This window comes from Phodopus roborovskii, unplaced genomic scaffold (assembly GCF_943737965.1).
Source record: "Phodopus roborovskii unplaced genomic scaffold, PHOROB, whole genome shotgun sequence".
NCBI classification, from domain to species: domain Eukaryota; kingdom Metazoa; phylum Chordata; class Mammalia; order Rodentia; family Cricetidae; genus Phodopus; species Phodopus roborovskii.
In genome coordinates, this window is record NW_026126625.1 from 7,652,890 (window position 1) to 7,724,978 (window position 72,089).

The 72,089-nt window shown below is 42.8% G+C and overlaps 1 protein-coding gene across 1 annotated transcript; it reads right to left on the reverse strand.

Moving 5' to 3' along the window:
* Positions 1–1,002: 1,002 nt before the first annotated feature.
* On the reverse strand, positions 1,003–26,034 carry Bnc1 (basonuclin 1). Its single transcript, XM_051206562.1, has 5 exons — positions 25,917–26,034; positions 11,432–11,531; positions 10,268–10,503; positions 6,323–8,178; positions 1,003–2,134 (listed from the first exon to the last, which is right to left on the reverse strand). The coding sequence occupies exons 1-5, from the start codon at positions 26,010–26,012 to the stop codon at positions 1,450–1,452; spliced, it is 2,973 nt and encodes a 990-aa protein (XP_051062519.1). The 5' UTR covers positions 26,013–26,034; the 3' UTR covers positions 1,003–1,449.
* Positions 26,035–72,089: the final 46,055 nt, after the last annotated feature.

Here is a 72,089-nt window from a genome sequence, read left to right on the forward strand (position 1 = left end):
GAAAACTAGAATGTTAAACATCTCAGTAACAAAACACTTGAAAGATGCATCTCTCCTTAGAGACAACCTTTAAGTAGTTTTTTTAAGTTGAAGTAATTGTTAACAAGTTTTTGGCTTTTCTAACTTTAAGCCCAGGAAATATTATCTCTTATAACCATTGATTTCCTTTAAGGATTTTTAAATTAAGTCAACGTGAGTCAAACAGACAATTTAACTTCAACTCTGAATACAAAATCCACTTCTTTTAAAGCTGTGTAGCCCTCTAGAATATTGTAAATGCTAAATTCCAAGAGACGGTCTCATTTCACAGGGCTGATTACACATCCTTTCTATAGTGGCAACCATGTTTAATGGTGTGGAATAGATCTTGGAATAAGTTAAATATTAAGACACAGAACATGGCAGTAAGGTCCCTACTTTTCTTTCTACCAAATGCATTTCAAAGTTCATCCTAACCCCATACATTTACCAACTGGCAGAGAGTGAGGGATCCAGTAACACTGGAAAGACAACAGCTATCAGAGCCATGCTCTCTAAACAGCTTAGTGGATATATGCAAGTGCATCAGTCAGAATCACACACTCCACAGCGGCCAACAGTCTGCAGTTCACTACCCAAGACAGGCTGTGCTTCTCAAGTGTAACCTGTCACTTGTTCCAATTCCAAACAGATTCAGAGGAGACACGGACATGTCTGCAATCACACCAAATAGTTACGTAATATAAACACAAGTTAAATATTATCAAAATAACTTTAAATTAAACTGAAGTCCACTATTCTTAAGTGCACAAAGTATTTTCCCTCTAGTTTCTTAAATGCATGATATAGATCAAAGAGAATTGACATATTAGGGGCCAACCAGCTTCCTTGGAGAACTCCCTAGAATTATATCCAAGACTGTGAGGGAGCAATCATTGACTCCCAATGGAGGGATGGTTTCTGAATGTCATTTCTCTAAACTCAAGTCCAGGTTCTGGATTTATCCAAAGAGGAAGGGTGTGTGTGTGTGTGTGTGTAAATGACATTTTTGGAACTGGCTGTCATGCCTACGGTGACAGTGTTGTTTTTAGGAGACTTCTTCCCTGATACCCTTAATACTGCAGGCCTTCTGGGAAGCTGTTCCTAGTTCCTGATCCCCACTCCCTCCAGTTGGTCTGTAGACCTGGAAGTCTCCTAGGGAACATGTAAACAATCTGAGGGAAATTGCCTTTCTGTGTTTTCCTTGTGTCAGTAGAAAACCTCGTGGGCTAAGACATAGTAACAGGAAGGGCTACCCGAGTGTCAACTTCTCACAGGCTTGCCTTGTGCTTTTCCTGCTGTAGAAGACTGTACAGTCAAGTCACTTTTGTCTGGCTTATGAGAAAGGGTACTCAACAGTCCAACAACCTCAATCTTTGGATTATTTTATTCCTGAAATCATAGCAAACATCTATCAGAGTCTTTGGTTTGTTACTGGAGGTGGCTTGGAGATGAGGCCAGGCTCTTGTGCAGGTTGGGATTCTGACTGTGTCTGTTTCTACTGCGAACAGATGAAAACATTGTGTTGCAGCCTGGCACTTTGCACTTATGGAGCTGGCGGAGGTGCACAGTTTTGTAATGGGCTCTGAAAGTCCCTTTGTTACTGTATATCTTTTGACAGAGATGACAGGTTATGGGCAACCCAGAGGGCAGACTAGCAAGGCTCTGGTCGGCCTTCTCCATCAGGACACAGATGGGGTACTCGTCTTCCCCAGACACAAGGCTCTGTCCTTCACAGTTCCCATCACTGTCCTCCAGAAGGGTGGTGCCTTCCTCGCTCACCCCGTCGGAGTCCCAGGAGGAGTGACTGCTGCTCTCTGACTTCATACTTGAGGTAGTGCTCAAATCCAGGATGGTGCCCTCACTAGGGGGACCGGAGTTGTAACTCTCCAGACTGGCACTGTGAACTTGAGATATTGGATAAACCAGACTGCCCATGCCACTTGTTCCCTTGAAGATGACAGATGTCTGTGATGCTTGTGGTGTGAAAGTCACATCCTGATAGGCCTCCTTGGCTACATCTTGCAGAAGGTAAGCTGCACGGAAATGGTCCTCACTACTCTCCAGTGCTTCTTCATTCAATACTTTCTGGTGGAGGCTTAGGTTCGAGCTGTGTCTACAAGAGTGAAAAGACAGCCATTATTCTGAGAAGGAAGACTCAGCAGATGCTAGGAAGAACTTGTGGTGTTGTGGGTGTAATAGTCAGGGTTAGCATCCTGTGAGCTGTGCTGTGTGGTCAGCAGACATTAGACCACTGCTGTGGCTACTCATCAGAAGGCAGCATTCCCCAGGAAAGCCAACAGTCTGGAACTTAAATTTTCACCACCTGATTAACATGCAACTTTCTTCATCTCATCCATCGAAGAGGTGGAGACAATTTCAATTAGGCCAATTTAATGGGGATACTAGACTCAGGAGAGAACAAGAAAGCATCAGTCACAGATAATAAGAAACTAAGCAGAATACTTTATTTCAATGAAAGAATGAAAGACTACCATCTTCAAACCACACCATCTAATACAGTATTCAACACCTGACACACCACCACTGTCATATACAGAAAAGATGGTATGGGGGTATATTGAATGTTATTAAAACTTACATCCCCTGACTCCCTTTGCCCTTTTGATAAAGTTAGTAGAACATTAAAGATTCTTATTGTGGCTTCACATCATCTTTCTATTGGATAGTGCTGGTCTTGAACAGGAGAGGAGTTCATGTTTCACCCCAGAAGTCCTACAGGTACAGCTAGCAACTTTACTAGCTGGAAGAGTGTGAGTGTGTGTGTGTGTGTGTGTGTGTGTGTGTGTGTGTGTGTGTGTATGAGTCTAGTGTGTGTGTCTAGTGTGGGTGTGTGTCTAGTGTATATCGTGTGTGTGTGTCCAGTGTGTGTGTATGTGTGCGTGTAGTGTGTGTATCTAGTGTATGTCGTGTGTGTATATGAGTGTGTGTGTGTCTAGTGTGTGTGTATGTCTAGTGTAGGTCCTATATGCAGTATCTCATGATGAATCAGACAGGAGTTTTGCGAATGCAGCAATGTGAGCACACTGCCAATCTTGTACCCAATGATTTACTCCTGACAGGCAGATGATGAGCATCTATTATGACACATGCTGTTTATCCCCATCTTATCATGGATCTAACTTGTAAAATTAATGTTGCTCGTGCTTAGGGATCCCCTGGTAACTTCTGACAAGGAAAAAAAAAACCTTACACCAAAGGGTACAATTTTACAGGTGACCGGAGAATGATCCCAAATAAGAAAAACATCTCCACCAATAAAGATCAGAATTATGCTAGAGTCAAGAACAGAATTTGTATTCTAAATCTCTCAAGGTATGTGTATGAGGAAGTCTTAATTGTATTCCATAAAATGTATACATTTTGTTATGCAGCTTCTTTTACTCCTTTATACATGTTTTGTGGACCTGATTAGAATTATACTCCAAGATCACCCACTTTGCAAGCAGCTCTTCTCAGCTATGGCCCTGCCCTGTGATTATGTTAATGTTCCGCACTAAAACGGCTGGCATGTTTCAGCAGAAAACCAGACAGCAGATGGACATATTAATTCTGCTTTATTCAAGCAGTTGAAAAAGTCAGACATGTACTGCAACCTGGAACCTAAAGGCACTACTACAATGTAAACCTTTGGGTCTCATATCCAATCCAGCTCTTGGCTACCCAGTGGACACTAACAGCGGTCTCTTCCTTCCTCAGGCCTCAGTGGGTTAGCCCTTCCTAAGGTGCGGTCCCCTACAACCAGTAAATACTATGAACACAAAGACTCTGAACCATGTGCCAGGCTTTCTTCTCCAAGGACTTTGTGGGATCTGTGCCCCCTGCTGAATCTTCCCATCGCCTTCCAACTCCCACTGCAGCCCCTCTTTCTTGCTCCTATTTAGTTGAGGTCAATGGCTTTCAAAGTGAAAAAGCCTAGTCCCCAACATGCTTCCAGAAGCTCCCAAACCAAGATTTCATAACCAACATTATTAATTCAGGGGAGTTTCCAGAACATATATAATATGACATTCCAACAGTCTGAATGCAGAAGTAGATGTAAGAACCCAGCTGTTTTCTAATAAGTCAAATCTTAGAGATTTATAAAACTATAAAATAAAGCCATTTCTCCCACTATACTTATTTTGGAAAAATAGAAGCTATACTTCCCATTAATGTGTGGTATTAACATATAATGTGTGTATCCTTGTTTTAAAGAGATATGTCATATTTCTTCCAGTTTTACTTCCTAATACAGTAAACAATGAGTGATACAACCTAAGTAGAAAAGTCCTTGCAGGGACTAATGTATGGGACTAATATGTTTAATACTTGCCGGCTTGGTCATACCCCTTCATTCAGGGGCCTTTGTTAACAGATCAAGGAGTCTAGTTAAGTCTCCTAGTATGTGTGTGTCATTATAGCCTTCATTTCAATGCAGCAGTCTTAAGATCATCTGTAATTCCTTTTCACTGTCTGTTTTTCCCACTAGACTGACAGCTTTTGTGAGCAAAGATTGCAATTCCCAGTACCTAACACAGAAGACTGGCTGATTAAATAAGCATTTAAGATTCATTCTCTCTCTCTCTCCCTCTCTGCCTCTCTCTGTCTGTCTGTCTCTCATCCCAGGAGCTGCTGCTGACAGGAGGCTGCTGTGGCTCAAAGAGGGTAAGTTGGTTGCTTTAACAAACAACCTAATGCAGTTCTCAACTTTGATTTAGCTGAAGTGATGAGCCTGGGCCTGGACAAGGCCACAAAGTCCTACTTAAAATGGTGTTTCTAAAACTATAGTTTTTTTTGGTTTTTTGTTTGTTTGTTTTTTAGATAAATGTTCAAAGATCTAGACCACTGGAATCAAATGTGAAATAGTGTTAAAACATTTAGAATACAAGATGGAATCCTATTATAGTTGAGACTTCTATATACATATAGTTCATAACATAAGAAAACATTGGCTATATAGAAATTAAGCATCATATGAAAAGAACTGTCAATCTAGTATTGTTATAATTTAGTAGCTCCTGTAAGACTGCACCAGTCTCATAAACAGCAAAGATAATCTAACTGATATGACTACCTCTTTTTACAACAACGGGTTATTCATAAGTAAACCCTCCTCTTCTTGGAGGGTGAAGGAGAAGGACTGGTTCATTAATTAGGGATACCCTAGTGGTTTGGTTTAAACATCCTAGCAACAGAAGGCAGGAATTTTAACTAATATCTCCTGTGCTTCCTTCTCTTTATTAAAGACAATGAGAGTGTTCTTATGAGCCCTAGCCAGGAATGTGTGTGGGAGTCTTTACATTTTCACCCTCTTAACAAATTAGGTGTTACAATTTGGACTAAGTTAGTGGTGGTGCTAACCTGCTTCAAGTCAAGCTTGTTTGAACAATGTAGTTTTCACATCCTCTGAGCCATTTATCACATTGCATTTCATCAGACAGCTGACCTTCTCATTAAATTTCTTAGCTCACTTTGGCTGTGTTGGCTCGTCCTTTCAGAGGCTGGGAGGAGAGTGACCTAAACCATGATTAGTGTCCCAAGTGCACACACAAACACAGGCACAGTCATGTACTCCAGAGAGATAAGCCCTGTGAGACAAGTCTGTGTGTTATATGAAAACCCAGCAACTTTCAAATGTATGTAGTAGCCCCTGAAAGGAGCTGCCAGCCACCTTTATTCTCTGATAAGTTAACATCTTAAAAAGCCTCTAATCAAGCAGTTATTCCTTCTGCAAATGTTGCAGGATGACTAGAAGCCAGAGAATAGGACTTCATTATATGTAATGAAAATCAGGCTAGTTTTGAGAAAAACTGGACACTTTTAAAAGCCATATATTTTACACACTTCACTGACAAAACCAGCTCACCATTCTTTATCCCACACATCTGGGGGCAGATGTGTTTCTCAATTTGGGATCTCTCAGCCTTTACAAAGGTGGAATGATACATGTGCTGCAATATTAATACAAATATAGTCACTAGTAATTCAGTAATACCAGACCCACATAAACCCTTCAAGAAGGTAATAGTAGGAATCTACCAAAAAAAAAAAAAAAAAAAAAAAAAAATATCATCATCATGTCTTTCCAGGTCAAGTTTTGTGGCTGAATGCTTTGAAAGATTTAAAACTGAAAATTCATGAATTTCCCACATCCACTTTCTAGGTTTCACCCCTGACCTACAGCAGCGAACTTTAGGGTTAGGGCCCAAAAGCCTGTCTTCCTGGCCTTTCAGGCGAATCTGATGCCTGCTAAGATTTGAACTGCTGTCTTAAAAGAGTCAGTTGCTGAGAGACACCTTACCTATCTCTGCTCCTACGGGATGGGAAGGCAGCACCGCATCCTTCCACTGTGCACGTGTGTGTCTCTTTGGCATGGGTATTCTTATGATGCGTCTTCATACTGCAGGCATTTTTAAAGGTCTTCTTGCAGATGTCACACTGAAAGCGATTTTCCTCCTTTTGCCTCACCAGTGCATGCTCACCCAAGTGTTCCAGCTCTTTAGACTCTTCCAGAAAAGGAAAAGCCATCCCTCTGCTGGACAAAGCACTGAAAAGTCCCCCAGCCAGCAGGCGCTGCTGCAAATCCATGTAGTCAGGAAAAGGGATTTGGGGCCCCAATCCAGGTGTGAAATGGCGCTCATGGCCACCATCCTCCACCTCTCTTGGCATTACTGACGTCAATGCCAACTTCTGCTCAGCCTCCCTGTGTGTGTGTGTGGTTTGCTCAAGGGTTCTGCTGATAGCTCCATGGGACTCAATCACAGATTCCAGATGGCAGGGTCTTTCTCCTTGTGGGAAAGACTTCTCTAGGCTCAACTGTGTGTGCTGTTCCTCAGGTACTCGGTCTGACTGAGGACTGCTATCCTCTGGCTCATCTTCACTGACTACCTGCAGGGGCATGTCATCATCTGAGCTGAGGCTGTGCCTCTTCTCATCAGCAATTTCCACAGCCTCCTTCTCTATTTTGATAGGCATACTGGACTTCCGGGATTTCTTCTTGGGAAGAGCATCGAATGGCATATCTGTGGAAACCAGCTGTTCTGGGATTGAGGAGGACAACAGAGGGAGAGAAGGCAGCACACCAGGTGTGTTTGCCAGCTCAGCAGGAGTAGCTGGACTGTGGTAGAAAGGAAGGACTGGCTGGACAGTTCGTAAGTTAGGGAAAAGCACGCCATTCTGCCCAATGCTGGAGAAAGCTGGCTGACCTTTGGAGTCTTCCACTGAACTGGTGTAGCCTGGGAGAGGCCCACAGTCTGGAGACATCACTGTGAAATTTGGGCGCTTGTATGTCTCAGAGCTAGCCAGGTTCAGGCTGTTCCTGAGATCTTTGTCCCGGTTATTTCTGTTCATGGGCATGTGCAGGCGAGGGTTGGGGTTGGCGCTGTGTCGGTTCCGGCTCCTCAAGGAACTGAACACCATGTTACACCCTTCAATGGTGCACTTGTGCTTGATCTTCAGGTGGACGGCATTGTAGTGGATCTTCAAAGTGCCTTTGTCATAGAATGTCTTCTCACATGCGGTGCAGAACACCCGGCCTTTCTTAGCACTAATGCTGTTCCTCTCAGGCTTTACTCTGACCTCAGGGGACAGCTGTGTCCTTTCGAGCTTAGTAGCGATGCTGTGTGAACTGGAGTCACTTAAGTGTGCACTGTCTTCTTTTGGGGCAGCAACATCTGGACACTTTAGACACTGTTCTTTTTCAACCTGAAATGGTGTGGACGTTAAGAAGCTGCTGTCAGGGAAGGGCCCATGCAGCTCCTGTTTGGGGTCCTGACTTTGGTCATGACCCTGCTCCAGCATGTACTGCTCAGGCAGTGACCCTATCAGAGCAGGGGGCAGAGGGTTGAAGAACTGGAAAGGCAACATGAAAGTCATATTGCTTATGAGGTTCTCAAAGGGGTGCATGCTGCTGGGGTTCCCTTTGTCCACTGGAGTGGGGAGACTAGCACTCCTATGGTTGCAGCTCTCAATGAAAGCCCTGATGTCTACGTTGGCTGTGGAGGGTGGTATGACAATAGACTGCTCTTCTTTCTCCTGGATTGCCATGAGCTCAACTATGGACTTGGTCTCTCCAAACCGAAGGAACTGCTGCAAGGTGACCACTTCCTCCTCACTGGTCATGATGCTCCAGTGGTCCAGCACCTTCCCTGAGGCATCCTAAATACAAACCAGAATGGAAAAGAATGTCCATGTCACTGTTGCTCCTTCTGTCCCCCACGGAGCTGCCATCTGAAGCAGCCTCTGCCAGACTACAACAGGGTGTTTTTGTGCCTGCCAGAAAAACGTTTCCTGTGGATCAACTCAGGACTCGAAGAGCTCAGTCCCTGCCCACCTCACTTTCCTAGGCCAGAGACTACACAAATGTAAACAGTGACCTTACCATTAGCCTAGACAAGTGAAATAAAGGTGTATTACTCAAACCCAAGTCAGGGAAGTTTGGAAATCATTTTCTATCTTATTTCAAAGCAGTCAGTTGTCATACATGACTTTTGTCATAGCTGAGGCACAATGACTTTCCTCACTAAAATAAAAACATGTATCATCTGAACAACAGTAGAGTCTTCATGGAAAGGTTGTACAAATGGGGCAGTGAAGTCTGGATATATACCAAGTATTCATTTGCTGCAAACTTAATAATCTCCTAAACACCTACCATCAAAAACCAAATGAGAATGTATTGATCTACTGCCCATGTTCATAAAGCAGAGCTGTAATTATGCTGGAGTGTTGGAGATCTTTCAAACTCTAGCAAGGCCTAACTTTTCCCAAAACTACAATAAATATTTTATCACAGAACACGTATTTGATGGCCTACTGAGATTTTTCACAGTGCATGTGAGAGTTTTGAAGATGAGGAGGAATGTAACATCATAAATATTTCATACACCAGAGGTTCAAGGTAATTGATTCCATATTTTTAATCCTAACACTAGAAAGCAAGATTATTAGGATCATTAAATATTGATCTATGTCGTAATGTAAGACCATAATGCTACTCTTCATATGGCCATTTCCAGTCAGTGGAGGGCCCTGCACCAGAGGTGTGCCACAGGATTCCAGGGAAAGATTATAAGCTTTAGAACTGGGAATCAATGTGCTCATTTCTGGGTCTGCTCATTACTGTGGAATAACTTTCAGTGAGAGCATAAAGCACTCAGAGCCTTTTGGAGTTTTGATTAGAAAACGAGGGTAAATGGGTATGGTGCACATGTCTAATCCCAGTACTCAAGAGGCAGAGGCAGGTGGATCTCTGTAAATTCAAGGCCAGTGTGGTCTACACAGAGAATTCTAGGCCAACTAGGGCTAAAAATAAAAAGAATGAAAAAGGAGAAAGTACTAGAAGAGCATGTCCATTAATAAAGGGGTACCATCAGTACTTATTTTAATGATATACTCTACCTAAAACTGTATTTAATATTAGACTTAAAAATGCATGTACCTCCCATTTCACTGAAAAAATAATTTTAACCAAAGTTTGCTGATAGTTCTGGTGTAGTGGCAAGAAACAATGCTCTGGTATTTCAGGAAATGTTATTTGCTCATAAAACACTTTGATTGCCTTTGAAGATGGAACATGAACCTTATACCCATGACATGACCTAGGAAAAGAGGATAAATTACTCTGAAAGGAGAAAAGGACTAGATGCCTAAACATTAGAGAAAAGAAGAGAATATGAGAGGAATCTAAAAGAGAATTTGGGTGGTGCTAAGAAAAAAGAGAAAGTGGGGGATGAAGAGTTGATAAAAGGAGTAAGAGGAAGGTGACAGACAGAGAACGAATGGGCTAGGTTATGATTGCAACCATATCACATATGGGGCTGAGGAAGGACACTCAGCAACAGAGTGGGAGAGCCTTTCCAGAACAGCAAAGGAACTTCAGTGTGTGAGATGCTGGCTGTGTAGCTCTGCACATGAGAGTCCTCTCTCACCTCCAGTTCTCAGTAAAACCTGACACACAGAACATCTCCAGTCCGAGGGTAGTTTGGGCATGATACATGTAATAGAGGCAGCTCCAAAAATGAACCAAATGGTTTTCTGTGGGAGTTAGCTTAGTGATACACAATCCCATAGCCTGGAGTTTCACAGAGATCTCGTGGAAAGGATAGGAATCCTCACAGGATATGAATCAGGGGCTTAAGTTATTAGGAAAAAGTTCAGAGGGAAGGACAGCTACCATTGACTGATGGGCACTGGGTTACACCAGTTACATGGGCACTCTAGAAAAACAGAAGCAAGGTCAATGTACCTGTAACACATATCCACGAATATAATCCTGAAGGGTCCAGTCCAAGGCATGGAGGATCTGCAGAACCTCATCTTGCTTCAGCACACTGAAGAGCCGGTCCAGTAGGATTTTCAGGCGCACAGGGATGGCCTGGGTCCCATAGAGCATGAGGCTGCTAATATCGAATACTACATTGGACTGAACAATTTCCACTTGGCTTGTTGGATACACCGGGGGAATCCTCAGCTTACTTAGAGCTGAAAATCAAGTGCAAGACATTTGGAAAAGCTCAAATTTTAGGAGAAACATTACACAGAAAGTCATCTGGGGCTCCTCCTAGTTGTCTGCCCCAACAGGAAAAAAAAAAAAAAAAAAAAAAAAAAAAAAAGAACTCATAATAAATAATCTCCTTAAAAGCTACTGGGATTCATGTTCTTCACAGAAACTTCTTAAATAAAAACAACAGGTTCAGGATTTTTCTCCCTTCTTATGACATTCCTGAGGAGGAAAATCGTCACAAACGGGGACACAAAATCAGCAAGAACAGAACTGAGAGAATGGATACTTAGGAATCGGAGTGTGGAGGTGAAGATGGACTGGGATCAAGGATACTGGGTTCAGGTCCTGATCTGCTGCGTGGGAAGAGGGCTTTAGGAATTAAGCTACTTAATCCAGTCTGCTCACATAAGAGTTACCAGCCGCTGGGGGCTATTTACATGTAATCAATCAAAGTTAAACAAAGTTAGTAATGCCACCTCCAGTAGCCCTTGCCACATTCCTAGCATTCAGTAGTTACAAGCGGCTCATGACTGTCAGATTCAGAGAATGCATAAGCAGGATGGCCAGTTATAAATTTCATCTAAATCATGAACAAAGGATATACTTATATCAGGACATATTTCAGCCAAAAATATTAGGGGCTAATTATTCCCATGGAACATATCTATCACTGCCATATAACAGCATTGGAATATCAGTTTTGACATATCTAGATCAGAGCTAGTAAGATAGTATAAAAGTTAAAATGTGAATCGATAATTTATGTAGCCTGTTACCTGGAACATACTAGAAACTTACTATTTAGCTTAGGAGTCAGCTGTCCCCTTTGGCATGAAATCAGTTCCTTTATAAATTTAAGTTATTAAGAAAGGTCACTACAGGACGAGAGAGGAGAAATAAAGTTACCATGAGCCACCCATCCATGCCTGCACTGTTCACACTGTCGGTGGTTTATTTTCCCAGGTTTGAAACTCTGGCAACTGCAGTTCAGAGTACAGCCAATAGCCTACAAGAGAGAACACATATATGCATATGATATATAAGAGCTATGTACAGAATATGTTGCATTTATTAAACAAAATTCCCTCATTCATAAGATTCACTCAGCAACGTGTGCCTTGTGCCAGACCAAAGGTGCATATTATATCTTAGGAAAGAGGAGCAGTGAGCCCAACACTGGGAGGCCATGAACATAAATATAGGTAATTTGCATACAAAAATAGGGAGAATCTATAAGGACTTCTGAGAGAAGATTATGGTTTGAAGCCTTGTTGTTATGAAGGTCACAGAAAAATAACAGTTGAATTTCACCAAATTTCTAAGTTGATCAGAGCAGCTATATGTATCAAGAGCAGTTTAGAACAAGAAAAATAATAATCTGAAGCAAGAGTAATCTGGGTATGGAATCTGTTGCTCTCAGAGACCCGTAAGATCTGGTAGAGGCTGAAAACATTACATAGATTTGAGGACATGTAATGGCTGATTATTCTACGTGACTATCAAGAGACAGATTTAGGTTGGGCAAGCCCTGCACTGAGGCTTCAACTGTATGCTATGGAGCATGTCTTGTATGTGTGTGCGCGCATGTACATACGCTGTGTACAAAATTAAAGTGATGGGCTTTGTCCAACAAAGTCTTAGTATTTTTGTATTTGTACATGTGGTCTTGTGTTGTACATTTGTGTATGCATGCATGTGTGGGTCCAAATATGTGTGCATGTGTAGCCCAGAGGTCAATACCAGGTCCAGGCATCTTTCTCAGTTAATCTCTACCTTGTTGAGTCAGGGCCTCATAGCAAACCAGAAGCTCACCAATTCATGCAGACTGGCTGAGCAGTGAGCTCTAGAGAGTCTTCTGTCTCCATCCCCACCCCACTGGCTTACAGGATGCTGTAGCTCTGAACTCAGTCCTCATGCTTGCAAGGCAAACACTACCAACTCATCTTGTCATGGTTTCTCAACAAAACCCCTAAAGGAGCTCAGTCAGTGAGGTTAAACTCAGATGGGTTGTTGTTCTTATTGGTGGTAGTGGTGATGGTGGTTTTTCTTTTTCTTCCTTTTTTTTTGGGGGGGGGGGTGGCAATAACATATGCTTCTGGGTGAAAATTTGTATGGTTCAAGAAAGCTTTGAAACTGGGGAAAACGTTATGTTCAGAGAAGGGATGATAAAGTCTTCCAGTCAAAGGGCTGTAAGGCACAGCATAGAGGACAAAAAAGGGAGAATCTGGCCAAGGATTTGGGAAATTCACTTCAAGGAGTGTGTAACCAGCCTCCCTAAAAACAAAACAAAACCAACCAACCAACCAAAACAAAACAAAAGAAGTAAAAAACAAAAAACCCCAGCTGCTTGTAGTACTGTAAAAGACACAGCTAGCTAGCTATTTTGGAACAGTCTGGCACCTTCCTTAAAAGTCAAACATAGAACATGACCAAGAAATTCTACTCCTAGGAATACAGCCAAGAGAGTAAAAAAACATGTCCATCCCAAAACCATCTACGTGATTATTCATAGCATTATCCACAACAGTACAAGTGGAAACAATCCCAATAGCCACCACAGATGAATAAGCAGGATGCGGTCTACCTATACAATGGTGTATTTGTGTTCTCACAAAGGGACGGAGAATGAATATCTGCTACAAATGGGTGAAATCAGGCACAAATAGTCACATAGTGGTACGTTCTATTTATATAAAAAGTTAGGAGGAGGCCAATTCCTAGAGGCATAACATAGATTAGTGACTATGGGGAATGGAGTAAGGATGAGAAGAGAGTGTGGGGGAAGTGGTAGAGTGTTCTTTGGGTTATACAAAGGAATACCTTGCTTTGTCGTGTGTTCATTTACTGAGCTTGCAAATACAGCACCTTTCACAAACAAAAAATTTGTGACAATCCTCTGTTGCCTATTAGCATTTTCCCAACACCTCAGAGTTATCTGTATTTTTAAAACAATAAACTATGTTTCAATTAAGGTATACACACTTTAAAAACAACTGGTATTTCACATTTAACAGACTATATTGTAGTATAAACTTTTATTTGCACAAGGAAAAATTTTTAAAAGCATGATTTGCTTTATTTTGTAGAATTCAGCACAATCTTATCAATATAGGTAGTAACTCTGCTTAACTTGTTGAGGAACTATCAAGTTGTTTTTGGAAGCAGTTGGATTGTTTCACATTCCCACAGTAACATATGAGGGTTTTACCAACAGTTGCTATTGTTTTGTTATTGTTTCAAGACAGGGTCTTTTGCAGCCAGACTGGTCTCAAATTTACTATATAGCCAAGGATGACCTTGAATTCCTGACCCTCCAGCCTCCATATGCTAAATGCTGGGATTACAGGCCCATGTCATGACACCTGAATGAATGAATGTATGTATGTATGTATGTATGTATGTATGTATGTATGTAATCCTGGTGATTCTTGTGGACGTGAGTGACATCTCATTTGTGGTTTCCCTGATGTCTGATGGTTTGGGTTTAGCATCCTTTCTGTGTCTACTGACTATGTGTGTATCTTTCAACACATATCTGGTGAGACCCTCTGACTATTTTTTAATTGGGTTGTCTTTTTGGTATTATGCTCTATGAGTTCTTTTATTTCCAGGTTGAGGTCTGTTACCAGATATATTATTTCAAGTGTGTTCTCCCATCTTTTCTCTTTTTTAGTGGCACCTTTTGAAGTACAGAAGTTTCAGATTTTGAGCCAGGTTTTTGTTGTTGTTGTTGTTTAAAGCTGATAAAATATCCTAAAATTAGATGGTGGTGATGACCACACAGCTCTGTGAAGGAATATACTAAAAGCCAGTGAACTTATACCTCATAAGGATTTGTGGTATGTGAAGCACACCACAACCAAATGTTATTTAAAAACTGGTGGCCCTACTTCAGTGTGGATGAACTTTTCCATGATTTGGCTGCCTCCCACTGTTCCTTTGACTAGGATGAACACTGAGCAGAGCAACCAGGAGTTTTCAGGTGAAAGAAGAGCTGCTCACAGCAGAGGGGTGCCAAAAACAGCAACAGCACCACCTAATCCGCTCCAGAGACTAGCCCCAAATGGGAAACAGAGTTTGAATTTTTTGTTTTTAATTTCAGCAAAGTCATACAAAGAACCTTATGCAGTTACAGATCCATTCTTCTTAATAAAACATTCTAATGCTATAAATTATTTCACCCTTTAAAAGTTTCTGCTTGTGTGTGCACATTCAAATACATTACACCCATTGACATGTGCATATATACAGCTATGCCTTACTCAAGATTAGTAGGCCCGAAGGAAAACTCAAGGATAAAAGTAAATGATGATTTAATTTACATTGCATAGCCTCGAAACAAGAATTTACAAATTCACCATTAGCTAGGTTTGGTTTGGGGCACATCTGCTTTGTTGTCCAGCATCTCAAACTTGGCTGCAACCCTATGAACAGTGACTTACAAACAAACTAATCATCTGTTTATAGCTAAATGCTAACAGAGCACTAAGTTATATAATGCTGAAGTGATTCACAATCTGGATTTAATAAATATTGTTTAAAATATTTTAAAAGGAAGAACTTTTTTTTTTTTTAACCTACATTCATGGAGATGTCATTTACCCTTTTAGAAAAGTTATGGCTAGGCATGGTGGCACACACCCTTAATCCCAGAACTCAGTAGGAAGAGCAGACAGATCTCCATGAGTCTGAAGCCTGGCTGGAGTACACAAGTGAGTTCAGACTAAGGCTACACAGAGAAAACCTGTCTCAGAAAAAGTGGTTATGGAAATCTAAAAGTAAACTTACATTTATTTTGAAGACCAAACCTGTTTTAAGAGAAAGAGATGCCCTTGAGTGCATGCTTGTTCCAATCCCTAAAGACTTTCCTCATGAGACCGAGGCTCACAAAAAGTCCCTGGAAATACTGTGTGATTCTGTCTCACACGAGGGAGAATGAAACCACAAAGAGCAATTCCCAGCATACTTCTCAGCCTAAGACTGGAGCTTATTTATTTCCTCCACCTCTCATCACCTCACTCATATTCCCCAGCTTGGGACTACTGACATTTTAGGTGCATAGATCTTTGTGGCTAGTCTAGGTATTAGTCATAACTTTAAACAATTGTATCTATAATTCCCATATATAATGTTGATTTATAAGAAACATTCATGTGGTTGCACATGAAGTTATTTGAGTAAGGCTTGGCTTAATAAAGCTTGTTAAGTATCTATGGAAACCAATGTCAGAGGAATTACATATAAACTAGAAGAACCTAATTAGAACATTGAAGAAAACTTCTAATGTAAAGATCATTGAATTTTCCCACACTCTCAGAATTCCACAATGTCAAATTATAGCATCCTTAGCTAAAGAAAAATTAAAAATTCTAAAATGAAATCAAACTAAAAAAATTCTAATAAGACAAAAGTTCTCAAGTAAATGGAAAACGTGAAATTTACATGCTTCCCTTAAAGTCCATAATACTTCCATTCTCCAGAAACATAAGGCAGATGTTTCCAGCAATCCAAACTGACAAGGCATGATTATCTTAATCATCTTAATCAATTTCCAGAATTGTTATTAGTCACTTTGATTTGCTACAAAATTCTGGCTTGCTATTTTATAACTAACATTTGCTCACTCAATCACAGCTGATGTGTAGCACATCTGGCCATTTGCTGTCTTGGGATAGAAATGTATAGCCAGGATTTTAGGTACCTTGGTGGACCCATTTAATCTCCTGTTTTACCTTTAGCTTGGGGAGATGCTTCCACAGGCCTTTTGCTGAGGGGCTGAGTACCCATCCAATGCACACAGTGGGGTAGAGGCAGATGTCCAGGACAGTAGAGGCCTGTGATGGGATTTGAATTGACCCCAGTAATAAAAAACTTTCAAAGTTACTGTCATCTCTAGAATATATGTATTAATATCATGTTTCTCATAGTCTTGGAAAGGGTAAGTATGAGAGCTTTAGGATCCCTTATTTGTCACACTGACCCTTTGGAGGTCAGTGATCTGACAGAGGCAAAATTTGCACTGTATCTAGCTGGGTAACTTTGTTGGCTCAAGGTATTTAGCTTGCACTGTCTAGTACACTAGCTGCATGTGACTATTGTGACCTAATTAAATAGAATAGCATTTAAATTCAGCTGCTTGGTCACCAGTCATACTTAAGTGCTCAGGAGTCTACCTGTGGCCAGTACTATCGCAATGGATGACAATGGACAATGATGAAAGTATTTCCATCATTACAGAGTTCTATGGGGCAGTGCTAAGTCCAGTGTTGAGATCATCCATTGCTTTTGACATGGTGAGGCTCCTGTTTAATAGATAATTTCATTTAATCCTTACTATCTTTCTGTGAGGAGAGGAATATTTTAGAACACTTAAATTTATGGACAATTTGTAACTTATTCAAGATCACACAGCTAGTTAGCTTTATTAAACATTTATGTTGTGTGAGACAACACACCAAACAACATCCACATGTTAACTGCATTTTCTTTTCACAACCATCCTATTTTATATACCAAGAAGCTGAAGAATTTACAGGCTATCCAGGTGATCTAAAATCTGTATATTCAAGGAATATTCTGTCTTAAATATCAGTATTTGGTGCTGACTACAGAAGCAATTAATCTCTACAACCTTTAGAGTTGGGCATTATTATGCTATCTGCCAGATCAAGAAGTTAAAGAAACTTCATTCAGTATTTCTGGAATTTGAATGAGACATCATTTTAGAGTCTAGAATCTAGACTGTCAATGGTATTGTGTAGAACAAGACTGCTGATACCCATATCTTCAAGGGGCTGAAAATCTAGAAGAGGTAGAAAATGAAAAGATTAGTAAGAATTTCAGAGTAAGGGCCAGGCATTGGTGACACATACCTTTAATACCAGCACTTGGAACGCAGGCAGAGGCAGAGCCAGGCAGATCTCTCTGAGTCCCAGGTCAGCCTGGTCTATAGAGCGAATTCTAGGACAGGTTCCAAAGCAATACAGAGAAACCCTGTCTTGAAAACCAAACCAAACCAAAACAAGAATTTCAGAATAAGGAGGGTGTTAAGAAAGCTGAGCAGAACTCTGTGCTAATCATTTATCTGCTGGCTTGCATAGTACAGATAGGAAGAAGTGCGCTTTGGATAGGACCGTCATCGAGGCCCTCTGGGGAAGATGCACATCCCATTCCAAGGGATGGGAAGGATGGAGAAGTGTTTTTAGAAAGCTCAGCAACTGCGAAGGCTGTAAGATGTAAGGGACACTGGTGAGTTTAGGGAAGAGATAGGAGACCAGCAGAGCTGAAGAGTGAAGTTAAATTGTAGGAAATAAGGCAGAGAGGTGTCAGAGGCTATTCTGTATAGGGCCCTGTGGGGCACACCGAGAGTTTGAATTTTGTTCTGACAGTGAGCCTCCTGGAAACAATACAAAATGAGTGTGGTCTGCTCATTATAGAGAGACCTCTGGCTATACAGCTGCACTCTTTCCCTTCACCCCACCGAGCTCGCGTGACTATGACATAGGCTGCTATGCACTCCTGCCATCCTCAGAGATCAGTTAGCCATATTAGTGGATACACAGATGAGAGCTACAATCAGACCACCCTTCCTGCCACCGTGTCCACAAGTAAGTTCTTGGGTCCTCTGGCTCTGGTGGTTTGACTCAGCATAGATACCACTATCAAAACATGATAGAAGATAATGTTCCTAAAAAGATTCCCCACAGTTCATCACTTCAGAAGAAGACAGTTACGATACCCATCGACTAGAGACAAAGTCTCATGCTCGGTAAATTCCCCTAACTGAACTGAGAGAAGGGTGAATGGCTGAATGGATAAAGGGAAGTTTTGACCTTGCCCAATGATTACAGACATCCATCTAGTTTCCTCTAAATTTTATTTATTTATTTTACTGTACACAGGCCCACATGCCACAGCGTACATGTAGACCTGTGTACAGAGGACCATGTGTGGGAGTCTGCTCTCCCCTCCACCACATGGGCTGTACTTTGTGGCAAGTACCTTTACCCACTGAGCCATCTTGCTGTCCATGATATCTTTTTTTTTTTTTTTTTCCCTGATAAGCCTGAGTAAAAGAATTTTAGCTAGGCTTGATGATGAAGGCCCATAATCTCAGTTACACATGAGACTAAAGCAAAAGTAAAAAGGATTACTGATTCAAGGCTTGCCTGTGCTTCAAAGCAAACGAGGCCAGCCTGGACAACTGGGTGAAGTCCTGTCTCAAACTGAAAACTAAACAGAAGGCAGCGGCCATGGCTCAGTGGTAGAGTGCTTGCTGAGCATGAGGGACCTTAGACTCAACTTCTACTACTGAAAATAAGAAGAAAGGGAATTTTAATTTTGCATCCTCACTGATGGACAAATGACTGAACACCGGCTCATGGCAGACAGTAGAATGTGGCACATTACAGGAAGCTCCTCATACATGGGAGGCATATAGCAAGGATGGCTGAGAATAAAGAATGTTATCTAGTATGTTGGTGCTTTTTGCTGGTAGCCAAATGCATTTCCTAGGTTGCACACGTACACACTCATTTTCCCATTGACTATTGAAAGAACCACAAAACAAAAACATACAAAAATCCACCTAGAAAATGGCTCAGTAGAAGAGGTGGCTAAGACTAAGTTTGGAGTCTGTGGCCCTATCTTAACGGTGGGATTCCAAGGCTCTGCCAGATCCCTAGTGTGAAAAATCATTAAGTTCTCAACTTGAAATCAAAGGGCCCAGGCTGCCAAACCACAACTCACCTAAGCTTTAGGACAGAAAGACTTCTAGCTGTTCCAGCTTTTATTTTTAAACAATGACTATAGGTAACTATTAGTTTGTTTGAGTGCTGGAAATTTTCAGTGTACATAAAAAACTGCTGATTAGAATGTATTGTAAAGCACAGAGGACTCCCTCAGTTGTGTGAAAGGGAGGATACTATTTCTTTCCACCTTCAGTGAAATTGTCATTCTCCTCCCTCTGGGGCTGCAGGGCTGGCTCTCCTGGTTCAGAAAACCAAACTATTCAAAGCTGGGAGCTGTCCTCTCTTTGGAGCCAGCAGCCTCTTTGGTTCTTACTGTTTTTTGATTCCTAGTTTCCCCTCATTTTCACTAACTTCTTTTCATTTTTTTTAAAGCTCTCCATTAATTTTCTCATATTCTGAAAATACTATTGTCATTTGTCAGATGGGCAATTAGGACAACTGGGAGGAAAAGGGAAGGGAGGCAGCAAGGGTTTCTTGTGTGAGGCAGATTACCTGGCCGGCAGCACTGAGCAGAAGCCCATCTGACAAGCACACAGACCAGGCACTTGTCTTCCCAACACATCATGCCATCACCTTACACAGATAAGTTTTACAAAATGACAAAAATTTACCTACAAGTTTTATAAGGTTTGGCCAAGTAGTTGGAACCACAAACAGCCTCCTGTAATGCAAATATAGGTCACTACCAGGATCTACTACCAGCAGGGGCACATAGCTTTTCTGGGAAAAGTCATACAACTAGGGATAGTCAAAAATGGCAGTGATAGACTGACTGCTCTTCTAGAGGACCTGGGTTCAAATCCCAACACCCACATGGCAGCTCAGAGCTGTCACTATCTCCAGTTTCAGGGGACCTGACACCATCACACAACAAAACACCAAATGTACATAAAATAAAATGAAATAAGTTACTTTTAAAAAAGCAGCAAATATGGTTATTCAAAAGTTAGGTTGCTTCATTCACAGTTGAAAACCCAAGGCTTTGACAGATACCCAAAACAAATGCAACATCACTGATCACCTTTAGAGAATACCAGGAAACCAACAAATTGTTCTGAAAAGCAGTAAACAAAGAGAAAGAATGTAATAGCTGTTCTTTCCCATATAACTTGTGTTTCAGGTAAACAAAACCATTGATGAGACAAGTTGTCTTAAAAATGTGAGTCCTATTTCACTGTTCCTAATTTAAAAAAAAAAAAAAAAAGCAACAATCAGCCCCATTGGGCCCTGAATAGAAAATACATCCTACTGCACATTTGGTACTCTTGTCAGAACATCCAAACCTGTAACTGATCAACATTCTTCACCAATGCCGAGTTAGGAAGATGGGAGACAGAAGGCTATTTAAATGGCTTCACAAGAAACTAATTGTCAGGACTCACACTAGCATTCTGAAGATGGTTGACTTGGCATTTTCAACAGATAATGGCAAGGTTTAAAAAAAAAAAAGACTATAAACCTAGAAATTCAGTGACAAATGGTGTATACATCTAGATTCTAATTGGAACAAACCAATGGTAATATAAAGTTTATAAGACAATCTAGGAAATTTGAACATTGCCTGGAAACTTAATGGCATTAAGGGGTTGAGGCTTGAACCTAAGGCCCTGCACACTCTTAAGTATATGCTCTGCCATTGAGTCACACCCCCAAATTGTTTTAAGATGTTTTATAGCATATTGGTTTTGTTTTTCTAAAGTGGTTGCATATATATTTTGCAGCTACATATCAATATTTTTTAATGAAATTATATGACAGCTATAATTTCCTTCAAATTAACATGGGGTTTCTAGTGGTAGGGGACAGGGAATATAGATAAAGATGGTTAACTGTTGAAGTTCTAACCACATATAAACAAATTTCATTACACTATTATAATTCAGTTAATTTAAAATTTTCTATAATAAAAAGTCAAAAAGTAAGCTATGTCAAGATGCCTATTCCCTCCAAAATTTCAATTTTCAGGAGTCATAAGATGCAGAATAATGCTGTACAGAGAGGCCACAGGAGTGTTCCTCTAACGAAAAGCAAACTTGTTCTCTGTGTGCAAGCAAAATCCTTGGTCTGCATGCTGGGTTCAGGAAGCCTGGGCACAAAACACAGGTTTCTGTTTGGCCAGTGAAAGCCAATCTTGAAAAGCAGTTTAGGTGGGGTTGAGAGGTGGGATGACAAGAAAGAGAGTCAAGGTGTCTCTGTTGGGTTTATGGAACCATTAGGGTTCTGAACAATGGGAGACACTGTTTACCAACATCACTATTCAGAGAGAGGGCCTGGGGAACCTCAGAAGTAGTCAGTATTTGCAATGTAAAAATGGTACGATGGAGAACTGACAGAATGTGGCCTCTCTGAAAGTTAGGCATGAAGAGAGAAGCCAGAGGCAAGGAAGGCATGGAAATAGCCTGCAGAGAGGGCTCAGGGAGCTGGAGCCCCTTCAGGGGATGGATGCTGGGCTAAGTCTACCTGTGAGCAGAAAGTACACATGACACCTTTGTAATGTTCTCTTGGTGCTTAGTTCAAAGAGGATAATGGGAAAAATACTTGTTCTTTTGATGTTTGTAAATCAAAGCCTAAGTCCTATGCCAAAACAATTTAACATCTGCATCCTTTTTTCTTAAAATTATTAGTTTTGAAAATGTAAAAATAGTAGAATACACCAACATCTTAGAAATCAAACTGTATGTTTTAGAAGCTTTAAAATACATACAAATACAAATGATACAGGCATATTCTTTTTCCCTTTATAATCCACATGTAGAACTCAGAAAAATTCAGAAAGAATCTTCACAAACCTTTGATAATGAAAGCTAAAAAAGACATCGGTGGTATGTAACACAGAATCAGCCTTGGAAAGTGGGGAATAAAACAAAACAAAAACAAAAACAAAAAAACACTTTACATTTTTAGTTAAGGCAGACAAGTAAGTATTTAACACAAATTTGTTACTAATGATAATGTAAAAGCCAATTGTGACCATGTCTAAATAAAACTGTTTTAGGGACTCAAAGAGAACTACAAACTGACTTTTTGAAAAGATAAACTCAATCTCATTTATGTCATCTGAATTCCCAACTTAAAATTCAGCAGTGTATCATGAATTGTTACAGCTGGAGGTATGAGAGCTCAGCCATCATAATTCAACAGTCAGAGAGGACTATGGAACAAATGATGATGCTTCTAGAAGCCAGGAAAGAAGAAAAAATAGTTTTCCATGTTTCAGTATATGAAAGGATCACACAATCTGCAGGAGGGGACAACTGAAGTAATACAATGAATAGAAAGAAAAGTTAAACACCTAATTAGAGTTCACCTGAGGCAACCATTTCCTTCTGTTCAAATCCAGCCTTCACATTTTATTTTCCTAACCACTCTCTTCCTTCACATTAGTGGAGAGAAATGGTCATCCCTGCTAAGCTAGAGCCCTTTTATGATTGGTTAGGCTGATTTATAATAAACAGTCTGTGTGGATAGGAACTGAGACAGTTTTTTTTTTCCCCCAGTAACTATGTATGTCTGAGGGGGCCCCAGGTTGGATCCTGCAGAAGCAGGGCTGCTTTCTGTTTGGACTCACTTTTGACTAAAATGGGTACATGAGTCTATGTAGAAAATGGCAGGTGCCACAGCCACACTGCAATCTTGGAAACTCCAAAATGAGGGGGAAAGGACTTCAAAGGGATGATGAGATAAGCAAAGAGTTTTCTGCTAGAAACCAACTAAAGAGAAAGGAGGACCCCAAAACTTCCTGGATACTCCTTCTGTGAAACACCTAGTTATCTTTAACATCTCTCAGAAAAGTCACCAACAATAAACAAACAGGTGAAAGATCTGTAGTGAGATACAATAAGGGAAAGTACAAAAGGGGTGTACTGGCTTCCTAAGCCTTGATCTCAGGCAGCAAAGTCAGGTGTCCCGGTTCTGAGAATCTGGGTAGTCTCGGTATTTCCAGTTCCTTTCTAACCAGCCTGTTTCTGACAAAAGTAACTACCCCATTCTAAGTGACATCTGCAGAGAGGAAATTCACCCTGGGGTGAAGAACACCACTCCTGCAAGTAATTTACCTTGCAAACCTTCAGGGCAATTCCTTTTAATGGCCACCGCCAGAATAACTTCCAAAGCCAGGTACAGAAGCTCAAAGACATTTTTGGCCCCTCATACTGTAGCCTAATTTTACTAACAGACCAAACTTTTAAAACGTTTCGCCATTTACACTTACTTCTTGGCATTTAGAAATGACCAGAGCAGGCTGAACAGACAATTATTTTTCTATGGGGGAAACCTAGGTGGCATTTCTCACCACAGGGCTGGGTCTTTCCAAGCTAATGATCCAAGGTACAAAATGTGGATATGGGGCTGGAATACAGGTCTAACTTCTGCAAGGGGAAGGTGATAAAAACCAAATCATTCTCTGTATAAGCCTTGTATTTCCAAGGTAATGGCTTTATGTAGGTTAAGATTTCTTATGTGAATTACAACCCAGGTACACAGATTGGAGCATAGCCTAGGAGATACTCATGGGCACATTACTCAAACTAGGAGCCATTTTCTCTCTGCCGGACAGAGCTTCACAAAACCCTTACCAGACTGCATGGGTGGAGATAATCGTACAAATTAAATCATGCAGCTGTCTGAACACAGCCGGAGTCCTCACAAGGAGCTCACACTACAAGTGAAGGTCTCATTGCAGTGTCTGAGTATTCAACTACAACAGAGTATGTCCGGTAACTGAGTGGAGACAGTAACAATTTCTGTAAAATTAAAGTTTGCTAATTTACCAGACAATAAATGAAATAATGACTCATATCATATTCTTTTTAAGTGTCTGAAAGTATGCTGAAAAGAACAGTTACCCAAATTCCTCACAGAAGAGGGGCTGTTGTCTTCATCTTATTTTAAAGCAAAACTAAAATCCAGCACAAACTGTAACATTCAAAATGTTTTTACAAGATGTGCAAACTTTCACTTTAGTGCATACAGTTTCAATAAAGGTATAATCATATGTATCTAAGAATTAGGGAAGGGACAAATGAGAGTTGTATGCTTTGCTACTCAACAGAAGTTTTAACACACAAACACCAATTTGTAACCTTAATCTCTTGGAAATCATTAAAGATTCCATACAATCTAAAAAATCTAATAGCATAGTGATGATAATAAGGAAGGAAGGAAAGGACATACAAAAAAGATTTGCCAACACGCTGTTTTTCCATTTACTTATACTGTCATACTAAAATCTTGTTGCTTTAATAAAAATCTATTTTTTAAAAAAGTGTTGATACGGGCTGGAGAGATAGCTCAGCCGTTAAAAGCTAGGCTTACAACCAAAAAAGTGTTGATACATCTGTTCTGTGTTTCCATGTAGAGACAGACAGACAGACAGACAGACACACACACACACACACACACAGAGAGAGAGAGAGAGAGAGAGAGAGAGAGAGAGAGAGAGAGAGAGAGAGAGAGAGAGAGATTCCCAGGACACCAGTGGGACCTCTTTCAAGCCCCTTAAGTGTTAACAGCAGAGGCCTGGTTGCGACCAGGCGTCTGGCCCTATTTAAATGCCCTCATCTTCAGAGGTCTGCGGTGAGCCTAGCTATAAAACTAGGGGACATTACGGAACCCGGAGTGTCTGATCTTTCCCTGCAACACACAAAACTTCACTCATACAATTAAGGCTGCTAGTTGGCATTCCATTTAACTGTCAAACTCAGGCCGGTGGCAGCCCCACAGCCACAAAGAGATGCCTTAAACGAGAAGAACATGTTTCTACACCGCATTTGAGAAAGTTTGGCTCCGAGCTATGCACTGATTGATATCAGATCTCCCTCACTCGCCTCTCCAATCTTGTCACATCTGGCTGACAAATCCCCAGGAGCTTATTCAAAGTCAGGAGGCCTTGGGGTTAAGGGGGTCCTTGGGAGAAGCAGCGTCCTGGGACAGCGGGCACCCAGCAGCGGATTCTGGGGCACACCTGGCTGGAACACTCTCCCCCCCCCCCCCCGTTACTAGTGAACAGTCCCTGCACCAGAAAGAACATCACCACTGCCTGGCCAGGGTCCCTTCCTGTCACCCGCAGGCAGACCATTCCCAAAGACACTGGACCTTGGCTCTGGCTTCCCCATCGGCATCCCGACATGCTCCTTCAAGTCCCTGCGCCTCTGGCAGACAAGGACACCTCACTGTCCCACGCGCCACAAGCCAGGCGGAACGCCGGCTAACCATCTCCTCACGCCTTCAGCGGGGCTTATCTGCAAGTGTTGTCTTTGGACACGTCTAAGCTGACTATTTGCTGCGCTTTGGTCTTGGTCGCTTCTCTCTCTCTCTCTCTCTCTTTTTAAAGCAAGTATTTGTCCCTCAGGGGACCGGCGCCCCCTCTACGCCCCTCAGGCGTCTCCTCGACTCTCCTCCGGGAATGACCAAAGGTCACGGCTTGAAATGCCAGACCGAGGAAGGTTCGTGTGCCAACAGCGTTTGAGCGGGGGCCCTGGGGTGTACGAAAAACGGGGTGCCGCTCGCGGGTCACCTGTCTGTGACTCGGGCACAGGCGGTGGGGACCGCATTTGGACCGCCCGTGGTGCGTGCGCACAGCCCGGCGAGCAGGTGGCCCTCGTCAGGCGGGCCCCGCGCCCTTCGTCCGCGCCACCGCTTACCTCAGCCATCCTGCGGCCGCTGCGGAGCCGGCCTTCCCGGCGTGCGTCCGCTGCCCCGGCCGCTCCGCGTCCGCCCCGGCTCGGCGACCGCCGCATCCACGCTCCGGCCGTCCGGGCGCCCCTGCGCAGGAGAAGTGGGCGGCTCCCCGCGGCGCCCGGTGGCCGCGCCAGCCCTTGCGCCCCTCGTGCGCCCTCGCGTCGCCCCCGCGCCCCGGGGGGCCGCCCCTCCGCTCGCCCCGCCCCGCCCCGCGCCCCTGCTCCGGCCGCCGGGGGGCTGCGGGCTCCGCGCCGGGGAAAGGCTGCGTTAAGTTGCTGCAGCTGAGGCCAGGCTGCGGGCCCCCGCCGCGCACAGCGGAGACCTCGCCGGCCGGCCGCGGGCGCTGAGGTGTCTGCCCCCGCCGGGCTTGAAGGCACTTGTTGAGAAAGACACAGACGTGTCGGTGTTTGCCTCTCCCCGGCGAGGACGAAACGCTCTCTGAAGTTCCCTGGCTGTGCTCTCTAGGGCTGGTGCTGCCTCCCGCGCCTCCCCCGGAGGCGCCTCGGGTCCCAGTGCGGACGAGGCCGAGGGCTGCACCGCCCCCGCCCCACCAGGAACTTTTATTTCCACAGATGTGGGGACTTGTGTCGGGTCACGGAGGCTTGATTGGGAACTCAAACACCCGGGTCCCTTGTGTAGTCTGCGTTAAAGTCCCGGGTGTTACCGCTTCCCTGGGACAGGTGACTCTCCTATCAAGTGGGTTTGACTTTCTTCCCCTCTTGGTGGAGTCTAGGGAGACAATGAAATGAAGTGCTCGGAGCTTCGTCCTTGTGAGGAGATGGGGAGGGGCCCACCTGGAGAACCGCTTTCCGGGGCCTGAGGACAAAGAATCCTTCAGCCTTAGGAAAGGAGCAGGCAGAGATGGCCCACAGCTGGTGTGAAACAGAACCAGGCTTTATAGCTCCGGGGCAGGGCAGACCCAGAACTTGAGGCTTGCTTGGCTTTTGGGGGTCTGTCTTTTTAGAATTTACAGCCTAGACTTGGAGTGACAGGCCCTGTTTCCTCTTCTCCCAGTGTGTTGCACCTGCTTCGCTGCTGGTGAGGGTCCTTGAAAAGGAAGCATAGTCCCACACAGGATCTGAGGTGGAGGGACAATGAATGAATTCTGCTGTTCCGGAAGGAGGCAGGTGCGTGCTGACAGCATGCTTCAGAGGGGAAATGAGAAAACAGGACGCACAAGGAAAAAACACGTGTGGGTATCTGGGCTTCAAGGGGGTCTGGAGGCTGAACACCCGTAACTGGTAGCTTTGGCTAGGTGGCTGTTTGGGTCTACACAGTGGTACCCTTCCTTGCAGGCATGAAGTTGCCTGGTCTCATGTGATGAGCACTGGCCTGTGGGAGCAAATTAATACTGCCACATGGGTAACTCCATTATGAAGACTTGTTTTATTAATGGCCAGCTAAACTGGTTGTTTACCTTCTATGCCTCTGCTCCTCCCCAAATCACTGTAGTCCACCACACAACACTTTGGCCTTTCAGCCTTTCTCCTGGTACTCCCCCCCCCCCCCCCCCCCGCTATTGTTTCAGTTTCTTCAGAGAGAAATGTAACCCGACTCAGAAGTCTTCCCTGACCCACCAGGCCTCCACTCTTCCCCCTGCCTAAGCACTGGTTTCTGCCTCTTAACTGCATTTTTTTAGCCTACTTGTGCTTACTCTCTTATCTCCCTGACCATTGTGCATCTTAGTGGAGTCTGTGCAATGAGTTGCTAAGGCAGACAGGTCCCTTGTTTTGTGACCAGGGCATATATAACTTGTTCTTGGCAATTGGAAACTGGTGGAGGAAGCCAGCCAATTTGGTCTCCCTTCTTTTATCTATAAAAGCAGATCTGAAACCTTGTCTCAATCCAGGTTGGCTAGATAAAACAATCTCTTCTCTTTCTCTTTTTACTACACACCTAGCTAATTTTTGTTTATTAACTAAATTAAAGAATTCTTGTAAAAATTTAGAACATTTATATCTGCTTGTTATAAAGGCACCTAAGTATCTAAATCCGAGGAAATGGGCCATTTAAACATTTATAGGGTTTTTTTGTTGTTCTTTTTGTTTTTCAGTTGAAAGTGTGTGTTCACTGCAACTGTATTTGTTTTAGTAAAACTTTACACCACTGGCAAATATTGGAGTCAAAATGTTAACTCTTTTCCTGCTTACAAACACAAGGAGGATTTGGGATTGAACAAATGAAAACAGGTACCTCTCCCAAAGTGTGTCACGTTCTACGTATAGGGAATTAATAGTCCTAGATGAAAATTCCTAGTTAACCTCCTGTAGATTCTTCTGAAGTCATATAATCTCACAATGCCATGTGACCTCTGAAATCGGCTTTCACATTCCACAGAGCTGATGGCTTCTCTACCACCTCTTGGAAACAGGTACTCAGAAACTGGGCGAAGAGAACACTTGTGAATATAGGAAGGAATGTGGTGCGGGCTGGGTAGAGATGATGCGGACCATGATCCTGTTCATTTTCCCATCAGCAGTAGGGTCTGGCACAGCTCTCCCCTTCTCTTGGCCTCAGCCTTCCCTGTCTGGCAAATGAGGGCATCCCTGACCCTTCAGCCTACTCTCCAAACCCTCATCTTTCCCTCTTGTAATCCAGCCCTGCTGTTTTCCTTTTGTGTCTAGTTTCTTCTCATAGGAGTAAGAAAGTACAGAGCTTCCCCAACTTCACCAGAATCATTTTTTAGACCACATTTTATTAAAAGGCAAAAATTGAGAGGACACAAAACAAATCTTTGTGATTGTAAGGAAAATGAAACAGCTCTTTGGGGACAAGGGACCTGATTGGGTCCCTATAGTCTCTGAGCGAGTCTTTTCTCAGCATGCCCTGTTGTAAGAAGGGCAGTGGGGTTGGGTCAGGGGATGCAGGGAACATCACAACTGTAGGGACAGAAGACTGAGGCTGTCTCAAGTGGGCAGTTGTTACTTTGCTGTCATCAGCTGGGAATGTAGACTCAGTTTTGCCAGATTTTCTGAGTTTTCAAGAAAAGCTGGAAACATTCTGATATTTAAAAGTTGGCAACTAACTCAAGATTTGGATAAATACAGTATGAGTCAAACGAAATGTTTGCAAGCTGAATCTGGCCAGTGTACCAGTCATTCGTATCCTCTGCTGTGTGGTGATGTCTTCCTGACGTCTGGGCTTATAGTATGTAACAGATAGGCAGCGGAGTTGTAAAGTAGGCATCATGCCTGCTAGAGAACAGTTCATTGGCACTTGAGTCCTAAACATGTCCCAAAAACCATACTGAGTTTAGTTAGATGCAACCTTGTGTTGGATTCAGTTTACTAAAGAGCTGGTAAAATTTTCTAATTACCTCCTGAAAGACCATTTTCAGTGTGCACAAATTCTACTAAATAGAGAACAGCCTCTTAGCAACATAATTATTTTACTATTATCATTTTGGTTTTTCAAGACAGGGCTTCTGTGTGTAGCCTTGGCTGTCCTGGAACTCATTCTGTAGTCCAGGCTGGCCTTGAACTCACAGAGATCTGGCTGCCTTTGCCTACTGAGTGCTAGAATTAAAGTCATGAACCACCACCACTCAGCCAAGGAAAGGTGTTTTGTTTGTTTGTTTTCTGAGCCAGTGTTTCTCTGTAGTTTTGGAGGCTGTCTTGGAATTAGCTCTTGTAGACCAGGCTGGTCTCAAACTTACAGAGATCCACCTGCCTCTGCCTCCCCAGTGCTGGGACTAAAGCGTGTGTCACCACTGCCTGGCAGAAAGTAATTTTTAGAATCATTTTCTCCTGGAATAGGGAGTGGGATGAAAAATGAACTTGAAAGAATTAAATTAAAAAAACGTTTAAATCACTTGAGTCACTGTATTTAAAAAATCTTCTCATACCAGCTAGGAGGGTTGGGCATTAAGGATGGGAACATCCTATAACAGTGGGGTAGGCAGTCACCTCTCACCTGAGCCCATCAGTGTCTTGTCAGAGAAGGTAGAGCCAGCCTTGGTGCTGTTAGCAAGAGGACAGAGCGAGGGCCAAAAGGGTAGGGCCGGCAGAAGCTTTGACCCAGAGCGTGGGCAGAGAGCTCTATCCCTGTGGTGGTGGCCTCTCCTGAGTCGCCCACATTCCTCTGAGGACAGTGTCGGGAAACACCGGGAGGCAAGAGTCACCTCCCGGCCCAGACACAGACACCTGGTGGCTGCAGGTCTGGGCACATCTGAAAGCTCTGCTCGGTGTTTGAGCCTGACTAAGCAGCACTTGGGCCAACTGGGCCCCCCCACGTGGCTGCCTGCTGCGGGGCAGGCTGGTCTGCCTCAAGCTTGACACAGGTGTTGCAACCTTCCCCACCCCCTCCCCCCCAAAGCTCCATAGCTGTTTGCTGGAGAGAGAAAGAAGAGGCCATTATCCCTCTACCTCTCTCACGGGCTAGGATGGAAAGCACTAAAATGTACCGTAGGTCCTCCAACACAGACATGAGTGACTGTCCCTGGTACTGTGGGCTTTGGAGTCTAAGACTATCTAGGAGGTGGAGGGAGAGGGCTGTCAACGGAAGCAGGATAAAGGGAGTAGTAAATTCCAAAGAGAAAACAGACCCAGGCCTAACCCGACTCTCTGAATGCTTCTGCAAGCATGTGGCTTGGGCACACTAGCAGCCCTTTCTGCAGTCAGGGGGAAAAATACCTTTTTCTAATGTGGGCAAGCTGGAGACTTGTGATTCTTCCAAGTATAACACTTGTGGGGAAATTGCAAATGTATTGATCATAGTTTGAGAATGTCTGAAGTGTGTGACGTCAGGTTCTCAATTGGCTAGTCCCATGTTTCTGTGGCCTTTGTATGTGAACATGTGTGGAGGCGAGAGGTTAACATTGAGCATCTTTCTGAGCCACTTTCATCTTCCTTCCTTCCTTCCTTCCTTCCTTCCTTCCTTCCTTCCTTCCTTTCTCTGACAGTCTCTCACAGAGTTCAAATCAGGAATCTGTCAATTCCCTTTCAAACTCCTTGCACAGAGGTTACAAATGTATGCTGCCACACCCAGATCTCTGTGGAGGCTGGGGATCCAAACTCAGGTCCCCAGGCCTGTGTACTTCATTCATTGAGCCATCTCTCCAGTGGTCCTGTGCCCTTTAAACAGTTAAAACAGTTACAAGAATGCTAAAGGAATGCTGTGGCCTACCTTCCAAGCACCTCCTACTTTCTCGTGTAAAAGGTCCTGGGAACAAACTTCCTCCTTGGCCACTTTATTTGGTGCTACAATTCTTTCTCTGACCTCAAGGAGTTCCATTTCTAGCTTATGTATGGAAGATCTGGAAATCTCTGAGACATTTACAGATGAGCTGATGAATTTTGGTTCAGTTTTATGGGGTTAGGGGGAGGCTGTTGAACTGATAGCAAGAAACTTTTAAGGTGTATTTTTAAAGAAACACAACATTTTCTGAAAATTTACCAATCTGTTATCCAAGATGAGGGAGAAAATATTTGGACTACCTTAAGTGAGAATTTGAAATAAAGTCATGCTGCTTTTGTAAACTGGGATGAAGGAGTTAGGAAACGGAGCAAGAGGACAGATTTTTCAGTCATCCTCAGTTCTCAAAGTATAAATGTTTTATGGGTATCACTGTATGTTTAGAGGAGAGAGAATTATGAAAAACAAATCGATAAACCCCCAAGGCCAAGCATGATAGCAAATGCCTATATTCCCAGCATTCACGAGGATGAAGCTAGCCTGGTTTACACAGTGAACTACTGGCCAGACTGGATTGCAATTGTGAGACTGTCTCAGACAAACCCAAAGCCAAAAATCATAGTCATATATTACTTTTTTAAAGAAGTAAAACCACCTTTCAATGTCTAACTTAGCACATTTAGCTCATATAGATGTTTTTTACTAGAGGTTATCTCTGATATTAAATAAAAGTCAGTTAGTAATCTGGAATCCATGCTTGGAAAGGATCAATCAGTATATTGCCAGGATGGCCTCCTCACCTTCCATTTTACTCCTCCCAGGTTATGTATGGGCAATGTCTTTTCAGTTTTACTCAGTCCTAGTTCTGTAGTTGATTGGCTCAGGAATCTACATGTCAACCAATCAGTGCCAATAGATTTTTTTTTTCTTCTCACAACAGGAGTTTTGTTCTAGGTGACCCAATCAATTTAAAGCCCAGAACTTGAGAAACCAAATTCTTCTTTTCCATAGGTGTGAAGACTCCATGCATGACTCTTGTTGCTATTGTCATTCATCTTGTGAACAAAAAAAGAGCAGTCTGGCAATTCAGCTGCCAGGTGAGAGAATTATAGAAAACCAGGTGAAACGCTGGTTAAAGAATGCCTGGAGTCTTTGGCCCCAGGAAAAATGTAAAATTAAATTACTCCCATCTTTTAAATGGAAATGGATTCTTTCCTACTTTCAATAAAAAGCTGTTCAACCAAAAGGTAGCCACTTACACCTCCTTTGGCTGTAAGATTGTTCCAGGCAGAAGGGTAAACAAAACACCAGCGTCCCAGGAACCATCCTTTGTTGAGTGTTTGCACTTTTAATAGCACTGCCATTAGAAGAATAGGAATCTTTGACACAGACTCATGGTTCATAAACCCGAGGCCAGGTGAGGTCCTTCCAGGTGTGTACTCACTCTATCCATATCTTTTCCTTAAGCTGAAGTTTAAAAAAAATTTCTGAGAAATGCACGGACCAATACTTTATCTTCTAGAAGGGGCTTTCCTCCATTGGATTTTGAGATGGTGGTGGGGCAGGACTCCTGATCATTACTGTGTCTAGCACAGCACAATGCTTTGTACATAGTAGGTGTTTCAGGAATGTGGGCTTATACCTGGACATGTACACGTAAAGAGACTTAAACATACACTCCTTGCTTGTAGCCTCTTAAAACTTCGTTCTTATAAATGGCATAATGGAAGACTTCTAAAAATGTAATTGCTAACTGTGCTTAGAAATCCACTTTGTCAAACTGTGGCTTCTGACACCTTGCCTCCAACACCAAATCAGTTCTGATACCTCCATTTCCCAGAGGTGTGGCTTTTAATCCTCAAATTGCAACACAAGTTTGAACAGGCCGGTTCAGTCTGTCACCAGGCGTTTAGTAATTAACAAAATGCCACAGCACTAATGGTTTATCAAAGAGCTAGTAAGCAAGCAAGAGACATGATACAGGAAACAGATCTGGCATGTTCACTGAATTCATTTAAGGAGCACCCCAAGACTCTGTTATGCTTCACTCGAGGCCAGTCAGTGGAAGCTCAAGATTGGCTATAAATCCTGGGTATGAACAAAGCCGACTTGCAGGAATCACACGCATCAGGTCATTTTCACAGCTGTAGCTCTTTTGCAACAGCCTTTGCTGCAAATGTCTTCCATAAAAGTTAGTGGTTTCCTTGGGAGTCCAAAACAGGGGGAGTAATAGCCAGTGAGTAACCTGCAACTAATGCCTGTGGTGACAATTTTGCTTTGTTCCCTGGGAGTGTAAGAAGCCGAGTCAGGACACAGATTGCTCTCCACAAGTGTTGGGAAAGTACACACACTCCAAGCAAGGAGTAGTTCTCTTTATCTGAGGGAGCTGCCAAGCCTTAAATACTAAAAACCTGTAGGTGGACTTGAGTAACTTGAAGACACAAACGTTTCAAAGATGACTTGGTAGAAGCCAGGACGAGAAAAGTAACTGAGTTGACATAGATGTTCGTTTAGCCCTGCAGAAGTCCCCTTCTTCAGAGCCTCATTGTCCGTAGAGCCTGAGGGAAAGGTCGGGACACACCAGGCTGGCACTTCTCCAGAGCAGGCTTTCTGCCTGAACCTCTCCTCTCACTTTCTCTGGTCAGGACATCACTAATGTATTGCAGATGTCCCATTTGGTTTCAGATACATCTGCCCTTCTTGCTTTTATGGAAAAAACACCTGCAAATCTTTATCTTTGGTTAGATTTACCACACATTGGAAGCTTTGAAATTTGGGTCCGGTGGGAAAGAGGAGCATGTCACCACCCTCCTTCTTAAGTTGAATTCCATAGCTGACAATGGCTTTTGGGGAAGATGTTTTCATTTTTTTTTTTTTTTCTTTAAGAATATTAGTCAGTAAGATTTTAACAACCTCAGAGATATGTAGTGGAAAGTTAATTTCCTTAATTCTAGAGTTTGTAAAAAAAAGTTCATAGCAACTTCAGCAGACAGGTAGCATATGTGTGTGTGTGTGTGTGTGTGTGTGTGTGTGTTGTGTCTTCCTGATCTTGGGAGTCTTAAAGAAATTGAGACCACAGGCAAGGAAGAAGAGAAGAGCAGAATGCTGGCAATCTGGCTGGGGTATGGTTACAGGACTGGCTTTCCAAGAGTACATTGGAAAGAAATGTAGTGTATCTCTAATAAGTGAGTAAATCCATGTAGGCCTCCAGAAAGAGTCTAACTATTCCCTTTATTCAACTTTAGGGCATTTCATCCCAATGCCCCCAGAATGACAAATGTCATTTAATGTAGTTGTGGGATAATAAAATAAAGAGCTGCCTCTGGGACTGTGGAGAGGGAGATCCCACTGGGTGTGGCTTTGTAAGAAGCGAGGAAGTTCTGGTCTCAGTCTTGTGACTTTCAGTAACAAATTCAACCTGTTGGAGCTTCTGTAGACTCATTTGGAAAATGAAGGAGATAGATGGAACTCTTCTTTTTAATTCCACAAATAATTAGTGTTGTCTGCACACACACTGTACAGATTGCAGGGGTCCTTGCTCCTGTATTCATGAGTAGCACCCCCCCCATCAATTCTACCACTTCCTGGACACTCATATCACACACACTGATGGGAAAGCAGACTTAGAACTCTCCTGCCCTGCCTTAGTCTTTATTAATTTTCAATAACCTATCACTACAATTCTTTGACTTTATCTTTGCTTCCCAATATTTTATTATTCATTATTTGTTCGTTTTGTCTTTCTCAATCTTTATTCACATTTCAGTGTTGTTTTGAACTTGCAGAGGGACTTTTCTTTTTCTGTTTCCTCTGTCATTCTTCTCCCAGGCTCTTTTGCTTATGCATAAGGAGCCAGGACTTTGTTTCTGTTTTGTTTGTTGGTTTGTTTGTCTCACTATTTCATACAGGCTCACCTGGAACTTGTGATTCCCTTGTCTCATTCTCCTGATCCATGGGATTCCCAAATTCTAGTCATCTTTCCATGCTTCTAGGACCATTGCTCCAATTTCCATAAGTGATTCCATAAAATTACACAAGAACCCATTGAAATTGTTATTAATTTTTTTTAGCGTATGTCATGGCTCACTAGCCCATCTCTCTTCTCTTCTCTCAAAAAAGCCCCTTCCCATTCCCTGACTGAGAGGCCCTTCGATTATCTAGTAATACTCAATGCTGTGTTCCTACCAAAACTCCTTTTTGGTTCATTTCTTTTGGGCTCATTCTACAAATATTTTAAGTTGTTTTAAAAGGGAACATCCCATCCTTGTAGGAGACTATTATCTTAACAGACCCCCTTTCCTCAATTCTCCCAGTATTCACATCCTTGAGTAGCACCCTCCTCTAGGGACCGTAGACTTGACCACATAGTTAACTCTTGTTAAAAGGTCATTAGTAGTCATGATACAAGTAAAGTCTTGGTAAGTGCTTTTCCACCAAGTCTCTCTCCTTTAGATCATTCCTATTTGGAGCCCAGCTGCCATATTATAAGGATTGTGCAAACAGCCACATGGAATAGGTCCTAGTGCATGAGAGACCTGGTTGGACTAGAGGAATAGAGGCTCTGAAAATATCTGGAGAGGTCTGAGTCCCAACTAGGCCAACCTGATGACTTGCTGGCTAAAAGGATACCTAAGGGTAAGGAGAGGTATCTGAAGAATGGCTCAGATATGAAGATATTGAGGGACGATAAAGCATTCTTTTTTTAAGCTAGAAGCTTCAGAGCAATTTGTAGTAGCAGGTAAGGAAAACTACCCTAAAAAAAAAAAAAAAAACAACCAACCAACCAACAACCCCCAAGCCCCTCTAACATCCACCCTCTCCACTCTTTTGTCTAAGCTTGTTGAAGCAGCCCATATGTGGTGTGAAAATTCCTCATTTCTAACCTAACAGGTGTTCTTCAGAACCAGCCCTCTCATGATCCATTCTTTTCACAGCCTCTGAGATGCCTCAAGCTCCAGGTTCTCTTCGTTCTTCTCGCTCCCCGTATTTTCTGTTTCCTAATGGCCTCCTCTTCCTCTGCCTGCCCTTTTCATATCCTTGGGCTTTATTCTCAGCCAGCTGCTTTTATTTTTTTATTTTTCACACTTCCTACTCTGCCTGGATGATCTCTGGCTGTATGATTCCAACCGTAACCATCTGCTGCTGCTGATCCCTAAATTCAGGTGCTAGATGTTAGTTTAGACAATATGAAAAGCAGGCATATGTCTAAACCTGCAGACCAATGAGTGTGCACCAGTTTTCTGTAAGTACTAGGCCATTCCCTGTCTCTCATGTCCCCAGTCTCATCTTCTCTGCCCAGAATGTCTCACCTGCAGCACGTTGTTGCTTCCACACCCTCCTTTTCAAGCAAGCTCACCTTTAGATGCCTTTGCTGATAGCCTTCCTTCCTATGCCCATGCCAGGTCGGGCATCCTCATCTCATGGCTGTGCTCTGACCATAGATTTTCTTTGTATATATTACATTTTAATTATTCTAAATGTGCTCTCCCCTATTCTTTTCTGAGCTTGCTGAGTACAAGGACAGTACATTCTTAATTAGCATCTCTGGGAGTTTAAGCACAGTGCTCAGTGTCTCATCTGCCCCTGCTCATAGGTATTCAACAAGTGATTGTCAAAGGACTGCCTTATAGACATTCCTCTTCAGGTTTTATGGAGTTCTACCCTAGTTGATATTTTTCATGTCTGTGTTTTCAAAAGGCCTATAATTGAATGTATGTGAATCAAAGAGGTTTAGAATTTACTGACATATTTAATTTATAAAACAGAGGAGCTGAGGAAATGGCTCAGAGGGTAAAGTGTTTGCTGAGCAAGCATGAGAACCTGTGTTCAAATCCCCAGAACTTATACAGAAACCAGATGTGGTGGCACACATCTGTAATCTCAGCCCTGCTGGGTGATGGCAGTCAGAAAAAAGCAGATCAGGGCTTTCTGGCCAAGCAGTCTAGTCAAAATGGCCAGCTCCAGGTTCAGTGAGAGATGTTGTGTCAAAAGTGAGGCATCCAGCAACAGGACAATACCAACCTCTGACACATCTGCATACACACATTCACTCTAAATGCTGTGTGTGTGTGTGCGCACACACACGCGCGCACACACGTGCGTGCATGCATACACACACACACACACACACACACACGAATAATTGATTGGTAGTTTCTCACTTTCCCCATTGTTACAGAAATACTTTTCTAACATGGAAATTACTAATTCCTCTGAGATTTGATAGTATATCCCTGCATTTCTGGAGATTACCTGTTGGTAGGTGCAGCTTTTAAAATATATATATTTTAAAAATTTCCCTCAAGTTTTCGGTATCTAGCATTTTCAATTATTTGTTTAGTTTTTAGTAATGAGTATTCATCTAAATGCTATTTTAAAATGTGATGTCATAATATGTATAGTTATAATTGGAAATATAGTTGTTATTGTATAGTTCTTCTCAAGTCTAATTTTGCTTTTTCTCTATGTTAGCGCTGCTACTACAGCTGGGAGGGGGTAGGTAGGTGCCTGCAATCCCAGCTTTGGAGGTGGTAGGAGGATGATTTATTTTTCTTGAAGTAAAACATTTTTTCATCTTTCCCATTTAGGATTTCTATTGTGTGCTACTCAGAGAAGTTTAGATTGAACACTGAGTTAATTCTCTAAGAATCACTTCATACATTCTGCTCTAAGAATGTCATTTGCCGTGTTTCCAATGCTTGCTTATGGGATTTCTCTATGCTTTTTTTTTTTTTAAATCCTGTCTCATTATGTTATTAATACGTTCTCTTAACCAAATGTCATATAAAGATATGCAGTGTATTAATAACCCTTTTTCTTAAACCTTATGATTTCTCATTTTATTGCACTGCAATCAGATTATACCAACATATTTTTTACTTGTTTGAGCTTACTGGGGTCTTACAGAAAATGAGATTGTGTTTATGTTTATGAGGTATATATTAGCTGTGTGTTAAAGTGATGGTGTAAATACTTTCTAAGTTTTTTGGGGGGGGTGCGATTTTCTATTTACTTTGTCACAGCTTAGTAACAGTGAATAAAATGACCTCACTGTTGTCCTAGTACCACTGTGATCCCTGCAGGCACAAGCCAAATAAGTAACTGTTATTGGGTTCTCTTTGGGGACACGAATCTGGGAATACTAATTCTGTACATTGGGATCTGGTGTGGTTGCTGTGCTTACTTGCACCACAGGAACTTCATGGTAGTTTTCAAAGTCTTTCTTTCTTATTTCCATACTGATGTCAGAAGTATATTCTTACTTTTAGCTATTTGGAAGCCTGTAATTTTCATTAAATAGGCTTTTGGGCTTTTCTTTTTTTCTTTTTTTAATCTTTCTTTTCTTTCTTTCTTTTTTTTTTTTTTTTTTTTTTTGTTCTAGAATCAAAACTGATGTCTTTTAACTCATTTTCATGGCAAAATGTTTATATAATATAATCAGATGGCTGGCATATTAGCTATGTATTGCCACTAATTATCCAAAAGTTCAGTGTTTTAAAACATCAAAAGTTGTTTTTTGTTGTTGGTTGATTGTCTTTTAAAGACAGGGCTTCTCTGTGTAATAGTCTTGGCTGTTTTGGAACTTGCTTTGTAGACCAGGATGGCTTTGAACTCATGGAGATCTGCCTGCCTCTGCTGCCTGAATGCTGGAGTTAAAGAACAACCTGGCACTACCCAGCACTTGTTTGTTTGATTTTGTAAATTCCAAATATAAATAAAATGATATAGCTTCCATTCCAAATGGCTATTCTAACTGTATAGAAGAAGCTCTCTGAGATGCATTGTCTTTGGGTCTGGTTAAATTGGGTGTATGATATTTTAATTTGAAAGGTTTCTTATATTAAAGTTTATAAAATTATTTTTAAAAGCTTATTTAAAATGATTTTTAATGCTTTAGGATGTGGTTTAGCTATGTCTTGTGGCTAGGGATCATAGCTAATTCTGCAAAGAAGGTGTTAGTTGTAGCTATAGTCTTTTTAAGGTTCATCCACTCAAGCCTTTGCATCTAATAAGCTCACACATGTGACTCTTGGCAGGTATCATGTCCTGCTTGATACTTTGGATGCTGGAAGAGATGGCAGTTTCTACCTCAAAGGTCTGTCCACAGAGACACTCCAACAGGGCAGTGCTTACAGCAAGTGAAAGAAAAAAAGCAAGAGATGTACAGCAAGACCATGATCATTTTGTAACCATCACCTTTGCTCTACTTTGTTAGAGTAAAAGTACAGCCCACTCTGCTGGGGAAAGCCCAAACATCAGGAAGAAGGGGCCTCAGGAGCTACCATCTTGGAAACTGCCTAGCTCAAAGAAAATTTCCTCTTTGTTCTTTCAAAACTACATTTCCCTTTTTTCCATATATATAATATATATATATATTATATATAATATATATAAATATAATATAGTACATAATACATTATATAGACTCAATGTATAATAATACAAACATAATAACACTCCTTGCCTTTTACTTAAAAAAACAATGTAGTTCATTACATTACACTGATAATCACTATTTCTTTTTCAATTATAAGTTAATTCTGACCATAACAATATTATTCACTTGACCTGCAAAAACAATTCTGAGTGTGTGAATGCTTTCAGTCTCTGGAGATCTTACGATATTGCCTTTATCAACTGTTCATGGCTAACAGAATTCTGTGGTCACCTCTAAGCTTTGGCATTCTGAAGAGGCTTCTTTCTCTCTAGGCCTTCATAGTTTCAGAAGATGCGCACAAAGCATGCCTGCTTATCTTTTAAAGGCAAAGTTTCCATATGAAGCTCAGGATGGGCCTCAAACTTACAACATTCCTGACTTGCCTCCCCAAGTGCCGGCATTATAGGCACTGGTCACCAAGCCGGGTTTTTAACTCAGTTGGTGGTCTCCCTCCTCCTCAACCTATTTAGGAATGCACCAGAATTTATTTTATTGGAATTTTTAAAAACTATCATTTCTTAGATAAAATAGATCTAAAATATTAGGAACTTCAGTAATTAAGTCCTAACTAAGTTGTTCCTTTTTTGACTAGGCATATTTTATTCACAGACTACCTGCCAGGCCAATATTGTTCTTTCCTATCTTCTGTCTTCCTTTGTTTCCTTTCAGCTATTTTATTGGCTTATTTGACTCATTTGAATTTGGCATGTCATTCTTACACGATCATTTATATAGATGAATGGATTTTTGGTAACTTTCATATGCATTTTAACGAAGACAGGATATAATTTTGTCATATTCCCCTTTTTAGGCCCTTTCACTTACTGATGCAATGAATTCTCTTGTCTCATTGGAATTAAAGATCAGGTCTTTCTTCACTTTGGGAGGAAGGTTTTCCTTTGGGGAAATCATATGTAATCTTTGGTGCTACAGTGTTTTTCCCCACCATGTTCGTTCTTTTCAGTTTGGCTTTTTTTACTAAAAGTTTTTACTATGTAGAATACTCAAATGATTGGATTGGGAAAAAAAAAAAAAAAAAAAAAACCACATCCCATGATTCATTTGAACATGGAGAGCTCTCCCTGGGACTAAAGCCAAAGGTTCAATCAGAAGCTGCCAACAGCTCCCTTAGGAAGTTCTTGGACTTGAAAATGAAGGCTAGACCAGGAATAGCTGCAGGTTAGCTAATCTAAATCTTACTTGGAATAATCCTGGACTATAAATCAATCAGTACATGCCGGTCGGTCACTCATCTCTCCTCGGCTGAGTGCTGGGCAGAGGGTCTATAGAAGACCAGTTCATTTTTATTAATGTTGGTGAATTATTTCTTTGTTTTGGCACATGTCTGGGCATTTCCTCTCTCTCTCTCATGCCTCTTCAGGTAAATCCTGGTCCAGATTTACACCTTGTATTTAGTCTATCAATTCATTTCCCCTTATTGGGGCAGTCTGCCTTCTCCCTTCACAACCCATTTCATCCTCCCAGGTCCTGTTTCCTTTCTGCTGAAGTAAATCCTTTGCTAGTCTCTTCCTCGAAGATCTGGAAGTTGCAAATACTCTTAGATATCATAAATGTGAAAAGGCTTTGTTTTTGTCCTCAGTGCCAATAAAGTTTGCCCATGTGAAACATTTGAGCTGTCACCCCCCATGCCTACCCCTTAGTGCATTGGATGGTGATACTCCTTGAGAAACTGCCTGGCTGGGGCATTGAGGTGTGGTCTCAGCATCCTTCTCTTGTCTGTAAACTGTCCTGTCTCTGTATGGATTTATTTTATTTTTTTTTCTATGTTGATTTCCTAAAGTCTCTAAGACCATACATGGAAATGATTTCTTTTTTGTTATCTTTCTCAACATTTGGATGCATCCTTTAAATGTGAGGGAAAATTATCATTTTGCATTTTTCTGTTCTTTTTTCCCCCTGGTTGTCTTTATCCTTTTTCTTCTTTTATACTAACACTGGAATAGGTATGTTAGAGTTTGAGTTTCTGAATTGCTCTCTGTTTTTTTGTTTTTTTTTTTTTTGTTTTTTTTTTTTTTCCTCTCTCACTTTGTGTGTGTGTGAGGGGGATGGGGGGGACATGTTTACAGTTAGGGTTTCTCTGTTTAGCCCTGACTATTCTAGAACTCACTCTGTAGACCAGGTTGGCCTCACACTTATGGAGATCCACCCACCTCTGCTCCTGTGTGCTGGGATTAGAGGTGTGCCCCACCATCGCCCGGCTCTCATTGTTTTTCTGAAGTCTTTTTTGTTCTATATTTGATTCTGGGTAAATTCTTGGTAATCCCCCCCCCACAGTTTGCTACTTTTCATGTTTTTTTATCAATGAATGATTTTTTTTTCATTTCTAAGGCTTATTATAAATATTTTCTTTTATCCCTTTATTATTTCATTTTCCCATGGTTTAGTTTGATAAATTTCTGTTCTTTTATTTGTTTGAAGACTCTAAAATAGTCATTTAACATTTTTGGAAAATTCTATTATCATTTCATTGGGAATAAATTAATCTCCTGATGCTGACTCAGAAAATGGAGACCCACCCTAAGATCACCGTGTAGAGCTGAGCTTACATCAGGATTCTCCTACCCACTAACAAACTCAGAAAAGAAAAAACCAGGGCCACCTGGGCCTATTTTTTCTTTAATTCACATTTGTAGGCAGATGGGGGAGATACCATCATGCATGCAACCAGGACCTAAGAAAAACCATGTTATTTCCCAGTATTTGGCTCCATGCTGCTGGGCGATGGTGGTATCCATGGTCCCCATTTCTCAGGATAGTCTTTGTCATTGTGTGATGCTTATTGTACTTTTGCGCATAAGTATATATGAATGGTGTTTATTTTTACATGCATCCATAACTGTCATGTGTTCAGAGTTGGGAAAGGGCCCTGGGTATTAACTCAATTTTGACTCCAAGTCCTGCTTCCAAATGTATAATCTATTCTTACAGAGATTTAGTTTCCTATCTTCTGTGTCTACATTTCAATAAAGTATTTTTATTTCCAACAGAAATTAAAAATTCATTTCTAATACACATTAGATTGGATTCTTTAATTTTGAAGTCTTATTTTATTAGCTATATTTAAAATTAGCATAACCATTTTTATACACTATCCTCTCATCCACTAATTCTATTTAAACTTAAATGGGTTATCAATCTGACTTCCGGTATATGTAAAGGGATATGACCACAATGTTAAACAATTGCCAGTAGATTGTCATTATTAAATCTGCTCAGAGTTGGTTAAGTCTCTGAGACAGAGCTATTTGTTCATGACTTAGCTCCTGGTGGAGGTCAGTACTGGAGCCTAGGGCTAATCAAGTATGGTAGACACAGGTCAACAGAAACTGCTCTGAACCCATGGAGGCTCTGGATCTCGGTGATTACTTCTATTCTAATGGGGTCACAGAATTTCTTCTGTATAATTGGCAGAACATAACAGAGCAGTGCTGTCTCTGTGGATGGTCGGAGGAAGATCTGAGGAAATGGTCACTTAGATGTTTGCCTCTCCTTCTCTGCAGTTACCAAGGTGTTGCAACCCTTCTTCTAGACTTCTTTCACACCAAGCTGTATGTATGTGTGTTTGTGCCTATGAAGTGTGCATACAGATATATGAAGGTTTGTGTCCTCTGTACTTGACTAATGTGGCCAAGAGGACTAGTCTTGCCCAGTCAGCTTGTGAATATTATGAGATAGCTCATGCAGGAGAATAGGGGAGGCCCTGGAAAATGAGGCCAGAATGAATGGTACTTTTACAATTCTCTTCCATTTCCTATTTTGGTGTGTTAAACTGAGACAAGTCAGGTATAGATTAATTAATTATTAACCAATGCTTACCATAATGCTTGCAGTGCCTGCTGCACAGAGATGGGACTGGGTTCGCTAAATTGTGTTTCCTATTAGCTTTGTATGTGCATTTACATGCAATTGCATAGGAATATATAGAAGTGAGGTGTGGACACTGGGTGTATTCCTTAATTGCTCTCTCCCTGTTCTCATTCCCTGAACTTCCTATACCTCCTTGTCCCTATTTAAGGAACTCTGCTGTCTTATTTAGTTTTAGCCTATTCTTTCTATCAGAAGTCTTTTTCCCCCCCTTTGGTCTGCTGATATCAGCCAGGCCTAGTGGTACAGGCATGTAATCTGGACTAACTGGGAAGCTTAGGTAGGTGGGGTCTAAGTTCAAGAACCGTTGGGCTGCAAAATGAGTTCTAGCCCAACATGGCTGACCCAGTGTGACCCTATGTCAAAATAAAAAGCATAAAGAGGAATAGGAAGACTTTTCCATGGCAGAACATTTGCTTAATATGTACAGTGCCCTGCATTCAACCCATGCCCAGCATAGCAAAATTAAAGTCTTCAAATATCAACCACTGGATGGATGTATACCAAAGATATAGTGGAGTATTATCCTTAAAAAGGAAGGAGATCGTGTCATGTGTTAAACATGTATCCACCTTGAGGATGTTATACCAGGTGGAAAAAGGCACTTACAAAAAGACACTCTGTGACTCCTGATAGCAGCTTAAGTCACAAGGGAGAGTACAGAGTAGTGACTGTGAGAGTTGTTTAATGGATATAAATGAAGCCTTACTGGAAATTAGTTGCACAGCAGAATGATTACACTGACCAGCATTGAATTGGACACTTAAAAATGATCAAGGTAGGCTGAGCGGTGGTAGCACATTCCTTTAATCCCAGCACTCAGGAGGCAGAGGCAGGTGGATCTCTGTGAGTTCGAGACCAGCCTTGTCTATAAGAGCTAGTTCCAGGACAGCCTCCAAAGCTTCATAGGGAAACCTTGCCTCCAAAAGAAAGAAAAAAAAATCAAGATAATAAACCTTTAAAACGTTTCATCAGAATTAAACAAAACAAAACACACACACACACACACACACACACACAAACAAACAAAAAACCCAGACAACACAATGACAGAGCCAGTGGGCTTCTGTGGGACTACAACAGGAAGAACTCTGATCCAGGCTCAGGCAGGGCGATCAACCCCCACCCCCACCCCCACCCCCACCCTCCAGGACTGTCAGGTACGGCAAGACCTAAGTGGGGAATGGAGTCACCCAGAAAGTACAGAAAAGAAGAAGGGCTCTAGACAGCGATGGCTGCAGGCTGTGACTAACTTACACAGCCGCTGCTTGGCCCTTATCAGATCCTGTTTCCGTCTCTCTCTCTGTCTGCACGCTGATGCCAGCCAGGTTGAATTTTTTCACACCACCACCTGGATCGTGTCGCCCTCCCACCTTCCTGGCTAATCCTCCTAGAGCCCTTTTCACCTGCCCCACCCTGCTTCTCCAGAGTCGCTCTTCCGTTACTCCCCCGTGTGAACTCTTGCACCGACCGGTCTATCTCTCCACCACTGTTCCTCAAACACTGCCTATTAGTTCCTGCCTCAACACCTTTGCTTATGTAATGTCTCCCTTCAAGGATTCTCTCCCTCTTCTCCTCAGGCCCTGGTCCTGCTTGTTCCTTCAGGTCGAACCTTCCAGTCCTCTGGGACCATTTTCCATCTGGCTTTTGTAATTTATCATTTTGTGTTGGCTGTCTTATCCCCCAACGTCGCCCTTCCCCTCCCCCACGCTTACACACATTACTTTAAGAACCTCATCTTGCTCATGCCTCAGTCCCTATTGCTTAGTGGCTCATCCAAGGGGCCAATAACACTTAAGGCATACCAGGCATCCACTAGTAATTATTCCCTATGACCTGCAGCTTATCCCCGGCCAGTGGGAGCTGGAAATCTCCCGAGGCTGATGTTCACGAGAGAAGTAGCCTGTTTACCCTCAGCACTGCCCCCATCCAGCTCCAGCAACCCTTCTATCTATTCCTGACATTCTTGAGTTGAACATCTCTGGCCGGCCAGGCCCTCCAGATGCTTAACAGGCTTATCTATCTAACAGCACAGGCTTCCCAGGCCAGGCTCCATCCAGGGACATGCAGGCGCTAGAAAAGGCAGGAAAAAAGAAAGAAGAAAAAAAAAAAAGGCACATTTTTCTAAAGTTCAAAGCTCTGAGGCCCATCAAGGATACTCCTTGGGGTGGCAAGGGAATCATCAGGTGAACCTCCTGCACTGATTAGAAGCAAACCTGCACTGATTAGAGTTAAACCACTTGGTTTAACTCAGGACAGCAGCTTCTTCCATAGTCTGGAGTTGGGCAGAACCGTTTCACTGGCAAACTTGGTGTCCCGGGCTGCAGAGGAGTGGGGGCGGGAGAAGGAGGCGGTGCGGGGGTGGAGAAACCCACCTGGATGCCATCAGTCTTGTCAGAGTAAACAGAGCTGACAGGAGTGCTTGCCGGCAGCCTGGTACAGGTTAGGGGGGGTCACCAAAGCGGCCCGGTGACCTGCTTGCCTTAAGGTAGAGCTGCTCTGGAGTCTGTCACCGCGGACAGAGCTGAAAGCTCGGTCCTCCCAGAATGAACCCGTTTCCTGGCATTCCACACAGTTGGGAGTGCATACGCTTTAAAAATGTTCTCAGTGTAAATCTGAGCCGAGATCAAATGCGCACATTTACAGCAAAACAAACAAAAGAAGATCTGTCCACCTCAGAGTAGGACCTAGACCTAGATGTCACTAGACACAAAATAATTCTTAACAAGCTCCCCATTTCCTTCAAGCTTGAGGGTTTTAAAACTAGTCCATTTTATAAAGAGAATCCTATCACTTAATTATCTAGAATTTTCCCAACACAACAGCAGGTTCTAACGTAAGCAAAGTTTCCTTACTGAAATCTTATGATAATATGAGGGGAAATCCCGTAATACTATGCGAGATAGAAATCTTTCCCCCCATAAAAACATAGGGCTGGAGAGAAGGCTTAGCTCTTCAAAACACTTGCTTCTCTTCCAGAGGACCTGAGTTCAGTTGCAAACACCATTATGGGGTGGCTCACAACATACTATAATTCAAGTGGCAGCTACTTTCTGGTCTCTGTGAGTAGCTGAATTTACACGCGCGTACACACATACACACACACACACACACACACACACACACACTTAAAGATCAAAATCCACAAATACTCAATTCTCCTTTAAAAAGACACACACCAGAGAAATAGCTATGTCACAGATACCACACCTCACAAGAGTCTTTCCCCAAGTGGATGAGATACTTGGAATGAGAGTTTAGGAAACCCAGGTTTTTGAACTGGAAACCCTAGTGAACCTCCCATGTCTTTTTCCCCTCAGCAAGCACCGAGGACTGGTGATATGGACTTATGTTTCAGGAATATACAAAGGTCAACAAGCATTGAAGGTCACACCATAGTTCTCTAGCCCCCTAGCCTCCCCTCCCACACACACACAAAAGGTTGCAGAAAACCTGTCTGTGGTCTACAAGATGTCCCACTGAGTTGTTATGTGACCTTGGGCAAGTCACTTCACCAGCCCCCTGTCTTGTTTCTTCACCTATAAAACAAAGATAGTAAAACCCTGGTGCCTCCCGGGTATTCCTGGCACTAATGAAGGCTCATAAAGTGCTTTGAGATCCTCAGGATGAAAGTCTCTTGAGAATTGTAAAGCTTGATTATTATGCTACAAACATGACATTCCCAGGAAAACCTTGGTCAGACTCTTACCCCACCTCTCAGGGAAGATTTAAGAGTGTGGAGAACTGTCATAAGTTTTAAAAGATGGAGACCTCCATTATGGCTACAAAATACACTGCGGCAAACTAGTATATTAAGGGCTATTATCATGAATAATTAAGGCCAAGTTCTCCTTACAGATGAATGAGCCATGTGTACTTGGCGATGCACTGGGTTTTCATTGTGGCTTCCTCCCCCGACCAGCTACTGTCACAAAATTCATTTACTCGAAGTGGAGCCTCCAGTTTGCATAGATTAGCAGGTTTGCTTCGCATAATAGGTTGGCAAAAAGTACACTTCTGAGGGCTACTTATATATCTGCTCTAAGAAATAAACCCAATTAGAGGCCTCTTCCTCTTCAGTACAGAAGACAAGGTTCATTAATGATAATGAGGGTTTGAGCTACACCAGGCCCTAGGTTTGTAATTAATCTTGTACAGGCCTTCCAGCTTGCAAATATTGAAGAATATCAAAGTCATGAACATGGCCCCAGGCTAACACCCAAGCACGTGAGGATAGAAGGGCAAGCTTGTGCACAGAGGCTCTGGCTGATCTTGGACCATGCTACCCCTGATGTTGCCCTTACCTTGGAAGGTGTGACTGCAATGAGATCAAATGAAAGTCTTTGATAACTCACCAAGATTGGATATTAAAAATCCATACTTCCTATATTCAACAGTATTTTTTAAAAAGATGTCCCCAATAAGTGACAGGTTTTAAAGGCATGGCTAAGGCTTGCTAGCTTGTTAGGCTCTAGATCCATCATTAATCCCCCCCCCTTACTCCCTAAAAGAAGGTAAGGGGGAATAGTCTGGTCTCCACATATACCATACACATTTGTGCACACACATGATGAACTTGTACACACACCACAAATATATGGTAAAGGGGAACTGAAAATACTAGTGTGTTTGTATTAATGATTTAGGTTATGGCTATCTCCAAACAACTTAAAACAAATATCTAAAGTATTAGTGACACACTGTATACTCCTTCTCTGTGATTTCTACTCTTCCTATGATTATTTTTATACAATAATGTTGCCTTTGGAATCACCCAGTGTAAAGTAATTTACAATGCCAGTGTGCCCTGTGATTGTATTTAGTGCATGTGTGTGTGGGTGGGTGGGTGGAGGTGCTTTCTTCCAGAGGTAAGTAAGGGCTACATTTAGATTTCTGGAATGTTCTTTGAGAGTCAAGAGGTGCTTGGTGACCGTGAAGGATCTTGCACCATAGTAAGCACTGTTGTTGTAGCTAAGGAACTAATCTGCAACTGATGCAAGGGTCCAAGTATGAAAAAAATATAAGGCCATTCATAATCATTAGGTTTATAGGTAGCAGGATAAATTAAACTTCAAGAGGAACTGCAGTGCTTCTCTTACTCAACACCGAGTTTTCCAAATGTTTGCTGTGCAGTGGTCACACCTGCACCTAGTGTTTGCCCAACCTGGGCATCCTTTCCTGCCTGGAACACTCCTGCTTACCTTTTTGCTTACATTTCTAATGCTCTCTGCTCTGTGCAGCCTTCCTCAATGATGCAGAGGCTGAAGAAGGTGCTTCTCCAATGCATTCACAAAACTGTGGCAGGGGTAGTGGTGGAGGTGGTGTGTGTGTGTGTGTGTGTGTGTGTGTGTGTGTGTGTGTATGTGTGTGTGTGTGTGTTCCATCTTCTATCATCCTGTATCATGTCTTATCACAAGTATTTCTGGGTCTATTTATTTCCCATTCAGGGCTTGAGCTATAGACAAGAATACATCTGTTTCTGATGCCTAATACAAATCCATTGACCAGGAATCCAAGTATTCGCCACCCAATGTGGCAAAGTAAGGACCAATCAGGACGGATGCTGGCTATCAGTCATCCTCGGGTTGTGCGGCAATACAGTCTTCCACAGGCTGCATAACAAGTGTGAATTCTTACTGTAATCAATGTACTGGATGCATGAGTGACTGAGTACACCCTGGGCTTTTATGATCATGGGCCAGTGTCACCATTTTTCTGTCTTTAAAACAGAAAGGGAGGTAGTACCCTCTTTTGTGATGTTATCAGTCTGTAAAGAAATAGATGAAGTGCCTGAGCTAATCCAAGTTGATTTGGCTGTGCTGGTAGCCAAACTGACCTCTCATTTTAGCTGAGATGTTATTACTAACCTATTAGGAATGGTTTGGGATTGGTTGATCTGGTGCCTATCAGAGAATACTGGGTGCAAGAGTCTTGATGAGGTAGGCGATCACTTCCATTTTCAGGAGGCCCAGCAGCAGGTAAAGAGAAGTCAATTTGGAGACGACCAGTGGCTGGTTCTATACACCCTGGCACCACAATCTTCAGTTACTTTTCTTTTTCAGAGGGTGCAGCACTTCACATCTTGCTGTGTAGTAGAATCATGGTAGGTGCTTTGAAAATCCTCCTTGCCGGGCATCCCGAGGCATATTTAATTGGAATCTCTGGGATTGGATTCAAGCGTGGGTGTTTTCTGGAGCCTCTTTGAATGACTCCAATGAGCAGTCAAGTTGGAGGGCAGAGCCAAAAGCCCACTGAGGCTCAGTGGCTTCTGTGAGTGAGCTGATGTGAGACAACATGGAACAGCGAGGACTGTGGCAAACTGGAAAGTGCACATTCTACTTAAGGATTTCCAGCTTTTAGGAAATGAATTCACTGTTCAAGCCAAATGAAACACAGCTGGCAGCTAGATTTAGCCCATGGGCCATTGATTTGCAAATCCTGCCTGTGAGAATATTGCCTGTGAGGCCAGGAAAGGGTCTTGGAATAGGTGAAAGCCTGGGCTCAGAAAGCACTGCTGAAACTATAGCAGCCAGGAGCTTCCCAAGGAGCTCCCCTTCATTCTGTCCTCTTTCCCCAAGTGACAGCTCCTTAGACACTGCTGTCAATTGGCTTTTATTTATTAATTTTACATGCTCTTACATTTCGGATGCCTTGAAAATGTATCTTAAAGTGCCACAGTAGTACATGCCCTCAAATTTCAACTTGGCAGAGTTCTTCGCAGTGATTACTGCTAACATGGCGCTTACTGAAGCTATTGTACAAGTCCTGCTGTGTGAAGGGAGGAAGGAGAGTAGGCCCAAGGTACATTCTTGAAGCAACCCCCAGGTGTTCTTGGGAACCTTTGCTTTTCCAGGCTACCCCTGCCCCCACGGGGTCACTTCCGGGATTCAGAGGTATTCATCATACTTACTGCGGGACAGGCTGATATCTTTCCCTCGTCCTGCCTACCTGCCACTTGTCCCAAGCACAGGCTCCACTGTGTTCCTTTACTGTTCTTAGGGTTCTGAAGTGGTTGACTAAACTGGGTGTGGCCTGGGCAAGGCTGGACGAGTCCTGTCACATTTTCCTCCCAGCTCGTCCCCGCCCGTTATTAGTAAGTAATTCCTTTACTTCACCTAAGCCTCAGCAAAGCCTTTATCACAGGGCCACAGCAATTGTCATTAGATTCTGTCCCTGGGTGAAGATGACCCAAGCTTCATTTCCTCTTCCACTCCCATAGTCACCAGAGAGGTGAACTAATGCCACGATCCATCCATCATATCTGAATTTCTTTGCAGAAATCTCTCCACTTGATATTGAATTGCAACTTCTCTCCAAGCTTTTCGGTTTACTGAATAAAACCACTTAGGTTAATAACAGCAAAAGACAACTTATCATAAAGACAGTTGTGTAATAAACAAGTACTCCTGAAACAAATGAACAAGTGAATGAATGAGGCCTCACCCTGGACCACAGGCTGATAACAGACAGGGATAAAAAGGAGGATAGCCTGTACTTTGTACTTTCAGTACAAAGGAGGGGGGGGGAGGGAGAGATAGAGGGAAAGAGGGAGGGAGAGAAAGAGAGAGTGTGTGTGTGTGTGTGTGTGTGTCTGTGTGTGTGTGTCCTCAGTGTCACTCAGATGTAGAACCAGGAACAAAGATGAGCAAGTAAGTTGCTGCCCTCAGGGGGCTCCCTGGAAAGTGGGGTGATCCAAGAGTGCTCTGACAAAGAGGTGTGTGTACAGTGTGCTGTGGAAGCACAAGAAGGAAGTGACTAACCCTGCCTTGGGGCACTGGGAAAGTCTCATAGAAGCTGGGACATTAGGGCTGGGCTTCAAAGACACTCCCTTTCCCAGCATGAGCCTGACTCCAAGTTTGGGGACAGCATTTTTCCCAGGTCTGTCCTCCCTTCAGACATTTTTATGAGGACAAAAGTAGTGGTCATAGATGATTAAGAGCCCTCTTTTTCCCTTTCTCAAAACACTCTTGTCTTCACACATCGCACTGGGGACCGAGGACTCCAGAGGGAGGGCCCTGGGTGTCCATGGTCAAACTTATAATAAAATGGTGGAACACAGACACCCTAGGAGTAAGATGGTGCTGTGCTCAGGCCTGAGAAGCCAGTGGGAGGAGTCCTTACCACTGCTACTGCTTGGAGTTGTTTGTGTTAGTGACAGTAAAGAGCAGGTTCACTTTTAGTTCTTTCATTGTTTCGGGATTCTCTATGGACAAGGCATTCTCTTACTTCCTGAACCCTAGGTAGGCCCCTCGCCTGTTCCTCGCCCTGTTTGTCACTGTATGCATTAATTTTCTGTAAGTTCAGACAAACCTGAATGTTGAAGGCTCACTTGGAACTTCCATTAATCTTTGGTTTGCAACCTGCACAGCCTGTGGCAACTGCTGGAAGACAATGGGGCCTCGATTTGCATATCTTGACCCCTCACCAAGGAAACAGTACTGTGAAGGTTCTTTATACCCAAAGCCAACAGTTGTCCAATCCTGTCTTGCCATCCAGATGTAAACCATGGGCAATGCATTGGAAAAGGAGATCAGAGACTCAAGGGGTCCCACAGATCAGAAGCAGAGCAAGTGAAATGATGTAGGGCTTTTCTCCAGGACCTCTGTAACCCTTCAGTGAGAGGAAGCCAGGCCCTGGAGGAAACCAGACAGGTTTCCTTAGAAAACAGGGCATGGTGTTTGAACCTAGAATAGAGTTGATTCTAACGAATGCCTCAACCCAGGGCACACAACACCCTCTTCTGGCTTCCAGCGCAGAATTCATATATATATAAACACTTATACCCATAAAACAAAAATAATATTGTAAAAAAGCTGCTTGTTTCATATTGTTAGCTGCAATTTTGTTCTTTAGTCGGGTCTTAAAATTCTACATAAGATATTTAGGGAAACAAAATCTTTTGTGAGTATCTTCATGAGACTGACATACTTTCCGGGGAGCAGGGCATATTTGGTTAGCAGAATCATGTATTATTGCAGTGGGAAAGCAACACTAAACAGAGACCAGGGTTCCCATGGCCAGCCCTGCATCGTTTTGTGGTTTATAGCATTGTCTGTGATTTCCATTTTCTGTACATAGAGTGTTGTCTCAGAAAAAGAGGTGTTTGCCTCAATTTTATGTTATATTCCCCTTTAAAGCGAAATGTAATTACTTCTGTATTACAAAGGCACTATGCAGTACTCGAGGAAAAGGTCTGAAAGCTCCCCCTCTTCTGGATATATCTCATATTGTGTGTATCGTGTATGGTGGGTCACATTTTCTTTTCTTTCCTTTTCTTCGTGTGTGTGTGTGTGTGTGTGTGTGTGTGTGTGTGTGTGTGTGTGAGAGAGAGAGAGAGAGAGAGAGAGAGAGAGAGAGAGAGGAAGGGAGGGGACAACCTTGGGGTATCAGTCCATGCTGATCCCCTTAATTTCAGACAAGGTCTCTGTACTACTGTGTGAGCCAGACTATCTGGCTCCTATGTAGTTGCAGTGGGGTTAGATACTGTGCTACTGTATCTAGCTTGTAAGTGGGTTCTGGAGACCCACACTCAGGTCATCAGGTGAGCTCTCTTACCCACTGAGCCAGCTCCTCAATCTTCAAATGCTACTTTCTAACTTGTAGTTCTATTTAACTATATCATGAGCATCCTTCTAAGGCAGTACATCTGTAACTTCATTTTTAGTGGCTAGATAGTATTTTACTTGATTAAACAGATCATTTTATTGATTGATTAATTGATGATTGATTGTTTTTTTTTTTTTTTTTTTTTTTTTTTTTTTTTTTGAGACAGGATTTCTCCTGGCTGTCCTGGAACTCACTCTGTAGACTAGGCTGGCGACAAATTCAGAGATCTGCCTTCTTCTGCCTACCAAGTTCTGGGATTAAAGGTGTGTACTACCACTGCCTCATTTTATAATTTTTTTTTAAAACATGCAGTTCCTTTCCAATTTTCAGAATCTTTACAAGAGTTGTGAGCCTACCATGTGGAAGGCTGCTGGAAACATCCATCCCTAACTATCAGTCTAGCATGTATAAAATGACCATTGGAAGAATCCATCCCTATCTGTCTAGCATGGGGAGGATGACTGTTGGAAGCTTCCATCCCTATTTTACTTAGCCAAAAACAATGTTTACATCAAAGATTTGGTATCCAAATTATCTGATTGTCCCCTTGGGCCTGTGGATCATTGAAATTATCACCTAGAAAAGATATGGGAAAACTTATTTCCTATGTGCTGGGGAGATGACTCAATAGGTAGGAGTGGTTACTGCACAAACATGAGGACCTAAGTTCAAACCCCAGGACCCATGTAAAAAGCCAGATATGGTAGTGTGACTTAACCCCAGGGCTGGAACTTGTTGGCCACCAGTCTATCTCCATGTTCAATGAAAGACCTTGATTCAAAGAAATAAGGCAGAGAAATGGTAGTGTGAGATACCCAATGCCCCTTTCTGGATGCATTAATATTTTGTTTCTTTTAGTTGTTTCCTTGTATGGATAGACTACATTTTATCTATCTACTCATCAGTTATTATAACTTTGTAATAGATTTTTTTTAGTGGCAAACTGAAGACTTTAGTGGTTCCCCAAGTGTAATCCATGGACCATCAGCATCACTGAGAAATGTTAGAGATACTCATTCTTAGGGCTCACCCGAGGTCTTCTGAATTACTACTATTCCTGGGGGGCGGGGCTTGAAGGTGCATCTTATGGAGGCTTCTGCAAACCCTGAGTCACAGTTGTCAAACTATTGGGATACTTACTTATGCATTGTTTTGATCATTCCAGAATCATGTTACTACAGCTGAAGCCTAGTGCATTAGAATGTAAGTCTAATATGCTGATTTTGTATTGTCTTAGATCAGTGTAATCCCAGCACTCAGGAGGCTGAGGCAGGAGGATTCAGGGTTTGGGACCAGCCTGAGCTATACAGTGAGCTCCAAGCCAGCTAAGGCCATGAAACACTGTCAGAACAAACAACTTAAATAACAAATATAAAACAAATGCCTTTGGTATTTTCTTTATCCACACCTTTTCTTCATACTAGAGTCAACAATTGAAGTATTAAAAATTTACCTCTCTCATTGCACACTCTTAATTATAACTTCAGTATGGAGTTTTAGAATCCAGATTGCTGTTATTATTTGGCAGTGTTAGGGCTTAAAGCTGTGGCTCTTTGCATGCTGGGCAAGTGTTCTACCACTGAACTGTATCTGTCATTATTTTAAATAAAAATAAATTACCATTATTGTTGTGAATGATATGTATGTGTGTGTGTGTGTGCCTATGTGTAAGTATATGTGTCATAACATGCATGTTGGAAGTCAGAAGACAACTCTGTGGAATTGGCTGTTCCCTTCTACCTTTATACTTGGTGACTTCGTTTTCTATGACTATAAAAAGATAGCTTAGAAAACTGATGGGGAAATGGGTTTATCTTGGCTTACAATTCCCAAGGATATACAGTTCATCATGCCAGGGAAGTTGTGGAGGCCATGAGGCCAGCCCATATACAGCATCAGCAGCCCTTAAGCAGTGAGAAAACAGGAAGTAGGGGCAGGTTACAAAACCCTGGAGTTTTCCCCCAGTGAAAAATTTCCATCAGTAATGTTCTTTGTCCTAGCAGTTCAATAACCTTCCTAAACATTGCAACCAGCTAGGGATCACGTATTTACAGACATGAGCTTATGGGGCACATTTCACATTCTAATCACAACACATAGGTTCTAGGCATTAAACTGGAGTCACTGGGCTTGAGCTGCAAGACCCATTACCTCCTGAACCAGCACACTGGCCCTCCTCCTAGCTCTTCTTATTGTTAGTTTCAAAGAGGTAGACTCTCTTAAAGAAAACTACACTTGCCAGGCATTGGTGGCACACACCTTTAACCCCAGCACTCAAGAGGCAGAGGCAGGCAGCTCTCTGTGAGTTCAAGGCCAATCTAGTCTACAGAGTGAGTTCTAGAACAATCAGAGCTACATGGAGAAACCCTGCCTTCAAAAGACACACACACACACACACACACACACACACACACACACACACACACACAAAGTAAATTTACATTTTATTTTATTCAGAATTTTCTCTATTTTAGCTGGTTTTAGAGCTCAGTATAACTTCCCTTTCCTCAGGTTCTTAACTATTTTTTTAAGTTCCAAAGTACTACAAAGCATAAAACTACAATTCCCAGGTTGCACTGCTGCAGGTTCTTTTGTGTCCACTGGCTCACCTGTGTAGATCACGCCTTTGGATATACAACATGTGCCATCATGTCAACCACTTACTGCCAGGGTGGTCTTTCTCTCTATGGGTGCAGAGATGGTTCTCCAGGGTGAGTGGGTGGAGGGAGGGCAAGGTACTTGTTTTCCAGCTGATGACAGGGAAGGTGCAAACATCTTCCTTCCCTTTTTTGTTGGTTTCGGTTTGCTCCATAAGTTGAAAATTAGAGTTAAGGAATGTTTGGTTTTTTTTTTTTCTCTGACTGCCTTAAGTCTAGCATCTATTCTTTCAAGATTTCATACTTTTTAAACTCTTGTTTTCAACATGAAATGAATCAAAAAGACTTTCCTCAACATTTCAGGTTGAGATGATGTTCCCAAGTGTGACAGTTGCTCCTATAGAGTCCTCTTCCCTTCTGCGGTCCAGGAGTGAGCAAAGATCTGTGTCCTGGCTTTAGGAGGCATGCATCGCTTCCATTATACTTTGGTTTAAGGATCACACTTGGACTGAAAGAGGCAGAGGCATCTTTGAACTCCCAGAATGCCATTGGAGAGAAGCAAAGGTGATAACAAAATGGCTGCTTTTTTAGGACAACGGAGAAAAACCAGAAGGCAGAGTCAAGAGGTGTGGAAATGATTTCTGAGTGAAATGGGAATGAATCCTAGTCCAGGTGTCTCTGACCTTCTCCTAGTTTGATTCCCAAACTGCTAGAGTAGCAACTCATGAGGAATAAGGCCCTAGAGCCCTGACCACTAACTTCTGGCCTCATTGATGGACAGGAACATCCAAATTGCTTTTCCTGGCAGTTCTCACTACTGTTGGGTGTGGCTGGCAGCAGTTACAGTCCACATGTGAGCATCTCGGGTGTTCTCAATGAGAGCAACCATACTTGAGTAGCTTCACTTAAGCTCAGGATGCACATGCACAGTATCTGGTCTTGATTTCTACCAAAGGATGCTGAGTTTCAAGACGATACTCCACATTTGGTGGCCTCGAAAATCTTAGGGGGAAAAGGGTAAATAATTTGTAGTCAGAGAGTAAATGACCATGGTTTTGAAAATACATCCGCAAATTATTTGTTACTGTTATCAAGAAATGAACTTTGATTCCTTCCTATTTGAGTGTTCCCCGGACTGAATGACTCACTTCTAATGAATAAAATATGGAAGTAACGGATGGCATGTGACTTTTTGAGACTAAGTCATGGAAATGTATTATAGCTTCTTCTGCACACTCCTTTTCATTCTGGGGTGGGGGAGCCAGATGGAAATGCATATGGGATCAACTGGCCTCTTGTCCACAGCCATGGAAGCTAATTAGATGGACCCTGTAAAGTCTTCAGAAGATCATGTCAGCCTCTGTCAACATATCGGCTGCAGCTTCTTAAGAGATTCTGAGTAGAACTACTCAGTTGAGCTGTTTCAGGTTCCTGATCAACAAAGGCAATCAGGTAACAAATGCCTGGTATTTCAGCCATTGTGTTCTGGGATACTCTAAGATACAGCTCTAGGTTAATTAGTACATGCATATACTGTCATTCCAGCATTCACCTTCTGATTTCAGACATGGATCGGGAGAGGAAGGTCCTGAATAAGATTTCTTCAGAGACAGCCCTGGTGACAGAATTCTCAGAGATGCTATTGCTCCAAAAGTGCCTCAGAATACCTCTTTATAAACCAGATATTTGATTACCAGCACCCAAATAAAGAACACAGCCCCACATCCTCCATGGGAAGCCATTATCTTGACTATGAGCAGCAAAGATTAGTTATGCTTGGTGTTGGTCTTTACATAACATGGAATCATAGCTTTTGTGTCTGGCTTCTAATACCCAGCATTGTGTTAATGAGATTCATTGAAATCATTTCATGTAGCTGTAGATTGCTCACTGTAATTACTCGACCTTATCCTATTGTGTGAAATCCCACAATTTATTTATTATCCACCAACTAGTGATGGGCATTTGGATACTTTCCAGTTTGGGGCTATTACAAATAGTCTAACTATGAACATGTAAAGATTAGTTTTATGATAACAATGTCTAAGGATTACAAATGAGTGTGTAGCCTACCTTTCAGGCATGGCAAAGAAATAAAAATGATGAAAATAAGTGTTCCCTTTAGCTAATTCGAATCACTTCTAGAAGGCAACACATAGAAACAACCTATTCCACTGAGGCACCACCTGTGTACTGGTGCTGGAATTTGGTGGTGGTAGTGGGGCTGTCCTATCCTTCAGTTGTGACCCAGGGCAAGGTAAGGACGGGGTAAGGGCTCCATGCAAAGATGTAGGACAGTCCTCAATAGAAGCCAAGAAAATGCCTTAATCAAGAAAGAAAAAGAGGGCTTCCAGGAGGGTGGGACTTGGATAATATACTGAGCCAATTCTCAGATTGGGGATGAGGTAGAAATAGGGGGAGGAAACTCATAGAGGTGATCATTGACTTTCGTTAACCCATCTCAAAACTGATTTGAAGCTGGGTGGTGGTGGTGCACACCTTTAATCCCAGCACTCGGGAGGCAGAGGTAGGATGGTCTTTGTGAGTTCAAGGCCAGCCTGATCTACAGAGCTAGTTCCAGGACAGCTAGGGCTGTTACACAGAGAAACCCTGTCTCAAAACAACAAAACAAAAGAAAACAAGAAAAAAGACTTGGAAACTCTCAAAGTGGGGGAAAAAAAATCAAAATCAGCCTAGTCCAGGTTTTCCTTACCAATTGTTAAAGATGAAACTTTTCATGTGGACCTTTTATTTCCCACCAAAACTTATTTTCTTTTTTTTTTCTTTCAAAACTTATTTTCTTAAAGATTAACATGTGTGAAAATAGAGCACTCACACTGTTCCATGTGTAAATCACTGGCTTACACCACTGGGGATGGAAATGAATGAAGGATAGCTCCAGACAAAGCTACACAATGATTGTAAAATCCTGCAGCCTGCATAGAGTGGCTGGGAAATAGTTAAGCTGAGAATTCCTGGTTTGCTTGCCACAGGAGGCCTGGTAAAGTTGATGATGTCTTCATGGTGGGGGAGATATTTTCAAGTTGTTCTCAGCCTGGAAATAGTTCTCTCTGCCCCCAAACACCAGATGCTGTGAAACTTCTCTTACAGCTGCAGTGGTAATCAGAGATGCGGACTGGTGTTTGTGAGTATTTGGTACCAAGATGCTCATCAAAAAACCATGCAGTGGGCATTTAGCAGTGGATGTACCAGAACTCATGCCAAGGTCTGTGCAATGGCCAGTAGGAACAGCTTTACATGGAATTGTGGGATGTGCATCGGTTAAGATGTACTCCAAGTGTAATCTCTGAGCACCTTTAGTTACAGAAACCTCTCATGGCTGATGTGAAGGCCAAGGAGGGAGAATCCCAAACAACCCATGTGGAACGTGGCATGACATAGAGCCCAGAAAACGACATGGGAATGGCAGAAATCTAAGCCAATGATAAAATAGTCAGATAACAGTGAGAAATTTCCACACATAGGACCACCGTCAGGACTGAAAGTGGATATAAACACCAGAATCTGCGAGTGTGTGCATGCGTACACACACACACACATACACACACACACACACACACACAGAGAGAGAGAGAGAGAGAGAGAGAGAGAGAGAGAGAGAGAGAATTATTTCAGAAACTGTATAAGGGCACATTGCATAAGATTAATTCAGTTTTCTGTAATCTGATGTGTCCAACAGAGACCAAATGGGCCTGTGCTATCCTAAACACCCCAGCGGTGCTCTGTTTCTGGGTGAGCTGGTCTCTTCTCAGGTCTGAAAGGGTGCTCTGGTCTTTGGAGTGAAGGTTCATGACACCTTAACAAAGAACACCTCTTGTTGCGCTGTCTCAGGTATATGCTCTCCTGTCAAAACTAGACCAGCCCCCAAACAGCATGGATCTGTTTAATGCCTTTCTTCGAGGGACAGGGGGACAGGCAGATGGAGAATACCTGACCACCTAAAGCAAAAGTCAGGGCTGGAGAGATGGTTTAGTGGGTAATGTGCTGGTAGTGCAAACAGAGGACCAAATTTGTAGTTTTGCACCCATATAAAGCTGGGTGTGCTGGTGTACTTCTGTAATCCTCATTGTGACAATAAAGCATATATGGAGGACCTTGGCGGATCCATGGCAGTCGAGGATGATGGGGTGGGGTAAACATGCCAGGCAGACAGAGCTTAGTGTGAAAGGGGAAGGGGGAATGAAAGAGAAAAAAGGTAAAGAGACAGAGAGAGAAGAAAGGAGGGAGGCAGGAAAAGTCCTGTCTGCCCCAGGGGAAGAGCAGGAAAGAGAAAGGGTAAGTGGGTGGGGTGGGGTGGTCTTTCTTTTAAAGGGGTCCTTTGCACCTTTGTACAGTAGTGCGCTTCTGCCAGGTGACAGGGGCAGGCCAGCTTAGTGCCTGAATCCTTACACCAGTTTTGAGAGGTGGAGACATAGGATCCCAGGGGCTTATTGGCCAGCCAATCAGTGAACTTCAGGTTCAGTAATAGACCGGTTCACAAAACACAGTGAAGGGCTTGGGGACATGGCCCAGTAGGTAAAAGCACTTCCATTGTGCACATCTGTATTCCAGTGCTCCTGTGGTGGTTTGGGAAATAGAGACAAAAGATCCCTCAGAAGCAAGCAGCCTTGTGTACATACCAGCGAAACAAGAAGACCCTGTCTCATACACTATGGAAGGTGAAGACTGGCTCCCAAGGCTGCCTTTTTGTCCTCCATGTACGAGCTACAACACATGCCTATACTCATAAACAAACACACAAATACACATACCTACATGCCCATACACACACATCATGTACATACAAGACTTTTAAAAATTATAATAAAATCAGGATGACACACAGTGTCAACCCCCGGCTTCCATATGAGCACATGGAGGTAAATGTAACTCCCACCCTGCATGCACTCATGTGCACAAACTCAAATACTTTATACGCAAAGTGGGGGGGGGGATTGGGAAAAAGGAAAAGAGAAATAAGCAAAAGTCCACCCCTTCATATACATGGAAAAGCCTCCCCTGCTCTCAGTTCTCTGCAGAGCCCTGTCTTGCCCAAGTCCTCCTGGAAGTGCTCAATCCCCCACCCCCAGGTGATAGACAAAACAGCTGGAGTTTAGTCTGTTCATACAGTAGCCCAGTATCATGTGAACATTGCATTTTGCACGGGGGAAACTGGAAACAGAGAAGGGATGACCTGCCCAGTGGCCCTTGGAGGGGCTGGGTCATACCTGAGCAGCCATGGCTCCTGTCTCCAAGACTTTCCCGTTAACACCACTTCCTGTGGCCAAGACCTCTTTCCCTGTCTCTCCAAATTCAACCAAAAGTCTTTTCTCATGGTTACCTTCAAATCTAAAAATCAAACACAGCAGCAAATAGTTTAAGTCTCCAGAAAGGTGTGTCCATGGTATTGAGGTTAGCACACCTTGGGGTAGGCCCAAGTAGAGATCCGTGACCACTCAGTCTAATCACAACAGCTTCCAGACACAGGGCAATGGGAGACTTGGGGGGTTAATCTTGTCTTCCCCAGGCTCTTCTCTTGTTATTTCCTAAGGACAGAGTAGGGCCTGCAGCAACTAGCTTCGGGTCTGACTAAGCTTTTTTTTTCCTGCTGAAGAGCAAGCTGCAACGAGGCCCTCATTCCTGGATGTGTAAGACTGGGGAGGGACCAAGCCAGGATGCTTCGAACTAGGCTTCTCACTCAGGGCCCCCTACCCTGGTGGTGGGGGTGGGGTAGGCTTCAACATGCAGGGACTCTGAAGGCAGTGGCCTGGCATTTAAAAATGCATGGAGTTGGCTGCAAGATTCTAAGAGGTTTCATAAACAAAAATAAATTCTGACTTCTCCCTCAGAGCTAAAGACAAAACATTTACACGTTCTTCCTTGATGACAAAACATTAGCTATTGAATAGGGAGAGAAGCCCCCCCCCATAGTTACATGGTATAAGATATGGGTGCTAAAAAATCATTTCATCTGAAATATCACCTCTAGTTCTTCATGTCAGTATGTGACAGTCTATGTCCTTTGTGTGTGGTGAGACATTTTAAACCAGTGAGGCTCCAAAATAAAAATGCCATTTCTACTACTCTATGATGACAAAGGCCATACCAGTGGGAACCTCTTGGGGATGGACTTCCTATAGAGCATGGGGTTGGGGAGATAAGGAACTTTCTGAAGAGTAGAGATAGCTCTAAACCTTGGTCTAGATGATGACGACTCTTATGAATGTGTGAGTGAATGAAAATGGAGGTCAAGGCAGGCTGAGGCTGTCTCAGAAAAAAGTCATTAAAATATATATCCATGACATTTGCATTTTTATTCCATGTAAGCTATGCTTTTGCAGAACTAATAATAATAATAATAATAACACTTTTAAATGCCTCAATAAATCGGTAATTTGAAAGGGAGCATTTCCATAAGCTAACCATGAGTAACTTGTATGATATTTCAAGCCACCTCTACACTCAGAATATTTTTTTTTGTGCCCAAGCTCTTCCCTTATAAAACATGACCAACTGACTTTTAAGGGTCAAAGATGATTTTTCTCCATCCATCTTTCTCGTCCGTGGCAAATGTGGACATGTCATTTGGAATGTAGCATGGAGGCCCTGATGAAATTAGAAAAGCATGCGGAGATAAAAATCACTCAGGGATGAATCCAGACACTTCCTGCCACTTGACAGATGTCACAGAGCTGGAAGCCACCCTCCTGGGGGGAAGTGATTCAGCCGGCCTCAGCCAGATGTGTAGGAAGCCCTTGGATCTACATGTTAACACTGTCCCGATTGTGCCGAGCATATGCTTTCAGTCAAGAGTGAAGAGCGCGGGCGGGGCCACACGCCAGGAGTCTTCCAAGCATGGCCCACCAGTCAGCCTACAATGCGGTGCACTGATGCATCCAGTCAGCAGATGTGTGTCACCACGACACAGGCCAGGGCTGGTTAAATGGCAACAGAGCTCAGTGACCTAATGCACATACTCAGCCCTTCCTGAGAACCCAGTGCTGCGGTCTCACGATGTGGGGTGAGTGTCAGCTTGATTCCAAGGCTGCTTGGAATCACACACAGAGTGGCAGAAATGCCTTTCCCTGTACCCAGCCTTGTGTCACAGACTTCAGCCAGCTGCCAAGGCACACAGGTGTGTTTCAGTAACCCAGGATTTGGGGGCATCGGGAATGCGATTACATGATGGCCTGATTTGGGAAAACTGAGTAGTGACAGGATTCACTTTCCTAGTGTGGCTCTCCAGGGGCCCCAGCTGCCTGTCGGTATGACCTTCTCTTCTCTCTAGCAAGCCTACTCACCACTCCCTTTCATAGGAAGCACTGAGGATTGAATTTATAAACCTTTGAAACTCACTCAAACTGACTTTGTAAGAGTTCTGCCTTCTCTGATGGTGTAAGGGGTATAATTATGTGCAAATCCCCTCGCCTTCTGTGTATTAGTGAGACATGGGCAACCACGTACTGTCACTCAGAGATACTGATATGACACTGCAGGGTAACTAGCTATTTGTGCTTGCATCTCCTTGGTTGGCTACCAATATTACATCAAGATGTCCAGGCATGTTCTCACAGGTGGATACAGTTGGGCAGATACAGAGGTGCTTCTCAGCAGTGGCTGCTACCAGTTGGTCAGAAACCTGGCTGTATTATGTCCCCATTGCTTTAAATGAAGTCCCACAGCATCAATCCTCTGGTGCTGTCGAGGACACAATTCACAGGCTCTACAGTCATTTTTGGCAAAGGCACACACCTGTTGTGTTTCTACCCAGACACGAGGAAGCCAAAAGACCTTCAATCATCACTGTAGCTTTTCAAAAAAAAAAAAAAAAAAAAAAAAAGGCTGCCTCTCAGTCCACACAAAGATCTAACTTTGTATAATCATGGCTTTGGTTGCCTAAAAGCCGGTGGTGCTCAGAAGGGCAAGCACCAGAGGAGCTGCACTGCGTAAGATGTCCAGCTTTCCTTTAGGTCATGGAAGAACATATGTGGTGTCTATGTACCTCCACCTCCCCAATAAGCACCATCTCAGTGCCACACACACAAAGCAGTCGCCAAAGCAGCTGGCTGTGCCCCTGTTTGTGCAGTGGATTCTGCTCACCTGGCAGAGAGCGTTCTCAGGGAGAACAGCGGTCATGATAATACATACCTGTGGTTCATCACCAGTCATTTGCTTGGCTTTAGAATTTGTTTTTGTGCTTACGCTGGAATACGGGTCTGCCTAAGGCTGTGGGAATTCACAGCACTTTAGATAAACTAAATGATCTTCCTCGTAAAGACCTGACTCAGGCAAAACTGAAGGAGATTTTGTCTCTTGTTCAGCCACCGGCTTAGAACCAGGCTGGATTCAGAGGCAAGAATCAGAAGCAAGACATTAGCCTAAAGTGGGTCTCCCACTCCTTAAGAACTATAGACTAAGTAAGTACAGACTTGAAAGACTCTCTGGCTAGTCTGTATAGTGAAGGCGTTATAGTTAACCTTTCCTATGCCAGAGGCCACTCCATGAATCCCTACCTCCAAGAGGGCTTTTTATACACACACACACACACACACACACACACACACACACACACACACACACACTCTTCCTTCTTATTTTCCCAAGACGCTTTCACATCTTGTTAAACACTATACCCTGACTTGGTTTTCACCCGTGACTTCACATTGAATATATCCACTGGCTAGGTTAGAGGGACCACTTGTTTGGTCAAACGCTAATCTAGAGGCTGATGGGAAGGAAGGCTGTAGATGTGATTATTAACGCCACACTCAGTAGACTTGAGATTACACCAATGGTCTGGAGGCCTTCGGCCAATCAAAGGCTTTAATGGCAAAACTGTGATTTCCCAGAGAAGAAATTTTGTCTCGAAATCGTATCTTTAAAAAAAATCTTCCTAGTCAGTGGCTAGAGAGATGGCTCAACAGTTAAGAGCACTGACTGCTTTTCCAGAGGACCCAGGTTCAATTCCTACATGGCAGCTCACAACTGTCTGTAACTTTAGTTTTGGGGAACTGGCACCCTCACACAGAAACATATACAGGCAAAACATTAATACACATAAAATAAAAATAAATAATCTTTTTAAAAAAGACCCACTAAACATCTTCCCAGTGTTGTGGGCTTTCAGACTTGCTGCCCCCTCCCATTGTGTGAGCCAGTTTTCTTGAATTGTAAATCTCTTCTTGCTCTCTCTGTCCTCCACCCTTTCTCTGTTTTGTTTTTCTGGAGACCCATGACACCCAACACTGTTCACAGTCCTAGTTCCTGGTCTGTTTATTTCCTTCAGCTCCTTACACCCAAGTCTGATGGAGGTTCTCCTGCATAGGCCATGCACACAACATTCCTCCTTTCTTGTGAATTCACATGTCGGAAGGTCTCTGCCTGCTTTCTAAGAAAGCCCAAGGTCTACTTTTGGGACAGTTCCTTCCCTTAGCTCAGCTTCATTCATTGACTGAGCCATGAGTGACCTTTCAGAGAAATCAGTGTCCATCTGAACATAGCTCTGAGAAATGTCTATGGAGCAAAGATGGAGATGTCTAGCCCCAAAGGACAAAGGATAGGACAGCCCTTGGGGAAAAGCTAGATGTCAGGAAGGCTCTGAGGGCTTTCCTCAAGTGGCCCAAGTGTCTCTAGCTGCCACCAAGCCTAAGGAGGTGATGAGATTTTGATGGAGTACCAAAGTCCCATTGCCCATCCCTGCTTTCCTTTAATGCCTGCTTTCTCCTAAAGGGGACCTGGTATTTCCAGTGTTTCTTCAAAGTGGGATTCTGGATCTTTGTGCATATTTTGTGGAAACTATTTAAATTGTTTGTTTTATTCAGGGAAAAGGCCTCATGAGATAAATACAAGGTGGGAAACTATAACAGAGATAGGACATCATTGCAAGAATGTTACTTTCCAAGAGCATGGAGTTTTGCCTGTTTTGTTTCTCCAGGACCTAAGACAGCACTCAGTACACAACAGAGTATGGATAAAAATCACTGAATAAATGCAGTGAGTACATCTGTTATAAAAGCCTTCTCATTTTCAGAAGTCCTGGTATGATTTCCTTTAAAAAATTAATAAACAAAACAAAAGTAAAGAACAACATCCCCCCAAAAAGATGAGGACCAAAAACCCTTCACAAACCCTTAAAAGTATTAATTAACTTTTGATTTTTCTGAGGAAACTTCCTTAGAATAAAGGCTACTGGGACTTATTTGTTCTTCGTGAAGCCATGTCTTACCTAGCAGTCATAGCCAAGCACTGGGCCCAAAGCCCCTGGGATTTGAGCTGAGGAAAGAATACAGCCCCACCCTCTAGGAGCTCCCATCCAATAGCAGACAGCCAAGGGCCCGGATAATTACTGCACAATGTGGTGAGTGTTCTCAGTCCTGGAGGGGGCTCCAGGAACCAGGGAGGGAGTGACTAACTTCTGACTGCCTGGGGGCCTTTGGGAAGGCAGGGACTTGAAGCCTCAACAGGAGTTCACATGCCTGGCAAGGGGCTGGAGAGGGAAAGAGTCCAAATTCCACCTTGGACCATGGCTCCATCAGATTACACACGTAGCAGAGTTGCTGACAAGGAGCCAAATGGACAAGCCAAAGTTGGCTTTTTTCCCCCCTTTTCTCTTCTCTCCCCATGAGAAAGGTATTAATGAGTAGCTGAGAGCAAAAGACAGGTAAGAGTAAGGAAGATACTGGGCCAGATGGATGGCCAGCCTCCTCTGAGTCAAGTCACCTTGCCTATGCCAAAGTCACCAAATGGAATTTGATAACCACATGGCTTCTCAGTCATGGCCGCCCACGGGGAAGAGGCTCCTTCCTCTGTGACTTCACTTAGCACCTTGCAGAGAGCCAGCTGCTTCATCAGAGTGCTTGAAAGTAGGATAGACAGGGATTTTAAAGACAAAGGGTAACTGCCCTTGAGAGAGTGGGTGCTGCTAAAAACCTGTTGCCCGTTAATTGCTGTGGAGTGCAACATGCCAAGGTATCTTAATTCAAATCTTACCTCACCATCCTAGGGACCTTTTGTTGCTGTAAGGATGGTCCTCGGTTCCAAGAAGAAAATTAAAGGCTGCTCCTGAGGTGAGCACAGTCATTTGGATGAAAGAAAACACATGGTTGCGTTTAGAAATCAGATCTCAACAAGACGGGGCACCACCTCCTGCCCAGAGAGGAATGGGCCACAGGATGCAAACCTGGAATTTATGTGAGACTACCTTGCCCCCATTGTGACATCTCTAGGTGAGCTTGACACACATTTTTGGCACTAATTAGTTCTTGCATCTACTTGCCATAGGTGCACAGTGTGTATGTGTGTGCCCATTTTCCTGATGGGAGGACTGACAGGAGGAGATAGGCAGAGGAGTTTCCCAAGGTGACGGTGCCACGTCTGTCCAAGCATGTTTGCCCAGGGTGAACTGCTCTTACAGTTTTTGCCTGTGGGCTGCGTTTGCCACGGAACCCTAAGTGTTGGCCCTCTAGGGTTTCCTTCCATCATCTGTTCCTGAACTTGGAATCAAATGGCAAAGCCATACATACATTGAGCCAAGTGTCTGTCAGACTACTGCCTCAAGAGCCAGTCCTCCTGGGTTTCTGCTCCAATGCCTCAAATCTGCGGGGACTTGGTAAGATTCGAAGCAAGACATCATGCCTCCGTTTCTTCATCTCTAATGTAGATTTGATGACAGTTTGCACTTTCTTATAGGCTTACCATGAGGGTTAGCTGAATATTTGTGTACGTTTCTTCTTGCTTTGTACAAGGTATTCTGTAGCCCAGTCTGGTCCTGGACTCACTATAGAGCTAAGGAGAGCTTGAGCTCCTGATCCCCTCTGCCAAAAGTTTACCTGGCTCATTGTAGTATTTGTTTAATGATAATACCTTTTTTGTTTTGTTTTGCTTTTTGTTTTGTGAGACAGGGTTTCTCCGTGTAACAGTACTAGCTGTCCTTGAACCTGCTTTGTAGGTCAGGCTGGCCTCAAACTCACTGAGATCCACCTGCCTCAGCCTCCCAAATGCTGGGATTAAAGGCATGCACCACCACCACCTGTCTGATAAATAACTTTTACACAGTTATAATATTTATAATATTTAGCACTTTTATTATTATTGTCATTTAATTTGTGACCCTGTTACTACATATATGTTTTAATATGCCTGTTTTACTTAATTAATTCAATGTTCTTTTTATGTCATAGAATGGTGTTGACTGACATATACTTGTAAGTAACCGATGGCCACAGGTAATAAAAGGATCAAGGATTCCATGTTTTAAGGTCAGGGAACCATGACATGGGGCTATTGGGGAAAACTTGTCAACACTAGCTTCCGTCCAGCCTGCATACTCGCTGTGAGGGAAGACAGGTGGGGGTGGGGACTGGAAAACACAGTTGGCCTCTTGGGCAGTGGAGGGAATTGCTTCTCTCTAAAAGCCAAAGCAGGGAGGCCACAGGGGAAGCCCTGGTCAAGCTAGAAGGGTGTGGGTTCTCTATATTCTTGGTTTATCTAGGAGCCAGTGAGTCCCTAAGCCTGATGCAGCCTTAGGAGAGGGAAGCTGCACAGTAGAGCTGCAGTTAGATGAGAGGACGGGGCCCATCTTCCTGTCATCTGCTCCCTGGACTGGAGTTTTGGTCTAAATAGGAATGTAACACGGATTCATAAGGGTTGCACTGGCTGCTGAGTTTGGTGAGCCGAGGATATGTGAGTTTGGGAACCCAGGACTCCACTGAGTGTGGACAGAGGCACGAAGGAGGATTCTGAGATTTGGGGAAGAAAGCCATGAGTCTAAAGACTAAAGGTAGCACCTGTTGGCATCAAGCCCATTGGTAGTGTGTTATTTATTCAGGAGGAGAGTTTTTCTCTCCTGAGTCAGGTAATAACAGCTGTCCTCTGTTTCTTCCTGAATGACTGAATACCGTCTTATTTTGGACAGATGGAAGGAGTGGAAACGACAAGGGGAGGGACAAAAGAGAAAAGGCGTTCTAAGTTGACAGCAGCCACAGCCAGGCACATGAGCATTGCCTTGTGCCCGCCCCACCTGTCCTAAGGCTGTCATCACATCCACTCCTGCGATCACGGTAAGCAGTTTCTATCTTACTTCCTTTCTGCGGAGAAAGAGGCTGGGGACAGAGGTTAATCAGCCACGCTCGCAGCAAGTGGCAGAGCTACACTTCCAGCCCAGGCAGCCAGTTTAGAATCTGTAGTTATTTGCTGAACAAGAGTTAAAGAAACAAGATGATTCAAGGCCACAATAAAAATGACAGCAAAATGAGCAAATGAAAACAGCCAAGGAGGAACAGAGCCTTCATGAACTATCAGTAAGGGGGCTACAATCTCACAGGAAAGCCGGGCTTGAAAAAGCAATCCAATCGGCAGGTTTCAGGCAAATAAAAAGATTTCTTGCTTCTGTGCCTCCACTGAGTTGAGACTCACCGATAAGCTTCTTTCCTACAAGCTTGTTTCTCCTATCATCCTGTAAGGTGCGTCTAAACCCAGACAAGGAAATGGGGTGGCACAAGATCATCTGCAAGTCGAGGAGCTTCATGTTCCAAGCTCGTTCGTTAGACGCTAGAATCTGAGCTTGAATCCTTGAGCTCCGAGAAGGACACCAGTGGAAGGCCAGGGTGGATCTTAGCATGCTTGGGGGTGTGATTATGCAAGGGAGATAAGCTATAAGTGAAGAAGGGAGGTGGAGATGCAGGTAGTGGAGGTACCCTTGTGACATTATGAATGGGAGGAGGAAAGAGGGACTCTAATTATACCTCCTCATAATCAGATGGGACTGAGGACATGATGCATTTTAAGGCAATGACAGTGACAGATCCCACTTTGAGTCCTCACACAGCACACAACCAGATGGGGGCTCATGCTGTTAATTAAGCTAAACATGGTTCCCATAGAAAGAAAACCCAAGGCTAACAGACATTAAGCAAGTTTGTTCTTTTTTCTGATTTCTGAAGGGTGATGACCCTTCAGAAAATTGAACCCCCCCTTCTACTAAATGCATTTAAACCTGTAAACTTCCTTTTAACCATTGTTTTGGTTGTAGCTCACATACTGTGGTATCATACATCAATATCACTTAAAATATTTACCAGTTTCCATTATGATCTTTCCTTGATGTATGTGTAATTACAGAAGTATATGGTTTGTGAGGTAGTATACACTTGAAATCTCAGCACTTGGGAAACTGAGGAAGAAAATCACTTGATTTCACGAGTTCAAGACTAGTCGACAACAGAATGAGATCATGCTTTTAAAAAGGGAGTATACTAACATTTAAACATTTGAGGATTTTATTGTTACATTTTCATAGATGTGTAAGTTATTTTATTATAATATTAGAACATGTCCTATATAATAAAATTTCTGAGATTCATTTATACCTACGATTTCATTCCTGTGCTACAAAATCAATTGTGATAAAATTTCCTGTGTATCCTTGAAAAGAATATGCACTCTGGGACCTGTGGAGATGGCTCATGCCATGCAAGTGTGAGCACCCAAATTTGGATATTCCTGACTCATGTGAAGTTGGGTCTAGTAGCACAAGCCTGTTTGTAGTCCCAAGGTACCTATGGCAAGATGGGAGGAGAGACAGGGAATCCCTGGAAGTTTTGCAGACCAGAGCCTGGTGAATGTAACAGAAACAAGAGATTTTGTTTTAAACATAGTAAAGCTGTGAACTGAAAGTGGGGGCAATCCTCTGACCTCCCCCATTTGCAGCATAGTTCACATGTGCCTGCATCACACACACACACACACACACACACACACACACACACACACACACACACACACACACAGTCCTCAAATCAAATGTCTTCAGCTCTAATACCATTGCTTACTGTTGATCTCAGTCCCTGCCACGAGGCGTGTGTTAGTATTTCTTACTGTGAGGCAAAGCTGAGCTTTTGTCTCTATGAATGCCCCCCTATTTCCAAGTTTCTCTCTTGTTTCTGGAGTCACAGACTCAAGGGTTCCAAAGGAAGTCCTGGGTGTATCACTCATCTGTGACAGTGCCAACATGTTGTTCCTCCACAGCCCTAGGTGATTGCTACCTGCTACTGAGTTGCTCCTTCAGGGTTCCTCTTTCCAAACAGTTGATAAAAGCCTGAAGGGCAGGGTGGAGGTTCCTCCAGGATCACACCCCCCTCCTCCAGGCCTGTCTGCTTCCCTAACACCTCAGCCTGCTGCTGGAAACCAGAGTTACAGATGCTTGCGAGTGTTCATTTAGGTGCTGGAATTGTACCACATCTTCTGCAAGAACAACAGAAGCTCTTGGCTGCTAAACCATCTCTCCAGCCCCTGAAGTATGTACTCTTCTATGCATACCTTTCTGTGGCATGATAATCTGTATGTATTTTTCTCTCAACATTACTCCATAAGAATATTCTCTAAGACTTTGTAAACCTGATTTATAATACTATATTACATTACCTGAGTTCCATTGCATACTTGTTTAGAAACTTACATTCCTATATGAATTGCCAGTGTATCTACTTTTTAGGACTGTCTTTAATTTTGAAATTGGGTCTTAAAAGTGGTTTTCTTGAAGAAAAAAAAAAGAAGTCTATTCTACTTCTCAAACTTTAAAAAAAAAGAAAATGCAGTTAAATCTGCCAATTGTTTTTCCCCTTTGATTTCTCTTTCAGTGAGAAGCCAAACCAGAGTGAATGCTGAATTTGTTTTTCAACGTTCCCATGTAGGAAGTATGAAAGACAGGAGACAGGGCTAGAAGCAAAGACAAGGTCATGCTTTTACCCTTGCAAGTGATAAGTTCTTGCATATGAGTAGTGCTAATCCAACTTGATGAGAGTCATAATAGATACATTAGAAGGCATTGGGGAACTTTGGAGAAGAAACCTCAAAGTGGAAAACAAAACACAGCTAGTCACCCCTTAGCATTTGTGAAGTGTTCTTCGTTCCATGATACCCAAACATTCTATACTTAATTCCATTGTGTAAAACAGCATAGTGTTTGCATGTCACTGACGTGTTCTTCTGTATTCATTTTATTTTTGATTATTTTTTCTATTTGAGTTCCTTCCATGCGTTTCATATATAGTTCTAGGTTACTTATCATATACTACCTAATCAAATATAAATGCTATATAAATAGTTGTGTATTACTTAGAGAATATACAAGAAAGGGTCTGTGTACATTCAAATGCAGATGTGTTTTCCAATATTTTTCTGTGCCTGGAGCGATGGCTCAGTAGATAAGTGCTTACTACTCTCTCAGAGTACCAAGTTTCAGTTCCTAGTGCCCATATGACAGCTCATAACTCCAGTTCTAGGGGATCCAACACCTTCTTAGGGATCCTTCACACTTGGAGGGAATAAGAAATTGATTTTGAACAGATATTCAGTGGTAGGAAACACCTTTACTTCCAGCACTCAGGAGGCAGAGCGAGATGGATCTCTATAAGTCAGTTGGAGGCCAGCATGGTCTATAGAGCAAGTTTCAGAAAAAAAAAAACAAAACAAAAAACCAA

Coding starts and splice junctions, on each gene's coding strand:
- Bnc1 (XM_051206562.1), bottom strand. CDS start 26,012: ATGCGGCGGTCGCCGAGCCGGGGCGGACGCGGAGCGGCCGGGGCAGCG. Junction 8,179..10,267: donor TTCGTGGATATGTGTTACAG/GTACATTGACCT, acceptor GTTTGTATTTAG/GATGCCTCAGGGAAGGTGCT. Junction 2,135..6,322: donor TCCCGTAGGAGCAGAGATAG/GTAAGGTGTCTC, acceptor TCACTCTTGTAG/ACACAGCTCGAACCTAAGCC.